We start from the raw sequence: 72,089 nt of genomic DNA, 5'->3' as shown, positions 1-72,089 counted from the left end.
TAGAACAGAAAAACATAGGTGCTGAAAAACAGGGCGTGTGTATGCGAAGGGTTTCACTAATTTGGTAAAGGTAAATTGAACTATTACACTTACACTATAATTAACACCTGGAAGTATATATATTGAGCCTAATGACAGCTAGCTTGTAACTAATCTAATTGAGAGAGAGAGTGTAACTAACTCTGCTGACTCAGCTACTTAGCTTAACTAATTCAGTTCAATTTAACCATTACTCTATCATGCATCCTGCTATCTGACTCTATTGTATAATTAAACACTTACTCTATCACTCCAAATGTTGCATTTAGATAAATTTAAATCCTAATTGTTTTAAATATGTGATTTACCTTTGTTATTTTATTGTCAAAGAAATTCTTTTATAGTTAGTGTTATTATATTTATTGAAAATAATTAACATTGAATATAATTAATTTTTACTGTTATAGTTTAATTATTGATTTACATATGAGTATTCATTTGTTTATTGTATATATATTTATTTGTGTGTTACCTTTTTAGTTAAATTTATACTTTATTATTATACATAGTTTATATGCTTATGTAACTAAATATATTAATATTAATAATTGGATATATATATATATATATATATATATATATATATATATATATATATATATATATATATAAAACAATCTTTCCTCTATAAGTGAGATTTTTTGGAGTAATTTAAAAAAAAATTAAAAAATGTCTTTGTTCGGTAGGTCGGTTACCGGACGGTTCGGGTTGCGATCCGGGATGTTGGTAGGGATTTGTCAGGTCGTGGACTGCCGATCGAAGGATGCGAGGTCTCGATGCCCCGTGCTCCTCGTGGGAAAGAGGGGGATGCCACCTGCAAAGACACTCCGACGCTCTTGTCAGTAATGTGCAGGCGGAAAAGGTAGTGTGATGTGTGACGTACCTCGGGGGAAAAGCCAGTCTTCCCCTTATATACATGTCAATGATGGGCCCCCAAGGGGACAGGCCCATATCCTAAAGGATGCTGTCCCATAGCTGTGTGTGAGCTATACAGAACGCGTGTCCGGGTCGGTTACAGGGTGCATGGCCGGACCGGGTGGAGCTCGGGTCGGGCCGACCCGCGGGGATCTTGGGCCAGGCCGTAACAGTGCCCCCGACGCGTCAGTGATGGTCGTGAGGGCTACTGGTGGCGCGTGATGTTCCCGTTTCGTGTGTTGTCGTCGAATCGGCTGACCGTGGGGGAGACGCGTCTCTTGAGCGCGTGTCTTTTGGTTTGCTGAGGTGTTCGTTTGTCTCTTTGTTCTTCGCGCTGGGCATTAAATGCTCATAATGAGTTAAAAAACCCCGTGCGCAAAGACCATTTTGCCCCTGCTTCTTTTCGCGCTCCTTGTGGTGGTTTTTAAACAGTTTCTTTCTCTTTTCCTCCTACTCCTGCTATTTTCACCTTCCTCTCTCCCTGATATCCAAAATTTCTCGGTCGAGCCCCCTCGTGCCTCTTTTTGTTCTCAAGTTCCTGCAACCAATTCAGGTAATTCTTGGTTCCTATTCTCTTGTGTTTACACTATGTTTTACTGCTGCGTAGTTGCTGTTTGTGATTGTTGCATGTTTGGTTTACTTTTGCCGAATGACTTTCCAATGCTGGGGTAGATGAATTAAGGGAGGGGTACCATTCCTGGGTAGGTTTTTAGGTGATTTTCGTGATAGGCGTAGCTTTTGACCGTATTTGGCCATGATTTGAGTTTGCAAAGGTGTAGTTTCTGGGTTTTTATGGGTTCCCGACCTCATAGACTGACGGAGTGGTACCCCGCTGTAGGTATGCCTCGCATTGTCTCCCGGGCTTCTGCATCTGGCGCGGCCTATGACCCGTATGCCTGGGTAACTTCTGATATAAAGGACTCGCCCAACCAAATAGATCTGGCGGAGTTGACCGAGTTCCGGCAAGCCGGTTACTTGTGCGGGAGAACAGACGAGGAGGTCAACTATGAGGCCGCTGTTCCTGCCCCCAACGAGCATATTTATGAGATCAATTTCCACTCTCCTCGTGTCCCCGATTGGATTTGGTTCTACAAATCCATGTTCACACAAGTCGGCGTTCGGATACCGCTTTCTGATTTCCAAATGGCGCTCCTCAACCGGATATCCGTCTCCCCCTCACAGCTCCATCCAAACAGCTGGGCCTCAATCCGCTGTTTCAAATTGGTTTGTGAATACCTCGAGCTACCGGTGTCGGTGGACGTCTTCCTCTTCTTCTTCAATCTTACTAACCCTTCCAAACAAGGGAAAGCTAGGAAAGGGTTCCTTTCTTTCCGGTCAGCCCAGGGTAGAAGAATATTCGGCCTCTTCGAGGACTCCTACCATGGGTTCAAAGATAAGTACTTCAAAGTTCGCCCCGTCAAAGGTCGCCACCCTTTTTGGTTGTCGTTAGAGGGAGAGCGCCTTATCCCAACTTATTGGAGTTTTGGGGCGGGGTCGAACTCTTTCATTAAGGTGACGTATAAAAGGTTGTCGCCCGTAGATAAGCAAATAGATGATGTACTTTCTGCTATTTTTGAAAAGAACCCCGTGAACCCCCATCTCCTCATGGGTGAGCGGAAGGTCGCCAAGAGTTATATCCGTGAGTTGTCGTGTTTGCTTGCCTTCATTTGTTTATTGTTGTTTTCTTTACCCGATTTAACGACTAACGCGTCTGTTGTTTGCTGCAGTGGAAATGTCTGCCACCATGACCGGACTTGAGAATTTGATGAAGCCTTTTTTTGAAGCGAGTGACGACGAGAATGCCGAAGAAAAGGATGCCGGGAGGTCGGAGGGTCCTTCTGGGGAGAAGGAGAATCAGGTTGTGCCTTCTCCCCAGGACACCGGCGTGTCGGAGAAACAGACTGCAGGGGCCCAGGCTTCTCCTATTCATGAAGAGGTGCCCATTGAAGGGCATGCGTCCTTTACCCCCTGCCGGAGAGTGACGTGGAGCTCATCCATACTCCCAAGAGGCGGAGGATGTCTTCCAGCCCGGAAGGGGCCCTCACTATAATGGAAAGGAACTTTGATGCTACCAAATTTATTGACTCGCAGTTGATACCCGGGACGGAGGAGCATTTTCATGGGACTGAGCTGTCCAGGCAGGTGAGGTGGATGTACCGGACCTTGCTTCGTGGAGCCGTGATAGCTCGAAAGGCTGAATTCGAGCTGTCCGGAATGGAGGCGCTCCGGAGGAAGCTCGAGTCCTCTGTCAAAGCGAATAATGATTTCAAGGTCCAAGTTGAACTGCTCCAGGGCCAGCTGTCCGAGATGGGGGGAAAGCTCAGTGCTTCTGAGGAGAAAGCGTCGTCCGTTGCGGAGAAGTTGAAGGCGTTCGATGAGACCGTGGCCCGGCTGGTCGAGCGTGAGATGACCTTGGAGGGTCAGCTGAATGCCGCTCAGGGTCGGGTTGCCGCCTTGGAGAAAGAGCGGGAACAAGCCGTCTCAGAGGCAAAAACCGCTAAAGCTGAAGCCGCAGAGCTTAAGAAGAAGCTCAAAGTGACCAAGGAGCAGGGGAAGAACGCGATCTCCATGACCGAAGATGCCCTGAAGGCTCAGCTAAGGATCGCAGCTCCTGATTTCGACACGTCGGCAATTGGCGTTTTCAAGACTATCCAGGACGGAAAGATTGTTGACATGCCGAGGAAGTGAGATCTTGTAACTTGGGATATTTTGTCATGCCTTTACTGAACAACTTGTTGCTCGTTTTTTGTTTTGACACTTTATAACTTATGCTTATTCGGTCGTTTGGCCGGGTTGCCGTTTACTATATTTGTTGCCGTTATTTCTCTCGGGGGTGGGCTCACGCCCGTTTTCCCATTTTATGTTTGTTATGGCTTGGACCGCCGTGGTCGTGTTGTCGCCATCATCGGCTTCGGCCGTAATGAAGATGGCCTCCGGGGTGATCAGTCCCGGTCTGCCGTTTTAAGGTGCGCTCGTGCGCGGCACACGTAGGGAAGTGGTAGACAAGTACGAAAATTTTTAACAAGTATGAGTTAATCGTTAGCTAGGAAAATTAATCAATACGGCGAGTATTTGATAAAACAAAAAGGTAAATTATCATGCGAACAGAGCGAGTGTTTACTATCTGTTTAGGTTCTCAGGTCGGTGGGTCGTCTGGTCATGAGTAGAACCTTCTTAGGTTACCTGCATTCCATGTTCTAGGTATTTCCTTGCCGTCGAGCCTTTCGAGCTTGTAGGCACCTTTTCCGAGCACCTCTTTAATCCTGTAGGGACCTTCCCAATTCGCTGCCAGCTTCCCTTCTCCCGGGGTCGGCACGCCGACATCGTTGCATCGTAGGATGAGGTCTCTTTCCTCGAAATCTCTTCTGAGGACTTTAGTGTTGTAACGCAGGGCTATTCTTTGTTTTAACGCCGTTTCTGATAAGTGAGCCATCTCCCTTGTCTCCTCCACCAGGTCCTTTTCCACCGCTTCGTTCATACCTGCGAGCAGTAGCCGGGGGCTCGGCTCGCCAATTTCGACGGGTATCACCGCGTCGACCCCGTATGTTAGGAGGAAAGGGGTTTCCCCCGTGGCGCTTTGCTCGGTTGTCCGGTAGGACCATAGGACAGAAGCGAGCTCGTCGGCCCATGCTCCTTTCTTGTTGTCTAGGCGCTTCTTTAAGCCAAGTAGGATGACTTTGTTCGCGGCTTCTACTTGCCCATTCGTCTGGGGATGCTCTACCGAGGAGAACCTCTGTTTTATCCCCAGGCCAGAGAGGAATTCCGTGAACTTCTTGTCCGTGAACTGTGTCCCATTATCCGAGATGACGATCTCTGGGATACCGAAACGGGTTATCACCTGCCTCCACATGAACTTCCGGCAGGTGGAGGACGATATTGTGGCCAGTGGTTCAGCCTCTACCCATTTGGTGTAGTAATCAATGGCGACAATGAGGTATTTGACTTGTCCTGAGCCGACTGGGAAAGGTCCCAGGAGGTCTACTCCCCATTGTCCGAAAGGTCGAGTGGTCGTCAGTGAACTCAGCTCGGAGGCCGGTACCTTGTGGAAGTTGGCGTTTTGTTGACACTTTATGCACCTTTTGACAAATTCCTTTGAGTCTTTCATCATTGTCGGCCAATAGTACCCGGCTCGGATGAGCTTCCTCGCCAGGGCTTTGCCCCCGATGTGGTGCCCGCAACACCCCTCGTGGACTTTTCTAAGTACATAGTCCTTCTGGTCGGGGTGTAAACATTTCAATAAGGGCTGGCTGAGTCCCTTTTTGAACAGTTGTCCTTGTATGATCGCATATCTGGCCGCCTCTCTTCTCAGAGTTTTTGGCTGCTTTCTCATCGTCAGGTAACTTGCCGAGTTCCAGGAAGTTTATGATGGGGTCCAGCCACGAGGGGCTTGACTCCGTCAGATGGAGAGCGACCGTTGGCTCCTTCACCATGCCCTGGATGAGAGACCGGTTACCCGCTCCCGGCTTCGTGCTTGCTAGTTTGGACAAGAGGTCCGCCCGTGTGTTCCTTTCTCTTGGGACGTGTTGGATCGTGACCTCTTGGAACTGACTTGTCATTTCTTTAACCTTTTTCAGGTATTTTTGCAGGAGGGGGTCCCGGGCTTGGTAGCTTCTGTTTACTTGGGAGGTGACGACCTGTGAGTCGCTGCATACCTTGACCTTCATTGCCCCGACTTCACGTGCTAGTATTAGTCCGCCTAAGAGAGCTTCATATTCCGCTTGATTGTTCGACACAGGAAACTCGAACTTGGTCGATTGCTCGTAGATGACTCCTGCTGGGCTTTCTAAGATGACCCCTGTTCCCCCGGACGTTTGGTTGGAGGCCCCGTCCACGTGGAGCCTCCACCGTGTGCCCTTTTCCTCGGAGGGATCACCCGTTACCTCCACCAAGAAGTCGGCCATTGCCTGGGCTTTGATTGCGTGACGAGGCTCATACTGCAAGTCGTATTGGGAGAGTTCGATGGCCCAGGTCATCATCCTACCAGCCAAATCGGGTTTTTGTAGTACTTGGCGAATTGCCTGGTCCGTTCTCATGACTATACGGTGACCCTGGAAGTATTGCCTTAACCTTCGGGAGGAAGTTAGGAGTGTCAAAGTCAGCTTTTCCAGTTTGCTGTACCTCAGCTCGGCTCCTTGTAGAGCCCTACTCACGAAGTAGACCAGCTGTTGAGCTTTCCCTTCTTCTCTTACGAGCACCGCTGCAAGCGCTTCCTCTGTTACTGCCAGGTAGAGGTAGAGTGATTCTCCGGCCTTGGGCTTCCCGAGCACCGGGGGCGCTGCTAGAATCTCCTTGAAGTGGTTGAATGCCTCCTCGCACGCCGGGGTCCATTCGAATGCTATTCCCTTTTTCATCAGATTGAAGAAGGCATGGCCTTTGCTGCCGATGCACCGAGGAAACGGGATAATGCCGTCAGTCTCCCCGCCAATCGTTGGACATCTTTGATACAACCCGGGCTCTTCATCTGGAGAATCGCTTGGCATTTCTCGGGGTTGGCTTCCACTCCTCTTTGGGTGATCATGAATCCCAGGAACTTTCCTGCCTCCATGGCAAAGGCGCATTTGAGCGGGTTAAGCCTCATGCCGTGTTGCCGGAGGGACGCGAATACACCTCCCAAGTCGCTCAGGAGGTCGTCTGGCCGTGTGGTTTTTGCGAGGATGTCGTCCACGTAGACTTCCACTGTCTTGCCTATAAGCTCACTGAATATTTTGTTCATCAGTCTCTGGTATGTGGCGCCAGCATTTTTCAGACCAAATGGCATTACTTTGTAGCAATAGGTCCCTCCTGGTGTTATGAACGCCGTTTTTTCCTCGTCGGGTCGGTGCATTGGTATCTGGTTATACCCAGAATATGCGTCCATGAAGCTCAGAGACCGGTATCCCGCCGCTACGTCGACGAGTGCGTCGATGTTGGGCAGGGGGTAGCAGTCCTTAGGACACGCCTTATTGAGGTCAAAGTAGTCTACACACATTCTCCACCTCCCATTGTGTTTCTTCACCAAAACCATGTTTGATAGCCAGGTTGAATAGTCCAATTCCCGGATGAACCCTGCTTCAAGGAGGCTGGCCGCCTGCCTGGCCACCTCCTCTGCCTGTTCCTGTGACATCTTTCTCTTCCTCTGGGCTACTGGCTTGACTTCGGGTTTGACGGCCAGATGGTGTGACATGAGCCGGGGATCTATCCTTGGCATGTCGGCTGGCGTCCAAGCGAAGAGGTCGGCATTGGCTCTGATCATCTCCATCAGAGGACCCTTTAATTCATGGGGAAGGTTTCTGTTTATGAACGTGAATTTCTCGTCCCCATCTCCAACCCTAAATTTTTCCAAATCCCCTTCTGGCTCAGGTCTGGGCTTATCTTCTATCCTGGCGTCCAGGTCGGCGAGGAAAACTCATGAAGCTTCTTTGGACTTTTTCCTGAGGGAGAGGCTGGCGTGGTCGCAGGCAACCGCCGTTTCCAAGTCTCCTCTGATAGATCCTACAGATCCGTCATCAGCAACAAACTTCATCACGAGCAGCTTCGTACTAATGGCAGCCCCCAGGTCGTTGATGGTTTTCCTCCCCAAGATAATGTTATAAGCTGTGGAATCCCGTAAGATTACAAAATCTGCCATGATTTTTCTTCGTCTCTGCCCCTGCCCCACGGAGGTCGGGAGCGAGATGATTCCGTCTGGCTTGATGAAGTGGTCTCCCAATCCTACCACACCGTGCTGGTGGGTCGCCAGGTCGGTGTCTCTCAATCCCAGGGCATCGAAAACGTTTCTAAACATGATGTTTGAATCTGCCCCCGTATCTACTAGGATTCGTTTGACGAGGCCTGTTCCGATCCTGGCCGTAATGACCATGGGTGGGCTTTCCGGCACCTCGTCGAACCATTGGTCTTCTGGGCCGAAGGAGATGGATGGGAGACTCCGGGAACTTCTAGCAGACGAGGAAGAGACCGTTAGGACCTTGGCGTCCTTTTTCTGTGCCGATTTTGACCTTGCGGCGGTATTCCTGGCCGTTACTACGTTTACCACCGTGAGGCCGTGGTCGTCACCCTCTGGCTCTTGGCGTCGCCTTGTTGACCGGGACCTGTCCTCGCTATCGTGGTCCCGATTACGTCTCCTCGGCTCCCTTATAAGGTGTGAGAAGTCGGCTAGTTTCCCATCCCTGATTGCTTGTTCCAGGGCGTCCTTTAGGTCGAAGCAGTCTTGGGTCTTGTGCCCGTAACCCTTGTGATAGTCGCAGTAGAGGTTCTTGTTTCCCCCGTCCTGTTCTTCAGAGGTCGGGGCCTCGACAGTATCCCCTTCTCTGCAATCTGTTGGTAAACTTCGGTGATTGTCGCCGTGAGGGGGGTATAGTTGGTGAACTTCCCGATTCTGGGGACAGGTTTGGGTGCTTTACCTGGACCGCCGTCCCTAGCGTGTTCCTTTGGTCTCTCTCTGCTCTCGTAATGCCGGGTTTGGTTGTACGCGGGTTGCCGTTTATTGGCAGCCACGACCCGGCTAACTTCCTCATCGTTGATGTACTCTTTGGCCATGCACTGGATCTCTTGCATTGTCCAGACGGGCTTTGTGGTAAGATGTTTCCTAAAGTCCTCGTTCGAGAGGCCGTTCGTCAGGCACAAACTTGCCACCGAGTCCGTCAAGCCGTTAATCTCGAGGCACTCGTCATTGAAGCGGTCCAGGTACTTCCTGGTCGGCTCCCCGGCTCTCTGGGTCACCCCCAGCAAATTGATCGGGTGTTTAGCTTTGACGATCCTGGTCGTGAACTAAGCTAGGAAGGCATGGCTGATGTCGGAGAATTGGGTCACCGAGCCCTGCGGGAGGTTATTGAACCACCGTATTGCTGGGCCAGCCAAGGTGACCAGGAAGGCGCGACATCTTACCTCGTCACCTACTCCTTCCAAGTTCATCCTGGCCTCAAAGGCCGTTAAGTGTTCCAGGGGATCTTGTGTTCCGTCATACTTCATGTCCGTTGGCTTGTCAAAGTGTTTTGGCAGCCGGACCTCGAGTACAGAACGGTGGAAAGGGGTCGCTCCTATTATCACGGGTCCCTGGGTAGTTCTTCTCGACTCGACGTTCTCCCGACGCATGTCCTCGTCGCCCCTGTTCGATGCGCGTCGCCTCTCGCGTTTGGCGTAGATGATGGGGTCTCGACTTCTTCTTCTGGGGGCTGGGTGTGCGCCTTGAGCGGCTCCTCGAGCGGGAACTGGTGGGGCTTTGCTCCAGAGTGCGTTGGTCGCGTTCTCTGTCTGCTAGCCTGCGTTCCAAGTCTTGCATCCTGTGACGTAGCTCTTGCATTATCCTGGCATGGTTGTCGCCAGTCCCTCCGAAGGGGCATCTTTCGTGAGTTTGCGTCGTGTCCCCTGGAGGCGACCTCTGTTGTTGCCGAGTTTCCGTCGCAACGGCGCCTCCCCCAGGCACGGGGAGCGCGGCCTCGCAGCCTGTCCCAGTTTGGACTAGCACGAAGTCCATGGACGAGTCCCCACAGACGGCGCCAATGTTCGGTAGGTCGGTTACCGGACGGTTCGGGTTGCGTTCCGGGATGTTGGTAGGGATTCGTTAGGTCGTGGACTGCCGATCGAAGGATGCGAGGTCCCGATGCCCCGTGCTCCTCGTGGGAAAGAGGGGGATGCCACCTGCAAAGACACTCCGACGCTCTTGTCAGTAATGTGCAGGCGGAAAAGGTAGTGTGATGTGTGACGTACCTCGGGGGAAGAGCCAGTCTTCCCCTTATATACATGTCAATGATGGGCCCCCCATGGAGACAGGCCCATATCCTAAAGGATGCTGTCCCACAGCTGTGTGTGAGCCGTACAGAACGCGTGTCCGGGTCGGTTACAGGGTGCGTGGCCGGACCGGGTGGAACTCGGGTCGGGCCGACCCGCGGGGATCTTGGGCCAGGCCGTAACAGTCTTTTACCCAGTGCGAGAAGAGTGAATCCACCACTCCAAAATTTAACTCCACACATCTCCATCTTGGAGAATAACATTAAAAAAAAATTTCATATCCAAATTTTTTAGTCTTCCGACTATGCATCCTTAAAAATTATGGAAAATTCTATGTTTAACACATTAGTGCCTAAATTGTCTAAAAAATAAAAGAGATTATGGTGAAACATACCTTTTACTTTTACATTAAATAGTTGAAAAGTTAGACATTGTAGAAGACACCAAAAATCACTGTGATGTTGTGTGCATTTGGATAATTGCACGGCAAAGGAAGTGTCGTTGTAGTTTTTTTATGCTTTTGGTTGATGCCGAAATATATAAAGGCACTTTAAATTTGAGTGACTCTAATTTGAGAAGTCAAATTCATTTGACAATGCCTCAAGTCCTACCATTCTCCTCACCGAAAATACATGTTCTCGTCTCACCCCAATTCCAATCCATGAAAATTCTTTTACCAAGGATGCTATGCTGCACCTTGTTAAATGAACTGTGTACCTTGTATAAAATGTGGTTAAAGGTCTTGAAAAGTGTAATTAAATGCACATGTTTTGCAATTCAATATACGAAGTGTGAGATAGATCCTCTACGTATTTTTTTATAAGGCGGCTGATGCTCCAACTTCGCTATATTAGAAATAGAGATGACTGCATATGTTTTATTTTCCCATCTCTTTTTTGGTGCTTAGATGTGTCTATTTGTTTAATTCATTTGTTATTTTCTGCTTCTAGCATCTAGCCATCTACATGAACAAAAAAAAAATTCTAGCCATCTATATGATCACGCTCATAAAAAATGATATTCAATAATCTAAGAGCATTTTGTCCTCTTTATTTATTATTTTTTTGGATAAGGAATAAATCAAAACAAAAAAGAGAGTCGTAGTCACATCTAAAACCCTGTCTACTGTAAAACTCGTCAATTTGTCATATGATTCGTGTGAACTAAGAAATTATTACGTTACACATTATAAGTAAACAATTATTTGTTTAGAAAATTATGCAAAATAAGAAAACCCATTTGACCCATTTACCATTTAGACAAAGTCATACTTCAAGATTTTGATTTTTCTCATATACTATATAACTATTCAAATCTATGAATTCCAAAAAAGACTCTTCAAAGTTTAAAGAATGTAGAGAACTGTCCCTTACATAACTTAATAGATTCAAAATCTGAATAAAATTCAATAAAGTTCTACGTACAAACAAAATATTTAATCAAATCTAACAAAATTGTTATAACAACTTTTTAAATCACACGCCTCCTTTTTCTTCTCCTTCTCCTCCTTCGTCTTCTTTTTTCAAATTCGCGCACGCAGGTTCTTCTTCTTCCCTTCTTCTTCTTCTCCTCCTCCTTCTTCTCCTTTAATGTTGCTTCTTATTTTTCTTTTTCTTTTTCGTTATCGTCGTCACCAATAACACTAATATTTTGTTAACATCTTTATTAGTTCTGATTTTCTCTGATACCATCATTAAATAATTTTGGTTCATTTGTGTCTTAATTGATGTTTACTTAATACTGCTGATAAGTATTGATCAAATTTTTTATTCTTTAAGTAATTTTGGTCAATTTCTTAGTTTAATTGAGGTTCATTTGGATCCAAAAATAAATTCGATATGTTTTTATCAATGATTGAGTCTTTTTAACTATTTGTTCAAATCTGAACTAATTTTCGAGGTTCACTTGATGCTGCTAATAAGTATTGACCAAATTTTTTAGCAAAGAATGAAATTATTCATTATCATTTTATTTAATTGTATTAGATTCCACTCCATTCCATTCAATTAGTTCAGTTTTAAACAAGCAATAAAAAAAACTCAATCATCAACAAAACACATCGAATTCATTTCTGAATCCAAATGAACCTCAAATAAACTAAGAAATGAACCGAAATTACTTAAAGAATAAAAACTTTGTCAATATTTAACAGCAGCATCAAGTGAACCTCAATTAATTCACAAATGAACTGAAATTAGTTCAGTTTTGAACAAACAGTAAAAAAGACTCAATCATCAACAAAAACATATCAAATCCATTCATGGATCCAAATGAACCGAAATTAAACTAAAACATGAACCGAAATTACTTAAGGAAAAAAAAAATTGGTTAATACTTGTTAGCAGCATCAGGTGAACTTCAATTAACACACAAATGAACCGAAATTAGTTCAATTTTAAACAAGTAGTCAAAAAGACTCAATTATCAATAAAAACATCAAATTCATTTCTGGATCCAAATGAACCTCAAATAAATTAAAAAATGAACCGAAATTACTTAAGGAATAAAAAATTTGATCAATATTTATCAATAATATCAGGTGAAAACCTCAATTAACACACAAATGAACCAAAATTAGTTTAGTTTTGAACAAGTTAAAAAGACTCAATTATAAACAAAAACACATCAAATTCATTTCTGGATCCAAATGAACCTCAATTAAAAGGAGGAAAAGAAAAACGCAAAAGCAACAACAATAAAAGAATGACGATTGAGAAAAAATACGCGAAGAAGGAAAAAGGCGAAAAAGAAAAAACGCGGAAGAAAAAAAATGCAAAGACAAAAAGAGGAAAGCGAAGAAGAAGAAGGAAAAACGCAAAGAAGAAAGAACGCGAAGGATACGTTTTGCGTTATTGAAACGCGCGTGTGTATACTTTAGTGTGATGAAAGTAGTTTTTGTTGAGTTTGGACTAATTTGGTTGGACTTAAATTACCAAAAATACTTGGATGCGTAGCTCGACTGAATTAAAAATATCCATGACTAAGAAATTTTCTTTTTTTTTTTTTCCAAGTCAACCAAGAAAAGATGCGTTGAACAAAATTATGTAGAGTACTCTCCCGAATACAATACAATACACAGACGGAAAATTTTTGAAAAGGTACATTTCTGCAACTAGTTGGAACAAGAGGATAAAAACTAGGAGCAAATCATGTTCCTGTGCTCCTGCGGCCAACGCGAGCAACAAAACCAGCCTTGATAGGAGCAACCGATCTTCCAGATCCACACTGCAAACAATGAACGAACATTATCCAATATAACAGCAAGAATCCTGAACTTGAATGTTGTAACATAAGTTAGGGATTTTGCAAGAACTAAATGGAGACAGACGGTGAAAACGGAGAAATTCACCTTCTCGCAACGGAGAAAGAACAGACGGTTTTCCTTTGAAAGTATAGTGTCTGGACTCTTGCATCCGAGGCAAATGACATATTCATCTGAGAGAAAGAATGTTATATAATCTTCAATAAATGGCCAGAATCAAACAAGAACAATATAACACATCATGAGGATTTTCCTGCTTATTAATTACATAATAAAAAAAGGTACTCACTGATATAGCGTCGCAGAATTCCTTCAAAGTTCTTTGGGGCAAACCTTCCCTTCACAACCAATCTCTGCTGTCCGTCTAGGGATCCACTTGTACCCAATTCGGCAAGCAAGAAAGCCATGACGTGGTCTGGCTGCCGATGCATCCTAAAAGATTGGGTCGCAGTATATCAAAATCGGGAACGAGGGATGATGAAAAATAGTTTGTTATTCAGAACGTCATCTTAATAAGACAGGGAGCATTTCAGTCTTCACGTGAATAGAAGATTCAAAAAGTGGTAACCCTAACTAGCTAAATAGAAATGTGTTAATTTTTTTCATTTTGCAAGCTTTCATACCCTAGGATGAGAGTTCTGGATTCATGCATTTAAAAAAATATAATCTCAAAGAAACAAAAAACGTTTTAAAAGGGGAACTGCAGAGAGTTGTTAGGCTCTAAGATAAATCAGTCAACAACTATTCCTAGAAATTAATATATCCCGTGGAAATCCAGAATGTATGTGCATGTGGACACAAGATAAGTGTGTGCTTAAACAGTGACACATACAATATTTAACATACGTTTTGCATAGATCCATAAAATTCACGAACACAGTTTTCTTTGTCCCTTCACGAAGAACTTGAGGTGGCCTCATAACTGTCCTCCGTCGATCTCCAGCAAGTTCGGGATTATTCTCTCTTAGAATGTTAAATACCCTGCCAAGAAGCTGCACAACCAAACTAAAAATTAAGAGGGGGAATTAATCCTGGAGGGAAAAGAATTCAAAACAGATCATCCAGGTAAACGCAGAAAACTGTCGACAAATAAAAAACACTTATATTAATATTCCACAGATTTTTTACTTTGAGACACCATGCCAAAATTTATAGCCTCATATACGAATTCAAGCACAAGACACACACCGTTGATCTAACAAGAATAAAGCACCAATAAATGTGTCTCGTTGAAAACCTATAAAACCAGATATTCAAGTGAGCTGTGTAAATTGTTTAATACATGCTTCCATCTTCAGAATTTGAAGCCCATTAAAGAGTTTAACGTATTAGGCCTATTAAAATCCTTGAACATGGTCTATTCAGCCAATTGAAAGGGGAACCCACAAAAACCACAGGATAAATAATCAAAATCATGTATGATGACTAAAACCACTTCACAAACACTTTTGGAACTATGTTATACAGATATGAACAACAGAAATTCATAGGTCTCTCCCAGGACCCGTATAAGCCCTATAGTCCTATCACCTGGCTGACTCCTATTCCATAAACATGCTTTAGTTCCACTTGCTGCATCCCTAACTTGAGTTAGACAGATAGGGATAGGGAACCACCTTCACTGGATCTCTACCCTGGTTACTACTTGACTGTGTCAAAGCTTGAAGTGGAATATGCTTTTGTTGAATCAGAAATGAAGTTTTTCCAATGATATTTCAAAGGTGAAATTAGTATAGCAGAAAGCATGTTAAATATGGCATACCTCCTCATACTCATAATCACGATCAGTCCCATCCCAAGGATAACGATGCTGCAAAGAAATCCCTTCTCCTTCATCATCTTCAGCATGATCTAAAGGACAATGAAATATATCAAATACCCAATATTCAGTTTACTTCCCTCAACGGAATACTTTAAGTCAGATCAACATGGAGTTCATTATTTAGAACATGGAACTTCTATACACATGTTCAACCACTTACCATCTAAATCTTCATTTGCATCTCCACTCTCATCAATCAAGTTACTGATTTCAACCTACAATAAACAAGAAACATCATTTCTCATCCTTTTTCCAACAAAGAACTAGGTACAACAGATGCTTGAAGTATTTGACAGGGAAATAAATATAAATAGAAATAACTATAACTAAATGTACAGCTTATATGACTTACAGGCTTCTTCTTCTTCTTCTTCAAACCAGAAAAGGAAGTCTCAACCCCATCAGAAACTGCAAATGAAGAGCTAACTAAAACCAGCAATGCAAACCACAATTTTACGACAGCATTGAACGCGAAAGTCATGAAAAGAAATTGTTTGTTTTAATTCACATACCTGACAGGTTTTCTGTCTTCTCAGTCAACTTGTCTACCGAATCATCATCAGCAGGATCCAAAATGGTGATTTTCTTCTTCTTCTTCTTCTTAGAAGGATCAAATGGTGCAATCTGCCATTTAGAATTTTAGAGAATCAGAAGGAAGTAGTTATATTACTATTTCAGCAAACTAAAATACCACAAATCATGCATTACAACATTATAAAAAAACGGCATCTTATAAAAACAGAAGGTAAAATAAACTTACTTCCGAAACCTCCTCCTTCAAATCATTTTGTGTTTCATCTGCCATAATTGCTGCAATACATGGAAAGCAACATTAGTATATGATTAGCCTAAGTTAAAGGAAAATATTACTTTAAAAAACATCAGCAAAATAATCTTGATCAACAACTCATAGAAGGGGAAAATTTCTTAAGAACAAATAACGGCAATGCCATAACCGCACTGATTGAATTTTATAACAATCAAATTACATGTTATATGTTTTACTACACAGGTAAAACGATACCAAATCAAAAGCTTAAATTTAAAGGCTAAAACTTCATAAACTACTTTCGAACAACAACGATAACCACCTAAATCAAATCCTGCACAAGTAACCCTAAATAAAATCAAAATAAGCTTCGAGTTTGAGCAAAATCATAGTAGCATGGATTTAGTACGAACTTCACCAAGCAAAAGAGAAAAAGACAGAAAAATATGGAAGGAATATTCTAACCTGATAAAGCAAAGAGAAATGCAAAATGTTGAAGAATAGAATGTAGCAAAGGTAGTCGAATCCCTGAAATGAAGATGATGATGACGGTGGGTTGTGCTGCGTGACCAAAATCCAAAACCCTTCTTTCCGCTCTAAAACGGTGCGTTGCCCCTTTTCTTTTATTTTTTTCCCCTTTTTTTATGTTTTCATTTTTCTTTGTCAAGTTTTGTTCTGAGTGGAAAAAGAGAGAAAAGTGTTATAAAATAAATAAGGAAGTTGTAATAAAATAAAGTATAAATAGAAAAATATTACTATCAGTATTTACTAATATTATTATATTAATATAAAAATAATATATTAATAGTATATTAGTAGTATGTGAAGAAAAAAATTAAAGAAATGTTATATAAGAGAGAGAAATTATTTGCTTTTATTATTGCTGTGTGTATATTTTTCGTATTGTTTCTCTATTTATAAGCTATGAAGTTTGCGTTTCAACTTCATTCAGTATTGGAAATAAAATTCAACTGCCCATATTAATGGGCATCCAATTTGATCTTATTACAATATTCCCTTTTGGATGCCCATGTAGAATTATGCCTCATTAAAATTTTACTAAAGAAAAATCCAATAGAAAAAAAACTTTAGAAAAGGAAAAAGAATACAATATCCTTTGATAGGGACTGCCTCATTAAACACCTTGTCAAGAAAAATCCAATGGAAAAAAAACCTGACCAAGGAAAAAAGAGTACAGTCTCTCTCTTGTCGACATCATTTAATGTCTCGAAATCAGCGCATCCCAATCTTATGTACCAATTTTTCAAAGGATGATTTTGGGAGTGACTTTGTAAATAAATCTGTCAGATTATCACTTGAGCGGATCTGTTGGATATCAATTGTCCCTTGATTTTAAAGATCATGAGTGAAGAAGAATTTGGGAGAAATATGCTTTGTTCTATCACATTTGATGTATCCGCCTTTAAGTTGAGCAATACATGCAGTATTGTCTTCAAACAAGACAGTTGGAGCTATCTTATGATCAATTAGTCCACATGATGACATAATATATTGGATCTAACTCTAAGCCAAAAACACTCGCGACTAGCTTCATGTATCGCTAGTATTTCAGCATGATTAGAGGAGGTTGCTGCTATCATCTGTTTCGCGGACCTCCATGATATAGCTGTTCCACCATATGTGAACAGGTATCCTGTTTGAGATCTCCCTTTATGTGGACAGACAAGTATCCAGCATCTGCATAGCCAACTAATTGTGACTTGGATCCATAGGGATAAAACAATCCACTATCAACCGTTCCATGAAGATATCGAAATATTTGTTTGATTCCACTTCAATGTCTTCTGGTTGGAGAGGAACTATACCTTGCTAATAAATTCACAGCAAATGATATATCGGGTCGTGTATTATTAGCAAGATACATTAGCGCTCCAATGACACTAAGATATGGTACTTCAGGACTAATGATATCTTCATTTTCTTCTTTAGGATGGAATTGATCCTTTTCCACATCCAAAGATCTTACGATCATTGGGGTACTCAAGGGATGTGACTTATCCATATAAAATCTTTTCAAGATCTTCTCTGTGTATGTTGTTTGATGAATAAAGATCCCATTTTTTATATGCTCGATCTGCAGACCGAGACAAAATTTAGTCCTTCCAAGATCTTTCATCTCAAACTCTTCTTTTAGAGTTTTTATAATTGTTGGAATCTCTTCAGGAGTCCCAATGATATTTACATCATCAACGTACACAGCAATTATAATGAATCCAAATGCAGATTTCTTTATGAGAACACAAGGGCAGATATCATCATTCTTGAATCCGTTTTTGGCCAGATACTCAGTAAGACGATTATACCACATTCGTCCAGATTGCTTTAGACCATATAAAGATCTTTGCAATTTGATTAAGTATAACCCTTGTGAATATTCATTGAATGGTTTAGATATCTTTAGTCTTTCAAGGACTTTCATATATATATATATATATATATATATATATATATATATATATATATATATATATATCACGATCTAATGAGCCGTATAAGTAGGTTGTTACCACATCCATTAAATGCATATGCAGTTTATGATATGCAGATAAACTGACCAAATAACGCAATGTTATCGCATCCACTACAGGGGAATACATTTCTTCATAATCTATACCGGACCTTTGTGAAAAACCTTGTGCCACAAGTCGGGCTTTATAGCGCACAACTTCATTTTTCTCATTTCGTTTTCTCACAAATACCCATCGGTATCCAACAGGTTTTACATCTTCTGGTGTACGGACTACAGGTCCAAAGACTTCACGTTTTGCAAGTGAGTCTAACTCAGCCTTCATGGCTTCTTCCCATTTTGGCCAATCATTCCTTTGTCGATATTCTTTAACTGATCTTGGCTCAAGATCCTTAGTTTCATGCATGATATTTAATGTCACATTATATGCAAATATTTCATTGACAATTGTCTTATATCGGTCCCATTTCTCTCCTGTAAAGATATAATTTATCGAGATCTCATCATTTTCACAATTTTCAGGTACCTGAACGTCTTCTGGCGTTAAGACTATATCAGAATTTTAGACAACTGCAGTTGTCTTTACTATATCTTTTTCAACAGAAATCGTATTTACCTCTTTTCTTTTTCGAAGATTTTTGTCTTTGAAACCGACAGGCCTGCCACGCTTCTGGCGTATATTTGCTTCGGTGGCAATTTGTCCAACTCGGACATCAATTCGAATTGGGGTATTTTTCGCTGGTATATACGACTTCGTTATCCTCTTTGTATCGGAAAATGCATCAGGCAATTTATTTGCTATTCTTTGCAAATGTATAATCTTTTGAACTTCTAGTTCACATTACCCTGATCAATGATCTAAATGCATCAACGATGATGCATTCTAATTAAGTTCCTTTTCAATAAGCTTATTCTCTCCCCCTAATTTTGAAAATTTTGATTCATCAAAATGACAATCTGCAAACCGGGATTTAAATACATTTTCAGTTTGTATCTCAAGATACCTCACTATAGAGGAAGAATCATATATAACATATATTCCCAATTTTCTTTGGGGTCCCATTTTGGTGCGATTAAGTGGTGCAATGGGAACATATATCGCACACCCAAATATTCTTAAATGAGAAACATTTGGCTGCTGACCAAATGCTAATTGCATAGGAGAGAACTGATGGTAACTCGTTGGCCTCAAACGAATAAGTGTTGCGGCATGTAAAATAGCATGCCCCCAAACCGAGGTTGGGAGATTTGTTCTCTAAGTAAGGGTCTAGCAATTAATTGGAGGCGTTTAATAAGGGATTCTACTAACCCATTTTGTGTGTGAACATGAGCTACTGGATATTCAACACTTATTCCATTAGCCATACAATGAGCATCAAAAGCTTGGGAAGTAAATTCACCAGCATTATCAAGACGAATTGCTTTGATTGGATTTTTTGGAAATTGTGCTTTTAATTGAATAATTTGAGCCAGTAATCTCGCAAACGCCAGGTTGCGAGAAGACAATAAGCACACATGTGACCATCTTGAAGATGCGTCTATCAGGACCATAAAATATTTAAAAGATCCACATGGTGGATGGATAGGTCCACATATATCACCTTGAATCCTTTCTAGAAATTCAGGGGACTGAAATCCAATCTTTACTGGTGATGGCTTTAAAATTAACTTCCCTTAAGAACATGCAGGCACAACAAAATTCACTAGATTTAAGAATCTTCTGGTTCTTTAGTGAATGTCCATGTGAGTTTTCAATAATTCTCCGTATCATGGTTGTTCTCGGATGACCCAATTGGTCGTGCCAAGTTATAAATTCATTTGGGCTAGTAAACTTCTGGTTTATAGTGGCATGTGATTCAATTGCACTAATCTTGGTATAATATAACCCAGATGAAAGTGAGGGCAACTTTTCTAATATAACATTTTTATTTGAATCATGAGTTGTGATACATAAGTACTCATGATTTCCCTCATTCATAGTCTCAATATGATATCCATTTCGGCGAATATCTTTAAAGCTCAACAAGTTTCTTAGAGACTTAGTAGACAATAGTGCATTATTTATTATGAATTTTGTTCCTCCAGGAAACAAAATTTTAGCTCTTCCGGAGCCTTCTATCACATTGTCTGAGCCAATGATAGTATTAACATATTCTTCTTTTGGCACAAGATGGGTAAAATATATATCACTTTTGATAATGGTGTGCGAACTTGCACTATCCGCAAGGCATACATCTTCATTATATATCATTGCCATTTTCTTCAAAAACAAATAATAATAATAATAATAATAATAATAATAATAATAATAATAATAATAATAATAATAATAATAAAATGAGTAGTAATATATGCACAGTTAAATTGAATACTTGATCGGAATTATTTTTCTAAGACATACTGTACATAAAAATAATGTTATATACTAAAATTTTATTTAAAACTTGATACATTTAATTATTTCAAAATTCATAAATATTAATATTTCATTACTTATATACATCATATTTGAAACTTGAATACATAGAAAATAAAACTTAACAACAAGTTTCTTACATTATTTATTTACATGAATACTTAACAATCTCACATATTAAACTATTCCATCATTAATCAAATGACCAATATTTCCTTTAGGATTCTCAAAGAAATCAGATACGTCATAATGAGTGGTGGAATTTTCAACATCATTTGAAACAAAATTTGTTTCCTTTCCTTTGTCATCCTTTTTCAAAGATGCTTGGTAAAGATCGACTAGGTACCTTGGGGTACGACAGGTACGTGACCAATGACCCTTTCCACCACAACGGAAACACTTATCCTCTGTTGATTTATTTTGCCCGATATTTCTTTTTTATCCCACTTCTGGTGAGATCCTCTCTTTTGAACATAATTCCATTTCCTTCCATAATCTTTCTTGTTACTAAAGCCTTGCCATTTACCTCTTCTGGAGTAATGATTTGCCGCATTTACTTCAAAAAATGAACCGGCGCCAGCAGGGCGAGCTTTGTGATTCTTTAAGAGCAACTCATTGTTGCGTTCAGCAACAAGAATGTAAGAAATTAACTCAGAATATTTTTAAATTCTTTTTTTTCGATACTGCTGCTGCAAGAGCACATTCGAGGCATGGAAAGTTGAGAAAGTTTTCTCTAATATATCGTTGTTAGTTATCTTTTCCCCACATAATTTCATTCGTTAGGTGATTCGAAACATTACCGAATTATATTCATTTATGGATTTAAAATCCTGTAGACGCAAGTGCATCCATTCATATCGGGCTTGAGAAAGTATCACCATTTTTTTATGATTGTACATTTCTTCAAGGTCTTTCCAAAGATCTACAGGATCTTTTAATGTGAGATATTCATTTTTCAATCCTTCGTCAAGATGACGACGAAGAAAAATCATGGCTTTGGCTTTATCCTTTTGGGATGCATTATTTTCAGCCTTAATGGTATCTCCAAGATCCATTGAATCCAGATGGATTTCAGCATCTAATATTCATGATAAATAATTATTTCCAAATATATCAAGAATATTGAATTCAAGATGAGAGAGATTCGACATAATAAAAATTTGTTACCAGAATCTTCCTAAAAATTTAATCAGAGTCTCGTGCTGATAACGTGTTATAAAATAAATAAGAAAGATGTAATAAAATAAAGTATAAATAGAAAAAACACTACTATCAATATTTACTAATACTATTATACTACTATAAAGATAATATATTAATAGTATATTAGTAGTATGTAAAGAAAAAAAATTAAAGAAGTATTATATAAGAGAGAGAAAGTATTTACTTTTATTATTGCTATGTGTGTGTAATATTCCTCAGATTGCTTCTCTATTTATAAGCGTATGAAGTTTGCTTTTCAACGAAGTTTGCTTTTCAACTTCATTCAGTATCCAAAATAAAATTCAATCGCCCATATTAATGAGCATCCAATTTGATCTTATCACAACAAAAAAATTTTAAATAATAAAATATCACACTTGATAAAATAATTAAGAAAAAAAATTAGAAGATTTATTTTTGAATTTAATAGCGTAGTGTAATTTATGTAGTCAATTTTATTTAGTGGGATAAAATTTTGTATTTTTGTTTATTTTTATGTAAAAATATCTTTTTTTAATTTTTGTTTTTAACTCTAAAAGTTTTTTTTTTAGAATTTAAGATTAGAATTTATAATTTAACAGATCAATAATATATTACTGGCCATTGATTTATTTTTTATTTATTAAATGTGTAAAAATAATAAAAATTAAAATTAGTCTTAAAAACAGCAAAAACAAAATATTTTTTTAAGAAATTATATATACTAAATGATATTTAAAAAAGTTATATGCTAACTCTTTTTATATTTTCATTATATATATAGTATAAATAATATACTATTTTATAATATCAACCACCAAGTAGCAAGCACTAAAAGGTAATTTACCCTTAATTTTTTCTTCCTGTGCTTTTTTTCGGCATATTCTTTTCCTTATCCGTATGCAGGGGAAGTATCCGCTTCAATTTTGGGTTTCCAATGCTGTTTTCTCCGAAACCCTGAACCAGTTAAGCAGAACATTTTTGTTTGATCAGACTTACATGTTCTGGCCAAAAAAAAAAAAGAGAGAGAAGAGAAAAGTGCTAAGCACTGCACTGAGAAAAATGTATGGAATCCTCTCCCCAAAAAAAAGTTGGAATAATAATAAGCCTAAGAAATATAAGGCTCGTTTGGTTTATATTTATATTTTCTACTTTTTTTTTAATTTTATAAAATTATTATAATAAAATTTTATTTTTGTTAAAAAATTATAGTGTGAATGTCCTACCACTTAAGAGTGGCGGAGCTTGAACAAAATTATTGGGGAGAAGGGAGATTTTTAAAATAAAATTATATAATATTTATATTAATTATTTTTAAGTTTGTTACTACTATAATAAGAAATAAATAAAAAAATTATAATTATAAAAAATTAGAATATTATAAGCCGTGAAATATGTAAAAAAAAAATTATAGTTAGAACTTAAAACAATAAATATTAAAAATTATAATATTTATTGAATATATTCTTTTAGAAAAAATTCAATTAAAAAACTAATAAAATATAAAATAAATACAAAATTCAATATATAAAAAGGTTACCAAGACGCAAATTTTCTATTAGTTTATACAAATATAATAAATTAATATTTATTTAATTTTTTTTATATTTTGTCTAATATAAAAAAAATTAAATTTAAAAAATCAATAAAATCTAAAATAGCACTAACTTGTATTAAAAAAAAAAAAAAAAACTAAAAAAATAAGTTTGTAGTTGTATGAAAAAATAGTGGATAATAATGAGATTGTGTTAGTATCAAATATGAGTTTGTTAAGTTATCAAGTCCATTCCAGTCATTGTCCATTATTAGTGCAACATACATGTTAAGTTTAAAACAAAAATATATTGAATGAATGATAAATATGAAAGTTGAACACAGATTATTGTGACTAGAAGAATATAATAGTAACCAATTGAATTAATTTCACTTTTTATTTACATACAACTCATATTTTTATAAAATATTTAAGGGACTAAATATAACATTATTAAAGCTACATAATACATGTTTCCGCTAGTGGCTAGTAAATGTGTACGATTAAGTAGTCTACAGTTTATTAATTATTTGGACTCAATTTTCATCTATAAATAGGTGTTCTTGAATCTTGTTATCTTGATGATAGCCTCCGCACTATAACAAACATAAGAGATATCGAGTCACCAAAAAAAAAAACACAACAGATATCTAGTCATTAGCTACATAATTTTGCTACTTCTTGTACTTAGTTTCTGGTGAAGATTTTGCGCCATATTTTTGTGTAACATAATTTATTCTCATAAATTATCAAGTGTTATATTATTAAATGTTATATTGTAAAATTATTATCAATATATAATTCTCTTATTCTCATATATAAATTTCTATTTTTATTTATTTATTTTCATCATATTTCTACAATAATTTTTTTTATTTTTTTCATAAATTCTAAAAAAAATATGAAAATGTAAACTTTTTTTTGGGTAACCGTAATAGTGAAAATGTAAACTAAATGGTCAAACCTTGGATTTTCTTTTAATTTTTTTTTTATTTACGGCATTCTCTAACTTGATAAACTAAAAATTAGTTTCATTACACATCGAAGTTCTATTTAAAGATTTATTTACTCTAGCGGAATTCGAATTGGAACCCGATTTTCTTTCGAAATGAAGAGAGCTCTAGTTGGAGCAAAAACATTGGAGAGATCACTCAGTACAATCAAAGAAGCCTTTTCCATGACAAGGAAAAAAAAACTATAAAAGTCTTTTCGGGTTTAGGAAATTTGGGCCTGCTAAGAGTTTATCCGCGCATGAACATTGCAAACAAAAAAAAAAAAAAACCACACACACTTGTATGTTAAAAAATAGTAATAAATAAAAATAAATTAAGCTAACTTATTTATTTGTTTAAATAAATATAAAAAATTTAAATTTTATTTTGTATCTGTAGTCACGGCACATTAATTTTTGATCTACTAAATTAGGAATATCATATGAAAAAAGGATAAAGTATATTTTTTATCTTTGAAGTTTGACAGAAGTTTCAAAAATATTCATAATTTTTATTTTATTTCAATTTTGTTTCATAACTTTTCGATTTGCATCAAATATATCCTGATGATTAATTTTTCAAAAAATTTAAGACAAATTCAATAACAATTTCATAAGAACAACTCTCAACACAAGCAAATCAAGCATAATTTTTATGTATTATTGTTAGATTGATCTTAAATTTTTTGAAAATTTAGCCGTCAATGATATATTTAATGCAAATCAAGAATTTTTGGGATAAAATTAAAACAAAATAAAATTTAGGAATATTTTTAAAATTTTTGTCAAATTTCAAAGATAAAAATTATACTTTACCAAAGAAAAAAAAAAGAAGAGAGAGAGACTAGTGATTTGTCTTTTTAACTCGAGGCAATTCAAATTATAATTACAAGACTCATAGTAATTCATTCATCCTAAGTTGCAATTAATTATTAATTATCTACTACTGTTGTACTGTAATAATAGTTTATTGAAATCGACATGAAAACATGTGACTAATTTTCAATGAGATACCGACTATGAATCTAACACAATCAAAATAAATATGATGTCCATAGCTAAAACTTTTTTTATTGGAAATATGAAGGAAAAAAATAATCCATTTTTGTAGCCTGGATTTCTTTATGAAAATCTGCTGTTGTCAAGGAGGAAAAAAAATGATTAATTTAAATAAAAAATTTAATTTTATAAAAATTTCTAAAATACAAGACATCTTATTTGAACTCAATTTTTTTGATATTATAACAAAATATGTGATATATTTTATTATTGTTGTGTAAGTGAATTTTACATTATTATGAGATAGTTTTCACTTTTTAAAAAGTATAAAATATCAGTGGTATTTTGTGTGTGTTTAATATTTTATTAATATTTTAAAAAGAAAATGACATTGACGTTTTGATTAATTTTTTTTTTTATTTTGAAACATAAAATGGCAAAGCCGATTTGATTACAATTTTTTTTTTAAATTTTATAACACAAAACGGCAAGATATTTTAATTTTGTACAAAATATCACTGTTGTTTTGCGGTTAACGTGGACACTATTTTTCTATCATCCTATTTATAACAATATATAAAGTGGATATAGAAGTTTGGTATTTAAATCTATTTTTTTATATTATCCCTATTTTTATAAAGGTAAGTTTGGTATTTAAATCTGTTTTTCTATTTTACCCTATTGTTATAAATTAAAACTACGTAACATTCTGTAACCTCTCCATTAATCGACAAAGAGTTTCTACTTTCAATAGTAAAACGGATTAAACTCAAATTACTGACTGTCAATCGTAAAAAATATTAAAAAACTTAACTTTTAATAATATAAAAATTAAACATAATAAATATTAAAATTATTACTAAAACGTTTTATTAATAGTACTTGTTACGATGGGTAACCGGAGATTAGTGGGCCGGATGACGTTGGTTGACCCAAACGTGTGAGGGAGGTGGCCAGCTGGTGCACCTGAAACTCGGTGTTCCTCCGTTCGACTTGCGCGTCTGGGAGAATGGGGGGTGGTACCTGCAATGACACTCCAATGCCTAAGTTAGCAAGAGTGTGAGCAAGTTGAGAATGTATTGGGACTTAGTGATACCTGAGGGATGTCAGGGTATTTATGGAGGTGAACCAATAACCACCGCTGAAGTAGTGCCACCTTTTTAGGTGGATAACCGTTCCCATATCTTAGGGAGGTTAAGATATGGCTCTATGAAGTGGTTAGAGAGTTTCTAGGGGCGGTTACTCATCCGAATGAGTGTTATCTGCCAGCTAACCCTCGTATCCGACTTCTTTGGAGTAGGTCGTGTTCAGTACCGACTTCTGGGGATGAAGGCCGGTACTGGGGGAAGGCCAACCCCTTTGGGTTGGGCTTCTTTGCTTGGATCCTGGGTCCTATTTATTGGGCCAGGGTATGAACAGTGCCCCTACTCGAGCCCAATTTATTTTTAAGAGTTGGGTTCGAGTATTCAACTCGGGGTCGTAGCCGATTTGTGAGAGAACCGATGTGATGGTTTGAAAACCGACGTGATTTTTCGTGACCTTTTGGTTCTGACAGTTACGTCTAATCAAGCGTCGTGTCCGTTAGGGGTGTGCGTAGGGATTTAATAGCCTTGGTAACGGTGCATCCTTATTAATGATTGCCCCGATTTTACCGTTATGCCCCTAACGTTCTTATAAATATTTTCCCTCTCTTTCGTTGTTTCGTTTCTGCGATCTTTCAAATTTTCCTTGCCTTCGTTCGTGCTGCGTTCTTGCGTCTTCAAAGGCTTTTTGCTTCCAACCCTTATTTCCGGATAAAGGTTAGTTCTTTAATATGCCTTTGTAGATAAATTTGATTTGTAGACTTTAGTTTCGCATCCTCCTCCCTTTAGAGACCGTGTTGGTGACATTTCTTTTCCCCTTATAGGTTTGTTACCCCCCTTTTTTATAAAAAGAAATGGCTTCTGTAGATGCTCTCTCTCACTGGGTTGATGTCACGGTCTTAGGGGAGGAGCCCTCAGTCGATTCTGAGTTCATTACCAACCTTCGCACTCATCACAGAATTTGTACTTCTGAGGATGACGAACCAAAATATGAATTGGTAGTCCCAGGTCCTGAAGACCGGGTTTGTTTTGGAAGAGTTGATGAGGCGGCCCCTCATTTTTTCTTTATGTACGAGTGCATGATCACCCGTTTGGGTGTTTTTCTTCCTTTTTCGAATTTTGAGATATCTGTTTTGCGTCACTGTCGAGTCGCTCCCACCCAACTTCACCCCAACTCTTGGGGTTTTTTGAAAATTTATCAATTTGTCAGCCAGGCTTTAGAGTTCCCGACTTCTTTAAAGATTTTCTTCCATCTTTTCCATATGACAAAACCCTTCAGTGGGCTAAACAATAAACAACAGTGGGTGTCGTTCCGAGCCATACAAGGTCGGAGACTTTTTACCCTTTTTGACGAGTCCTTTCATGACTTCAAGAACTACTTTTTCAAAGTGCAAGCTGTAGAGGGTCACCACCCCTTTTTCCTGGATGATCATTCTTCTCCCCGATTTCCTTTATATTGGCTGGAGGCCTCCCCTTGCGAGAAATATGGTCTGGATGATTTAACTGAGGTAGAAGCAGCCATTGTGGGGTTCCTCCGAGAAGCGTGGGGGAGGGCCCCATACTTGGATACTAAAAAATTTCTCCAGGGGTCGCCGTCCTTTGTCCAGTCACAATTAAGTAGCTTTTTGCGTTTCTTGCTTGTTTCCGACTTGCAATTTCTTTTACCGACTTTGTCTGATTTCGGCTACCAATTTGTTTTTTGTAGAGATGGCAAAGAAAAACGCTCAAGAGTCTTACCAGAGGGTTCAGGAAGCCAAGGCAAAGTCTCGAGCCAGGTCTGGAGGTGTTAGGATGGTTGTCTCTCCTCCTCCTCCTCCTCGGAACGTTGGGACTCCTTCTCAGCCTATCATAATTTCTTCCTCTGCTTCCTCTCTGCCACCCCCTTCCGTCCGACCTACTCCCGAACCAGAGCCAAAGAAGCGCAAGACCTTAGAGTCTGGCGCTTCTGGTGAGGCGGACGCTCTTGCGTTCGTCCGAAAGAACATCTATCCTCATGCTCGTATGAGTATGGATGATGTTTCTGTTCGGCACTACCTCACTACTGTGGTTGAGGAGAGTCTCAAGACGGCGGGGGTTTGTGGCAAACTCTTGGATATATTTGAGAAGACTCCCATCAGCTCTTTAGGGACGACCTCGAGGGTCGAGGAGCTGGAGGGTAGGCTCCGTATATATCAGGAGCATGAGAAGGAGTTGGAGGGGAAAGTCGCCAAACTGGAGGGGGAGAGGAACAGCCTCCGAGAGAAGGGGCAGAAGTTGCAAGCCCAATGCAACATGGAGGTGGAGTTGAGGAAGGCAGCGCAAGCCAGCTACAATAGTTTATTTGCTGATCTTGTGTCTGTAAAGAACGACTTACTGAACGCTCGGAAGGCCTACACCGAGTTGGAGGACTCTATTGCGGATGGTGCTGATGAAGCCTGGAGGATTTTCAAGGAACAGGTCGGGGTTATTGCTCCTGACTTGGACCTTTCTCCTTTGGACCCTGATAAGGTTGTTATTGATGGTGCCATCGTGGATCCTCCTGTCCCCATAGTGGAATCTGAGTCTGATTTAAAGACTCGGGGGCAGAGGATCGTAGAGTCCCCTCATCGCTCTAAGGACGCTCCGAGTTCTTCTACCGTTCCTCCGACTTCCTCTTCAACTCCTACCCCTGGCGTTCCCCCTGATCCTGCTGGTGGTGATCTAAAAAAGTGATTTTTGGCTATCGGGGCCCGGCTTGTGGGCCCCTCTTTTTTGAACTCTTTATATTTATTTGTTTGGTGTTTTGAACAATTTTGGCCTTTTAAGGCCGTAAACAAAACAGTGATGCCCCCTTTTAATAGGGGTTTAATTTAGCGTTAAATAAATGCCCTTTTTGGATAAGGGTTTTGAGTTACCTTATGCGCGCATGCTTTTCGTGGTTTATTTGACTCTTTGATCTTTTGTGGAGAAAACCTTTTCTTTGGGACCTGCTTGCTTTTCTGAATTCCCTTGATTCTCAAAGCAGCCTTTTTTCTTAGTTTTTCCTTATCTCTTTTGGTATTCCTAGTACTCAATTTTGTTTTATTGAGTTTTTCGTGACTTAGGCTACTTTTGCGATTCACTTTAATTGTACTCGGTTTCGCATTCCGCCCTGTGAGTCGGACCGATCCCGAGTTTATCATGATCGACTTCTATAGTCTCTTTACACCGACTTGTACCTCGTCGTTTTATCCTGACGACCATCTAGGTCGGTTCATGGGATTTTTACGTTTTGTCGAGCTTAAATCGGCGCGTTTCGTAGAAAGAAAATTTAAAAGGGAATTTTGAAAGAGATTTTTAAAATGGAAGAGTTCTTTATTAATTGAGGAGGTACCTTATTGCTACTAAGGGCTTTTGCTAATTTATTTCCCTTAGCCCCTACTGTGATGCCTCGTTAAAAACCCTTCTTCAGAAAAAACCCTTTGATTCTGGGAAAAAATCATGAAGCTGGGAAAAGAGTACATCAGGGAGTAGGGTTTGCTTTTAACTGTAGTACCTTTTCATATTACAAGCATGCCATGACCTTGGTAACTCGGTGCCGCCTAAGTCGGTCACCTTATAATAGCCTTTTCCTAAGACCTCCTTGATTTTGTATGGTCCTTTCCAATTGGCGGCGAGCTTTCCCTCCCCAGATTTGTTGACCCCAATGTCGTTTCTGATTAAGACTAAGTCATCTGGGGTGAAACTCCTTCGAATGACTTTTTTGTTGTACCTTGTAGTCATCCTTTGTTTCAATGCTGCTTCTCTTATCTGAGCTTCTTCTCGGACTTCAGGGAGCAAGTCGAGTTCTTCTTTATGTCCCTGTATATTCCTGATCTCATCGTGGAAAATCACTCTTGGGCTTTGCTCATTGACCTCTATTGGGATCATGGCTTCTACGCCATAGACTAGTCGGAAGGGTGTTTCTCCAGTGGCGGATTGGGGAGTTGTTCTGTAAGCCCATAGTACTTGTTGGAGCTCTTCAGCCCAAGCCCCTTTCGCGTCTTGTAACCTTTTCTTCAGTCCTGCCAGAATGACTTTGTTGGCTGCTTCGGCTTGCCCATTGGCTTGTGGGTGTTCCACCGAGGTGAACTGGTGTTTAATTTTCATACTGGCTACCAGGCTTCTAAAGGTGGAGTCGGTGAACTGGGTTCCATTATCTGTGGTAATGGAATAAGGTATCCCATACCTTGTGATTATATTTTTGTAGAGGAACCTCCGACTCCTCTGTGCAGTGATGGTGGCCAGTGGTTCTGCTTCTATCCACTTTGTGAAGTAATTTATTCCCACTATTAGGTATTTAACTTGTCCTGGCGCTTGGGGAAAAGGACCTAACAAATCCATTCCCCATTTTGCAAAGGGCCATGGAGAAGTGATACTAATGAGCTCTTCTGGGGGAGCCACGTGGAAATTTGCATGCATTTGGCATGGCTGGCACTTTTTCACAAATTCTGTGGCATCTTTCTATAAGGTTGGCCAGTAAAATCCAGCTCGGATTACTTTCCTGGCCAATGACCTGGCTCCGAGATGGTTCCCGCAGATTCCGCTATGTACCTCCTCCAACACCTCGGTGGTTTTTAAGGTCGGTACACACTTTAACAATGGTGTTGATATCCCCCTTCTGTAGAGAACATTTTTCACCAAAGTATAATGTTGTGCTTCCCTTCGGATTTTCTGGGCTTCTTTTTCCTCCTTAGGGAGGATGTCAAATTTTAGGTATTCGACTAAGGGGTTCATCCATCCGAGGTTTAATCCGACCACTTCAAAGACTTCTAGTGTGTCTTCTGTTTTTACCACTGAGGGTTCCTGGAGGGTCTCTTGAATCAAGCTTCTGTTATTTCCTCCGGGCTTGGTACTTGCTAGCTTGGATAGGGCGTCTGCTCTGCTGTTTAGATCCCGAGTTATGTGCTTCACCTCGGTTTCTGCAAAGCGCCCCAAGAGCTCCGAGGCTTTCTCCAAGTACCTTTTCATAGTTGGGTCTTTTGCCTGGTACTCCCCACTTATTTGAGAGGTCACCACCTGGGAGTCGCTGTATACCATCACTTTCGTAGCACCGACTTCTTCAGCCAGCTTCAATCCTGCGATCAAGGCTTCGTATTCTGCCTGATTATTTGAAGCTGGGAATTCGAACTTGAGGGAAACTTCTATCTGGGTTCCCCTTTCATCTACCAATATTATGCCTGCGCCGCTTCCTGTTTTATTGGAGGATCCATCCACGTAGAGTTCCCAGGTAGTCGGTTTGTTCTCTTGATCCCCTGCATATTCAGCAACGAAGTCGGCGAGGCACTGGGCTTTAATCGCCGTCCGAGTTTCATACTTTAAGTCGAACTCGGAGAGCTCTATTGCCCATTGTACCATTCTTCCTGCAATATCCGTTTTTTGGAGGATCTGCTTCATGGGTTGGTTCGTGCGGACTCTTATTGTGTGAGCCTGAAAGTAAGGCCGTAGCCTTCGAGAGGCTATTACTAAGGAGTAGGCAAACTTTTCTAATTTGTGGTACCTTAGCTCAGGGCCCTGTAGAACTTTACTGATGAAGTAGATTGGGTGTTGCCTGACCTCTTCTTCTCTTATCAAGGCTGCTGAGACAGCCCTGTCTGCCACGGAGAGGTATAGGATGAGGTCTTTTCCGGCTATAGGTCGGGTCAAGATAGGAGGCTGGCTCAAAAACTTTTTGAACTCCTGGAACGCCTCCTCGCATTCGGGGGTCCACTCAAACTGGTGCCCCTTTTTTAGTAGGGAGAATAGTGGAAGGGATCTTAATGCTGATCCTGCCAGAAATCTGGAGAGAGCTGCTAGTCGGCCATTCAGCTGTTGGACTTCTCTCAAACAAGTCGGGCTTTTCATCTCTAGGATAGCTCTACACTTGTCGGGATTGGCTTCGATCTCTCTTTGTGTTAGCATGAATCCTAGAAATTTTCCTGCCTCCACTGCGAAGGCGCACTTTGCAGGGTTTAGTCTCATCCCGTGCAACCTTATGGTATCAAAGACTTGTGAGAGGTCGGATAGGAGGTCCACTTCTTCCTTGGTTTTTACCAGCATATCGTCGACATAGGCTTCCATTAAGCTCCCTAAGTGGGGGGCAAACACCTTATTCATCAGCCTCTGGTATGTGGCCCCTGCATTTTTCAATCCAAATGGCATGACCACGTAGCAATAGTTGGCTCTGGGCGTGATGAATGATGTTTTTTCGTGGTCTGGTTCGTACATCGGGATTTGGTTATATCCTGAGTAGGCGTCCATGAATGACAGGTATTGATACCCCGAGCTAGAGTCCACTAGGGCGTCAATGCTTGGTAGTGGATAGGGGTCCTTGGGACATGCCTTATTTAAGTCGGTGTAGTCGACGCACATTCTCCATTTACCATTTTGTTTTTTGACTAGCACTACATTGGCTAGCCATGTTGGGTATTTGACTTCTCTGATGAAGCCGGCTTTTAGGAGCGCCTGCACTTGTTCTTCTACTACTAGGGCTCGCTCTGGGCCGAGCTTGCGTCTTCTTTGCTGTACAGGTCGAGACCCTGAGTTGACCGAGAGCTCGTGAGACATGAGCTCGGGATCTATCCCAGGCATGTCGGAGGCCTTCCAGGCGAAGAGATCGGAGTTATCTCTTAGGAGCCTAGTCAACCCTTGTCTTAGGGTTTCCCCTAGGTTGGCTCCTATGTGAGTGTTTTTTCCTTCCTCTTCGCCGACCTGAATTTCCTCAGTTTTTCCCCCGGGCTGTGGTCGTAGCTCTTCTTTAACCCTTGCTCCCCCGAGTTCTATTGTGTGGACTTCTCTGCCTTTTCCTCTCAGGTTTAGGCTTTCATTGTAGCACTTCCTTGCCAGCTTCTGATCTCCCCTCACCGTCGCTATTCCCGACGAGGTCGGGAACTTCATGCATAGGTGGGGCGTCGATACCACCGCTCCAAGTCGGTTAAGGGTAGCCCTGCCGATTAAAGCATTATAAGCCGACCCCACATCGATGACTATGAAGTCTATGCTCAGAGTCTTTGACTTTTCCCCCTTTCCAAAGGTGGTGTGGAGGGGTAAAAATCCTAGTGGCTTTATCGGCGTGTCACCTAATCCGTATAAGGTGTCGGGGTAGGCTCTTAACTCTTTCTCATCTAAACCTAGCTTGTCGAAAGCGGGCTTAAAGAGGATGTCTGCTGAGCTTCCTTGGTCTACTAGGGTTCTGTGTAGATGGGCATTTGCCAGGATCATAGTAATTACCACTGGGTCATCGTGCCCAGGGATTACTCCTCGCCCGTCTTCCTTTGTGAATGAAATGGTCGGAAGATCGGGGGACCCCTCTTCGACCTGGTAGACTCTCTTGAGGTGTCTTTTTCGGGAGGATTTTGTGAGTCCCCCTCCCGCAAATCCTCCTGAGATCATATGGATATGTCTCTCCGGAGTTTGTGGCGGTGGATCTCTTCTATCCGCATCTTCTCGCTTTCTTTTTCCATGACCATCCGACCTTTCTATGAGATATCTGTCAAGCTGACCTTCTCTGGCTAGCTTTTCTATCACATTTTTAAGGTCGTAACAGTCGTTTGTGGAGTGTCCATATATCTTATGGTACTCGCAGTAATCACTGCGGCTCCCCCCTTTTTTATTCTTGATGGGTCTGGGGGGAGGCAGCCTTTCAGTATTGCAAATTTCTCTGTATACGTCTACTACAGGAACTTTCAATGGAGTATAAGAGTGATATTTTCTTGGCCTATCAAGGCCGAGCTCTTCCTTCTTCTTCGCTTCCCTCTCCCTTTCTTTCGTTGAGGGAGGGGGTCCGATTCGCAAACTCGGGTCTCTTAGCCTAGCGTTTTCTTCCATATTGATGTACTTTTCAGCTCTTTCCTGTACATCATTTAAAGAGGCGGGGTGTCTTTTTGATATGGACTGTGAGAAGGGACCTTCTCTAAGACCATTGACTAGCCCCATGATGACCGCTTCGGTGGGCAGGTCTTGAATCTCCAAACATGCTTTGTTGAATCTTTCCATATAGGCCCGTAAGGACTCCCCGACCTCCTGTTTTATTCCCAGGAGGCTTGGTGCATGTTTTACTTTGTCCTTCTGGATGGAGAACCTCATCAAGAATTTTCTTGAGAGGTCTTCAAAACTGGTAATTGACCTCGGAGGGAGACTGTCGAACCACTTCATCGCTGCTTTGGACAAGGTTGTCGGGAAAGCTTTGCATCGCGTAGCGTCTGAAGCGTCGGTCAGATACATCCGACTTTTAAAGTTGCTCAGATGATGCTTTGGATCGGTGGTTCCATCGTAGAGGTCCATATCGGGGCTTCTAAAGTTTCTCGGAACTTTTGCCCTCATTATGTCCTCGCTAAACGGATCTTTCTCTCCTATGGGAGAATCTTCTCTATCGCCTTGGGAATTCCGACCCTTGAGGGAGGATTCTAACTTTAAGAGTTTTCTTTCTAACTCTTTTCGTCGCTCCATCTCCTCTTTTAGGTTCTTTTCAGCTTCCCTTTGTCGTTCCCGCTCCTGCTCTAGCTGCTCGAGGCGGCTGTGAATTAGCCCCATAAGCTCACTAGCGAGAGGGGGTCCTTCTTTTTCTGACTCGCGCCCCTCCGAAGAGTTTGCCTTCGGATTTTTGATTCCGGAAGTACCTTCCTTATTTTGATCATTAGCTTCCTGGTGGAGGTTCTGATCTGCTTCATTGTTTCCGGTGTTCAAATTCTCTTGATCAGAATCTGTCTCCACATGACCTTCTTCAGGGGATCTTTCCGCCATCACTGGTCAATCTCTCGGGTCCCCGGCAACGGCGCCAATGTTACGATGGGTAACCGGAGATTAGTGGGCCGGATGACGTTGGTTGACCCAAACATGTGAGGGAGGTGGCCAGCTGGTGCACCTGAAACTCGGTGTTCCTCCGTTCGACTTGCGCGTCTGGGAGAATGGGGGGTGGTACCTGCAATGACACTCCAATGCCTAAGTTAGCAAGAGTGTGAGCAAGTTGAGAATGTATTGGGACTTAGTGATACCTGAGGGATGTCAGGGTATTTATGGAGGTGAACCAATAACCACCGCTGAAGTAGTGCCACCTTTTTAGGTGGATAACCGTTCCCATATCTTAGGGAGGTTAAGATATGGCTCTATGAAGTGGTTAGAGAGTTTCTAGGGGCGGTTACTCATCCGAATGAGTGTTATCTGCCAGCTAACCCTCGTATCCGACTTCTTTGGAGTAGGTCGTGTTCAGTACCGACTTCTGGGGATGAAGGCCGGTACTGGGGGAGGGCCAACCCCTTTGGGTTGGGCTTCTTTGCTTGGATCCTGGGTCCTATTTATTGGGCCAGGGTATGAACAGTACTCTTTTTATTAACAGTACTCTAAAGATTATTAAAATGTTTAAAATAATTATAATTATACATGTTTAACAATAATTATAAATATTTTATTATTTTTAAAAATATCTACATACAGAGTTAACATTAAAATCTACACACAGAGATAACATTATAATATAAAAATATTTTATTAAGCATTTTGAGTAATATTCTTATAGATTTTTATAAATTTATAAATAGGTAATATATAATGGGAATTTTGAGAATTTGGTATCCAATTTTTATTTCCTATTTCACCCCTATTTTCTGTTTTACCTCTATTTGTATAGGGAAAGTATGAGGAGCCAATAGAATATTTATACAATGTGTACAATAGAAGTTTAGAGAGTATTAGAGATATAATCATTAATGTTACCTTTTCCCATCAGCTAAAGCTTTTAGGATGAGTGGTATCATGCATGGTATTAGAACGCTAGATCTGAAAAGTCAAGAGTTCGAGCCTTGGTGAACCCAAAAATACAGGAATGAGAGCACATGATAATATAACTGACACAATAATAATAATTATATCTTTTTAATATTCCATCTTCATTGTACAATATAATATATAACAGATTAAAATATGTCAGACATTAATGGACAAGATTAAAACTTTTGAAAAAAATTAACATATAACAAATTAAATAGAAGCATAGAAAAAACAATTTGTTTTATAATAAAAATCTATTATATTGAGCACACTAAAATTACAAAAATTTAAAAGAATTAAAGTCACTGGTGTTTTGTTTCATACGATCAAAGTTAACTTTTATTACGATAACTAATAACTTTCTCACGAGTTTAAATTATGCTTATTATCTGTATTCTTTTCTAAAAAAAGAGGTATGAAAATACATTGGTTAGTATCCTATATGCTTAAAACATGTAACAACGGCGATATAAGTTATCTTGCCTCCACATTAAATCTTCTTAATACAGAGAATTAACAAAATTAACTAACTTAATTTAGACAATTAATTTTATTGCTAACACTAATTTTTAATTTTTCCAAAAAATGTATAACATATCAAGTTTGTTTTTTTTTTTTTTTTTGTATAAGTGTAGGTCGAGGCACTACGTCAATGCCTCAACCAATTTCTTATCATGAACTAATTACAAATAATGCTAGAAGCCATGCAAATATGAATGGCCAGTATTCTATTTATATCTTTAATATTTCATCATCATCATATAATATTCATTTAAAAAATTTTTTGTATTGAATAAATGCAAAGGTTTATTATCGTACACTACTATATAAAATGTCTAATGACAAACAAAATTATAAATTTAATAAAAAATAATGTTAAGACAAATATTTAATAAATAAAAAATTCAAAATAGTCAATACATTCATAAGACTATTAATTATAAGAATAACTTTGTTAACAAAATTTTGGTAACAAATATATCTTTTAAAATTAAAGAGTACAACTAGAAATAAAAATATCTAATTTAAACACAAAAACAACAATTAAAAGATAGTACTAAAATATTGATATTTTATTTCATGTATTTAAACATTTACTGTACAAATTATATAGGTCTTTTTTATTATCAAGTCTTTATCCAATTAAGAATTCAATAAATGGTGAAATTTGGTAATGGCACATGTCCTAATTTCTTAAATAAAAAAAGATTAAATACTAGATTAAATATTACAAGTCAATAGATAACTAAATCAGAAAAAATCAACTTAAAAACATAGATAACGTTTATATTTTTAAGAATTATTAGATAAATTTTGATTGAATAACTAATTTAAGTACGAACTAAAAAAAATACTACTACAACTATTATCCAATAGCAATAATTATGGGACACAATATTATTCAGATATGGAAACTAAATTTTAATGTAATTACAGTAATTAGGGAATATAAACCCTTGATGATAAAGAAATTATCAAAATAAAATTTAATAATGTAAGAAATATTAACATAAGGAAAAGTATGAGTAACCAATGCTATTATTATACAATGCATACAATGGGGTTTAATTGAAATTAAAATTAAATTTTGGGTACCGAGGGTTTAATTGAAATTAATACTGAATTATAATCATTAATTATAAAGATTTGTTAGTTTGAATGGTTCAAAAACTTAGGATTCAGTAAAACCAAAACACAAACCATGACCTATTCTCTATGAACGGCGTCGCCGACACAACCAACAACGCAACCCCTCTCACCGACGTTACTATCTCTTTTTCTCACTGGCTCGTGTTCACCGGAAGTCGCTCCCGAAGACGTTGAGGTCCTCATTGATGAACGCCCTTCTCCCAGCGTGTGGCTCCTTCCAGCGACACCGCATCATAAGGTGAGAATGGTTCCATTGAAACCACCGGAAGAAGTTCCCGAACATTTTGTTGCCGACGGTCAGCAGCCTAATAAGGTGAGAATGGTTTGATGAATTGTTCACCATGGATGCTTATTTATATAAGAGTTAGATGTTTATAAATTGCTACTTGCAAACTTAAAGTGAACATCCAAAATACTATTAAAGTAACCATCCAACATACTGTTAAAGTAACCATCCAACAAATATCAACCCATTTTTAATAATGGTCAGCTAGGATACGTCACGTTTCATACACATGTTCTTTGAGGTTCCGGTGATCTGTACGTTGACGAGCAGGTGGGGGTTTCTTCCGATGGTAGGAGATGAAAGCGCCCACGCGAAAAGAAGTTGGCTGCTGCACGTTTCGTGGGTGACGGCTCCTTGAGGGCGTTCCCGATGGCCGGCGTCGCGCCCAGCTGCTCCGTTGAAGAGACGGCGGGATGATCAGGACTTAGACGGCGCCGTTATTGATACCAATTGTGAGGATTGATGGGTTGATGGGTGACCTTCCTTTGTTGCAACAGGGATTGTGTGTGATCAAGGATTGAGAGGGTTTGGGTTTTGTCACGTTACTGCAATGTTCAGAAATAGCAAGGGTTTGGGTGTAGGGGGAGGAAAAACGGCAAAACAAAGGGGTTGATTGATTTGGGGAAAAACTGTGAATATAAGAAATTAGGTGGTATGTTAAAATAAACAACTAAAATATGATTAGGGTTATTAATTGATTAATTCTTTCTATTAATATTAATTGGGCCTAATAAATAGCCCATTGTATACATTGTATACATATCTCATTGTCTCCCTAGCGATGCTCTTAACATAAAGACCTAAATAAATAATCAAATAAAGTACTATAAACAAAGAAATTTTTAAAAATCTTTATGCAATTTTAATAGACAAAATCATTATCATATCATTACTTTATCATAATAAATTTAAAAAATTAAGCTAAAATTATTACAAATTATTAGGCGACAATCAAAACTTTCAACAAAGAAATACATTAGAATCAAACAATTTTAAAAATACTCATTATATATTTCAGTATAATTCAGAATAAAAATCTGCTCTATTAAATATTTTACCTCATATATTACTTAGAACTTTAAACTTTGACAATTTTATAAGATTTTTAGGCAACAGAAAAATCTAGAAAAATACACTACATCTTTAAAGATTACGTTTATTTTCTAAAAAATAATCCTCATTTAAGAAGTTGTATAGATATTCTTTGTTCACTCTTGATTCCACTATCTAAAAAATATATGAAATAATTGATGAATTCTTTTCGTGTACCTAACCATACAATTATTGGCACATGTTGAAAAAAGATTTATAACATAATATTTTATTTACCTACGCGAGTGCAGAAATTAGCTACTATGTCCAAACATCCCACAATTGTGCTCGAAATTTTCAAGAGAATATAACAGTGCTTCAAACTACAGTACCTACTCCAAGGACATGCACCCACTGTAATGCACGTCTATTTCACCATGAAACATTTGACATGTGTTGCAACGGGAAAAAGTCTCTTTGCTACAAGTAAATGCTCCCCAGAAATTTCTTGAAATCTTCTTAGACTCTTCTGCAGAAGGGAACTATTTCAGGAAACACATTCGTGGTTACAATCATGTTTTTTCCTTCACTTCGTCCGGTGTACACATAGACGAACAATTAGCTACAACAAAAAGACAAAATCCGAACTTGAGTGAAAACGAACTTGGAAACAACAAAAAGACAAGAGAGGAAAAAAAGGGAAAGAAAAGAAAATCCGAAGAAAGTTTGTTTCAAATCAAAATTAAAATCATATCTAACATTCAATTAAAACTATGTGTATCCGCTATCCAGTTAAACTTGAACGAAAACAAATTTGGAAACAACATAAACGAAGTCGAGTGAAAACTTGTGTTGTATCCAGTTAAACCTGTCGATTGAGATATTAAAGAAGATAATTATTTTGAAATAGTATCTTATCATATCATATCATATCTTAAATTAAACTTACACATATTAAAATTAATCAAAATCTTTCGTAATTGATTTTTAAGAATAGAAAGCATTTAATTCTATCATAGCTTAAAGCCTTAAACTCTAAATAAAGCACATCCTATAAATTCTGATTCATGAGTCTCACATTCTAGTGAAAAAAGTCTAACCTATTTTTGAAAAGTGTTTCTAGTGTCATCATGATTGCCAAGATGAGAAGCAAAAAAACTTTGAAGGAGTTGTTGAAAATGAATTTGGAAACAACAAAAAAAGAATTTGGAAACAACAAAAAGATAAGATGGAATGAAAGGAGATAAAAGAAAATCGGTTAAGTGATAGAAAAATACTTGAGTTGAAAAATGGGACTAGTGATATATTTCTCAATCACAAATCTTTTACAAATGTATGCTGCTGAATAATCTAGCATTACAGGTAACTGGGGCTCCCAGAAAATGACTATTCCTTCTTCAACTCCAATATTTCAACTCCAAAGAGTTATGGTATGCAAGTTTATTCCACCTTTTTGCTAGATTTGGGATCACTCTCTTCTTTAGCTGAGTTGGCTATTTTTGACTCGTCAAACTCCAATAACTGATTTGAAACAAAGTAAAAAAATTGTTATACATAAACTCTACAGGTCTGAGTCTAGTTAAACCTACATTCAGTTAGTCTTCCTCTAACTATAACTCAGTTCATAAGGATTGTTATTACTATGGTAAAATGTTAAACATACTTAATAACCTTATAGAAACTTTAACAGGAAACTTAGGTCAATTTACATTTGTAAATATGTATAAGATTTAGTTTTGATATGCAACATGATGCAGTTTGTTTGAAAGACAGTTAAAATCTTACCGTAAAAGAAAATTTAGTTACCGCAATAATTAGACATTTTCTTATTTACTGTAGACAATGTTATAATTTCAAACCAAAATTAAAACTCACATCCTTTCTAGTGGTTTCTAACACTCAATTAATATCCAAAATAGAATTTAACTTTCGATCCACTATCAATGAATCATTAGGTATTTTTATTTTAAAAAAAAATGTTTGGAACTTTTATTACCATTATGCTGTTGCAACTTGCAAGTAATTTGTTTTTGGAAAGTACCTTATTGGATATGTATTGCCCTCACAAAAAATTAGTAAGAACTTAACAAACAAAGGTAAAATTAGTAAGCTAAACGAACCTGTTTAACATCAGCATTCCATATGCAATGAACAGCCAAAGATCCAATTACAGCAGGGACAATGTATAAAAGAGCAGGCTGAAACAAAGATAAAAGGAAAGAAGGAGAGGGGTGAAGGGAGAATCCAATCAATCCATATTAAAAGAGAATGTATTTCCTATATACTCCTAAAAAAGCTAATTTCAAAAGTACTCCTTTCTACTAAAATGTACTAAGACTTCAAAGTTCATTTATAATAGATGAATATTTTAATGATATTTGAGTAAACATAAAAATAGGAGAAACTTTGCAACTTTAGTACTTAGTTTTGTAGCTGTCTTCAAACTGCAGGCCGGCCCAGCACACTATATGACCTTAATTTTGTCAGCCGGATGCACATTTCATCAGATTATTCACAAAATTGTCAAAGAAACATGATATTTTCACATGCTTGATCAGCCATATGTGTTAATATGATCTTCAAATACTTTCCATCTTAAACTACCATGACATCATAAGCGAAAGCCAAGAACAAAAGGGAGAAGTAAAAGAAGAAATAAGTACTCAAATCCAGTCGCCTAAGCAGCTTGAAACCAATTTATCACAAAAATTGTAAGCGCCAAGCCAATAGTATATCCTAAAAATAAGCTTTTGAAATATTGAGGTTGTTTTTCTCTGGACACATCAAACTGCAAAGCCAATGCTAAGAAGATACCTGAAGGTATTGTATCAAAAAAATGAAATAAAAAAATTATGACATAGAAGTCACTGACTCTTTACCCCCCAAAATGCACATAAGTATGAAAATATGAAATATGAAAACTGCATAAAATTCTGCAGTACAGGAAATACAATAAAAAAAGTATATAATCTTTTCATGACTAATTCCACAATGTGAAGCATATAAGAAAATATGAAACATGTTTAATAACAGAAATGAGATAGGAAAAATTCCCTATTCAAATGGTCACATAGAGAACAATGATTGAAACAACCATACAGCCTCTATAAAATAGTCATTGACTAAATATGTGGTTAACCATAGGTGAAAAGTTGAAGATCAGAATAATCTCAAAGAAGAATTTTACAGACTTAAATTAGGTGAAGATCTTAGAAGTTCTGGTTAGTAGAGGATGACAAAACCACAAGAATTTATATTTAACTTTTTTGTTATATCAGGTGTAATTAGGGAGATAACATTTAATATTTTATTTTGTTGTTGTTTGTTGTTCTACCAATGGCTTTTGAGGTTTCATGAAACCAAAGGTGAGAGGAACCATTCCTCCTCATTCCACATGAAACTCACTTTTGTATTCCTATAAATTGACAGATAATGTGGTAAAATGCATTACTTTTGTTTCAAAAACTTAAATTTTAACATTCCTCAAATTGAGCCACTTAAAAATTTCAACCTTCCTACTCATTAATGAACAACTCTTTTCCTATAACATATCAGAATCCAATACCATATATAAATTAAGAAGTTCTACACTAATCTTACTGCTACAAAAAGCCGGATACATTTGAAAGAAAATACATCAATAAACAAGTCAGCCTAACAGGGATGACAATGTCACCAAGGCCAAGCATTGAAAATGGTCGAGCAGAATCTGCTGTGGGGAACAAAAGCTGAAAAATAATCGGAATGATAAATATTAGGAAGATATTGTATAAAGTATATTGTTTAAATTCATATAAAGGAGGAGAAAATAAACTCAATTCACTTAGATAACACTTTAACTTTTATCGGAGCATCAAACGATTTAGCAACACTAACCATCACTGGAGTGAAGAAAACCCAGAAAATGTCATATACAAATAGTCCAGTCTGCACAACACATGAATAGAAAGGATACACACATCAACTAACAGGAAACACTAAAAAAAAGTGTAGAAGAAACTTTGTTTAAATACTAGTCTCGGTAAAAAAGATTGGAAATCAACAAAGTCAAGATATTAAAAAATAAGGAATTGCTTCTCCAAAACTTTGTTTTCTTTTTTTTTTCTTTCAACAAAAAGATGAGAGAACAAAAAGACAAAAGATAAAAAAAAAGGGAAATAAAATAAAATCCGTTTCTTTTTTTTTTTTACGTGAAAAAAAAATCAGTTAAGTGATAGAAAAATGCTTGGGTTGAAAAATCAGTTAAAACCTTACAGAAGAAAATTTTTCAAATAAAAATTAAAATCATATCTAACATTCAATTAAAAGTTAAAACTGTGTGTATCTACTATCCAGTTAAACTTGAATGAAAACCAATTTGAAAAGAATAAAAACGAAGTTGAGTGAAAACTTGTGTTGTGTCCAGTTAAACCTGTCAATTTAGATATTAAAGACTAAGATCATATCAGATAATTATTTTGAAACAGTATCTTATCATATCATATCTTAAATTAAACTTACGCAGATTAAAATTAATCAAAATATTCCGTAATTGATTTTAAAAACAGAAAGTATTTAATTCTATCATAGCTTAAACTCTAAATAAAGCATATCCTATAAATTCTGATTCATGAGTCTCACATTCTTGTGAAAAAAAGTCTAACCTGTTTTTGGAAAGTGTTTCTAGTGTCATCATGGTTTCCAAGATGAGAAGCAAGAAAACTTTGAAGGAGTTGTTGAAGCTGGATTTGGAAACAATAGAAGCTATGGCTCCGAATCCCTTCCGCTTTACAAGAATTGACGTCGTAGTGTCCCTGCGGGATCCAGAGTACTGCAAAGTGAACCGGGCAGCAATTAAGGCAACGAAGAGGTCCTACTGCAAAGAGGACCGTGCGATACTTAAGAGGTTCTCCAAAGCGTTGAAGATGCACTACTCTCTTGGAAAGGCATGCACGAAAGAGAATCAAGGCAAGAGAATGCTGAATAAGAAGAATGCTGCATCATCACCTTCAATAGGATCCATATTGGCATCTACATCACATTCAACAGGATCCACATTGGCATCTACATCAACAACAAAGACTGATATTCCAAAGCTTTTGGAAATTTTCAAGGCGATTATCGCTTCACTGAAAGGATTTGATGTAACTTTTGTGATGCAGAGGAAGTTAACAAAGACAGACTTGGATATATACTATAGTATAGGGGTTGTTAGGCTATTTCGTTCTTTCGTTAGGATCTCGATGGCAATATTTAGAGGCGAACCAAAATTTAGGTTCCAAAAACATTGTATACAAATACTCTTTGCAAGAACTTTCAACAATGTTCGTTGAACTTTTTATAAAATTAAATGTTAAATAATTAATTTTTTTCTTGTATTTGAGCTTATATTAGTTATTCTCCATTCTTTTTTCCATTAAAAATGCTTAACCTCCTAGCATCCACCTCTCATCAATCAAAAACTTTTATAGCAATTTAGCAGTTTATTTACATTTCGCTTTTCAATTTTTAGCTACTATCTTTGTTTAATTTATTATTTACTTACTTTAAAACATAAATATATATACAGAAATATTTTATATTTGAATTTAAATAAAATTTTATATTTTATATTTTAATTCTAACAATTAAAAAGATAAAATATATTTTTTGTCTTTGAAATTTTTTATTTGTATCAAATATACGTTTGACAACTTCAATAATAATACATAACAACTATATCTGGTTTGCTTGTGTTGAAGGTTATTCTTGTAAAATTGTTGCTTAATTGGTCTTAATTTTTTAAAAAAAATCAGCTGTTATAGATATATTTAATGCAATTGAAAAATTTTTGGGATAAAATTGAAATAAAATAAAACTTAAAAGTATTTTTAAAACTTTTAACAAACTTTAAGGACAAAAAATATATTTTACCTAATTAAAAATGCCATCGAACAAAGAAGGCTTCCTCTTGCAAACTTGTCAAAACTATGTGTACTCAGATAAACTTGGGTGAAAACGAATTTGGAAACAACAAAAAGATAACAAAGAATAAAAGGAGATAAAATAAATTGGTTAAGTGATAGAAAAATGCTTGAGCTGAAAAATGGGACTAGTGATATATTTCTCAATCACAAATCTTTTACAAATGTACGCTGCTGAATAAGCTAGCATTACAGGTAACTGGCCTCCCAGAAAATGACTATTTCTTCTTCAACTCCAATATTTCAACTCCAAAGAGTTATGGTATGCAAGTTTATTCCAACTTTGTGCTAGATTTGGGATCACTCTCTTCTTTAGATGAGTTGGCTATCTTCGACTCGTTGAACTCCAATAACTGATTTGAAACAAAGTAAAAAAGTTGTTATGCATAAATTTTACAGGTCTAAGTCTAGTTAAACCTACATTCAGTTAGTCTTCCTTTAATTATAACTCGGTTGATAAGGATTGTTATTACTATGATAAAATGTTAAACATACTTAATAACCTTATAGAAACCTTAACAGAAAACTTTAGGTCAATTTACATTTGTAAATATGTATAAGATTTAGTTTTGATATGCAACATGATGCAGTTTGTTTGAAACACAGTTAAAAAATCTTACAATAGAAGAAAATTTAGTTACCGCAACAATTAGACATTTTCTTATTTACTGTAGATAATATTATAGTTTCAAACCAAAATTAAAACTCACACCCTTTCTAAGTGATTTCTAACATTCAATTAATATCCAAAATAGAATTTAACTTTCGATCCACTATCATTGAACCATTAGGTATTTTTATTTCAAGAAGAAAATGTTTGGAACTTTTATTGCCATTACACTATTACAACTTGCAAGTAATTCGTTTTTTAAAGTACCCTAGTGGATATGTATTGCCCTCACAAAAAATTAGCAAGAACTTAACAAAGAACAGATCAGAGGTAAAATTAGTAAGTCAAACGAACATGTTTAACATCAATATTTCATATCCAATGAACAGCCAAAAATTCAATTACAATAGGTATAATGTATAAAAGAGCAAGCTGAAACAAAGATAAAAAGAAAGGAGAGGGGGAGGGAGAATCCAATCAATCCATATTAAAAGAGAATGCATTTCCCATATATATATATATATATAAACTGAATCTAAAAAAGCTAATTTCAATAGTACTCTTTTTCTACTAAAATGTACTAAGACTTCAAAATTCATTTATAACATATGAATTTTTTAATGATATTTGAGTAAACATAAAAAAGGAGGAATTTTGTAACTTTAGTACTTAATTTTGTAGGTGTTTTCAAGCTGCAGGCTGGCCTAGCACACTACATGGCCTTGATTTTGTTTCTCAAGAAAGATGATATTCTGAAGATACAGTATCCTATATACTTAGAACATAACAACGGCGTATAAGTTATTCTGCCTCCACATTAAATCTTCTTAATACAGAGGATTAACAAAATTAACTAACTTAATTTGGACGATTAATTTTATTGCTAACACTAATTTTTAATTTTTACAAAAAAAATGTATAACATATAAAGTTTGTTTTTTTTTTCTTGTATAAGTGTAGGTCGAGACACCGCTGTTGGTACTACTTCAATGTCTCAACTAATTTCTTATCATAAACTAATTACAAATAATGCTAGAAGCCATGCAAATATGAATGGTCAGTATTCTATTTATATATCTAATATTTTATCATCATCATATAATATTCATTTAAAATATTTTTTGTATTGAATAAATGTAAAAGTTTGTTATCATACACTACTATATAAAATGTCTAATGACAAGAAAAATTATAAATTTAATAAAAAATAATGTTAAAACAAATATTTAATACATAAAAAATTCAAAATAGTCAATACATTCATAAGACTATTAATAATAGGAATAACTTTGTTAATAAAATTTTGGTAACAAAATATATCTTTTAAAATTAAAGAGTACAAGTAAAAATATCAAATTTAAACACAAAAACAACAATTAAAAAATAGTACTAAAATATTGATATTTTATCTCATGTATTTAAACATATACTGTACAAATTATATAGGTCTTTTTTATTATCAAGTCTTTATCCAATTAAGAATTCAATAAATAGTGAAATTTGGTAATGACACGTATCCTAATTTCTTAAAAAAAAGATTAAATACTAGATTAAATGTTACAAGTCAATAGATAACTAAATAAAAAAAAATCAACTTAAAAACATAGATAACGTATACATTTTTAAGAGTTACTAGATAAATTTTTATTGAATAACTAACTAAAAAAATACTACTACCACAATTATCCAATAGCAATAATTATGGGACACATAATATTATTCAGACATGGAAACTAAATTTTAATGTAGTTACAGTAATTAGGGAATATAAACCCTTGATGATAAATAAATTATCAAAATAAAATTTAATAATGTAAAAAATATTAACATAAACACCTAAAAAATAACCAAATAAAGTACAATAAACAAAGAAATTTTCAAAAATCTTTATGTAATTTTAATAGACAAAATCTTTATCATATCGTTACTTTATCATAATAAATTTAAAAAATTAAACTAAAATTATTACAAATTATTAGGCGACAATCAAAACTTTCAACAAATTAAATAGCAAAGAAATACATTAGAATCAAACAATTTTAAAAATACTCTTTATATATTTCAGTATAATTCAGAATAAAAATCTGTTCAATTAAATATTTTACCTCATATATTACCTAGAACTTTAAACTTTGACAATTTTATATGATTTTTAGGCAACACAAAAATCTAGAAAAATACACTACATCTTTAAAGATTACATTTATTTTCCAAAAAATAATCCTCATTTGGGAAGTTGTATAGATATTCTTTGTTCACTCTTGATTCCACTATCTAAAAAATATATGAAATAATTGATGAATTCTTCCCGTGTACCTAACCATACAATTATTGGCACATGTTGAAAAAAGATATATAACATAATATTTTATTTATCTACGCGAGTGCAGAAATTAGCCACCATGTCCGAACATCCCACAATTGTGCTCGAAATTTTCAAGAGAATACAACAGTGCTTCAAACTACACTACCTACTCCAAGGATATGTACCCACTGTAATGCACCTTTATTTTACCTTGAAACATTTGACATGTGTTGCAACAGGGAAAAGTCTCTATGCTACAAGTAAATGCTCCCCAGGAATTACTTGAAATCTTCTTAGACTCTTCTGCAGAAGGGAACTATTTCAGGAAACACATTCGTGGTTAAAATCATGTTTTTTCCTTCACTTCGTGTGGTGTACACATAGACGAATAATTAGCTACCACAAAAAGACAAAATCCGAACTTGAGTGAAAACGAACTTGGAAACAACAAAAAGACAAGAGAGGAAAAAAAAAAGGAAAAGAAAAGAAAATCCGAAGAAAGTTAGTTTCAAATCAAAATTAAAATCATATCCAACATTCAATTAAAACTATGTGTATCCATTATCCAGTTGAACTTGAACGAAAATAAATTTGGAAACAACATAAACGAAGTCGAGTGAAAACTTGTGTTGTGTCCAGTTAAACCTGTCAATTGAGATATTAAAGACTAAGATCATATCAGATAATTATTTTGAAACAGTATCTTATCATATCATATCATATCTTAAATTAAACTTACACATATTAAAATTAATCAAAATCTTCCGTAATTGATTTTTAAGAATATAAAGTATTTAATTCTATCATAGCTTAAAGCCTTAAACTCTAAATAAAGCACATCCTATAAATTCTAATTCATGAGTCTCACATTCTAGTGAAAAAAAGTCTAACCTATTTTTGAAAAGTGTTTCTAGTGTCATCATGGTTGCTAAGATGATAAGCAAGAAAACTTTGAAGAAGTTGTTGAAGCTGTAATTGAAAACAATAGAAGCTATGGCTCCGAATCTATTCCGCCTTACAAGAATTGACGTCGTAGTGTCCCTGCAGGATCCGGAGTACTACAAAGTGAACCAGGCAGCAATTAAGGTAAATAAGAGGTCCTACTGCAAATAGGACCGTGCGGTACTCGAGAAGTTATCCAAAGTGTTGAAGCTGCACCACTCTCTTCGAAAGAAACGCATGAAAGAGAATCAAGGCAAGAGAATGCCGAATAAGAAGAATGCTGCATCATCGCCTTCAATAGGATCCACATTGGCATCTACATCGCCTTCAATAGGATCCACATTGTCATCTACATCAACAACAAAGATTGATATTCCAGAGCTTCTGGAAATTTTCAAGGCGATTATCGCTTCACTGAAAGGATTTGATGTAACTTTTGTGATGCAGAGGAAGTTAACAAAGACAGACTTAGAGCCTAATAACATCCAGTTAGCGATGCCGGAGAAGCAGATAAACGAAGAGTGCAAGTTCTTGGCACACAAAGATGCAATGATTGTGAGGATTCTTGAGGCTCGGGATGGGAAGGGGCAGCTGATTGGGATGAAAGTAGGGCTCATAGAACCGTCAGGTGAAGTGTGCCATGATCAGGTTCTGAAGAAGTGGAATATGACCTCTGCATCAACTTATAATCTAGTGAGTTCTTCTTGGTGTGACATTGTTAGGAGGAATCATCTCAAGAAAGATCATCTTCTCAACATTTGGGGCCTCAATGATGCCGCCAATAAATTTTATTTTCTTCTCCATCATGTAGGCTCTGAACCTTTTGAGCCTTGCAATGAAATCAAGACTTAGCAGTTAGTTTTAGGGTTTAAAAAGGAAGGGTAATTGAAGTATTTTAATGAAATTAGGGATAAAAAGATAAATAGGGATTGGGTAAATACTAAATAGTAAATACTATAGTATAGAGATTGTTAGGCTATTTCGTTCTTTCGTTAGGATCTTGATGGCAATGCTTAGAGGCGAACCCAGATTTAGATTCCAAAAATATTGTATACAAATACTCTTTACAAGAACTTTTATAGATCTACATTGAACTTTTTATAAAATTAAATGTTAAATAATTAATTTTTTTCTTGTATTTGAGCTTATATTAGTTAATTTTCCATTCTTTTTTCCATTAAAAAATGCTAACCTCCTAGCATCCACCTCTCGTCAATCAAAAAGTTTTACAACAATTTAGCAGTTTATTTACATTTCGCTTTACAATTTTAAGCTACTATCTTTGCTTAATTTATTATTTACTAACTTTAAAACATATATATATATATATATATAGAAATATTTTTTATTTGAATTTAAATAAAAATTCAAATTTTATATCTTAATTCTAATAATAAAAAAGATCAAATATATTTTTTGTTCTTGAAATTTTTGATTTGTTTCAAATATATCTCCTGACAGCTAAATTTTCGAAAAATTTATGACTAATCCAATAATAATACATGACAACTATGTCTGATTTATTTGTGTTGAAAGTTGTGCTTGTGAAATTGTTGTTGAATTGGTCATAAGTTTTTTAAAAATCAGCTGTCATAGTATATTTGATACAATTAAAAAATTTTTGGAACAAAATTAAAATAAAATAAAATTTATGAATATTTTTAAAACTTTTAACAAACTTTAAGGACAAAAAATATATTTTACCCTAATTAAAAATGCCATCGAATAAAGAAGCCTTCCTCTTGCAAACTTCTCAAAACTATATGTACTAAGGTAAACTTGAGTGAAAACGAATTTGGAAACAAAAAAAAAAAAAGATAAGAAGAAATGAAAGGAGATAAAAGAAAATCGGTTAAGTGATAGAAAAATGATTGATTTGAAAAATGGGACTAGTGATATATTTCTCAATCACAAATCTTTTACAAATATATGCTGCTGAATAAGCTAGCATTACAGGTAACTACGGCTCCCAGAAAATGACTATTCCTTCTTCAACTCCAATATTTCAACTCCAAAGAGTTATGGTATGCAACTTTATTCCACCTTTTTGCTAGATTTGGGATCACTCTCTTCTTTAGCTGAGTTGGCTATTTTCGACTCGTCAAACTCCGATAACTGATTAGAAACAAAGTAAAAAAATTGTTATGCATAAATTCTACAGGTCTGAGTCTAGTTAAACCTACATTCAGTTAGTCTTCCTCTAACTATAACTCGGTTCAAAAAGATTGTTATTACTATGGTAAAATGTTAAACATACTTAATAACCTTATAGAAACCTTAACAGGAAACTTAGGTCAATTTACATTTGTAAATATGTATAAGATTTAGTTTTGATATGCAACATGATGCAGTTTGTTTGAAAAACAGTTAAAATCTTACAGTAGAAGAAAATTTAGTTACTGCAATAATTAGACATTTTCTTATTTACTATAGATAATGTTATAATTTCAAACCAAAATTACAACTCACATCCTTTCTAGTGGTTTCTAACATTCAATTAATATCCAAAATAGAATTTAACTTTCGATCCACGATCAATGAACTATTAGGTATTTTTATTTCAAAAAGAAAATGTTTGGAACTTTCATTGCTATTACACTGTTACAACTTGCAAGTAATTTGTTTTTTCAAAGTACCTTATTGGGTATGTATTCCCCTCACAAAAAATTAGTAAGAACTTAACAAAGAACAGACCAGAGATAAAATTAGTAAGCCAAACGAACTTGTTTAACATCAGCATTCTATATGTAATGAACAGCCAAAGATCCAATTACAGCAGGGACAATGTATAAAAGAGCAGGCTGAAACAAAGATAAAAGGAAAGAAGGAGAGGGGTGAAGGGAGAATCCAATCAATCCATGTTAAAAGAGAATGCATTTCCTATATATATATATATATATATATATATATATATATATATATATATATATAAAGCTAATTTCAAAAGTACTCTTTTATACTAAAATGTACTAAGACTTCAAAGTTCATTTATAATAGATGAATATTTTAATGATATTTGAGTAAACATAAAAAAGGAGAAACTTTGCAACTTTAGTGCTTAGATTTGTAGCTGTTTTCAAACTGCAGGCTGGCCCAGCACACTACATGGCCTTAATTTTGTCAGCCGAATGCACATTTCATCAGATTATTCACAAAATTGTCAAAGAAACATGATATTTTCACATGCTTGATCAGCCATATGTGTCAATATGATCTTCAAATACTTTCCATCTTAAACTACCATGACATCATGAGCAAAAGTCAAGAACAGAAGGGAGAAGTAAAAGAAGAAATAAGTACTCAGATCCAGTCACCTGAGCAGCTTGAAACCAATTCATCACAAAAATTGTAAGCGCCAAGCCAATAGTATATCCTAAAAATAAGCTTTTGAAATATTGAGGCTGTTTTCCTCTGGACACATCAAACCGCAAAGCCAATGCTAAGAAGATACCTGAGAGTATTTTATAAAAAAAATGAAATAACAAAATTATGACATAAAAGTCACTGACTTTTTACCTCAAAATGCACATAAGTATGAAAATATGAAAGATGAAAACTGCATAAAATTCTGCAGTACATACAGGGAATACAATAAAAAAAAGTATATAATCTTTTCATGACTTATTCCACAATGTGAAGCATATAAGAAAATATGAAACATGTTTCATAATAGAAATGAGATAGGAAAAGTTCCCTATTCAAATGGTCACATAGAGAACAATGATTGAAACAACCATACAACCTCTATAAAATAGTCATTGACTAAATATGTGGTTAACCATAGGTGAAACAAAATTGAAGATCAGAATAATCTTAAAGAAGAATTTTACAGACTTAAATTAGGTGAAGATCTTAGAAGTTCTGGTTAGTAGAGGATGACACTACCACAAGAATTTACATTTAACTTTTCTGTTATATCAGGTGTAATTAAGGAGATAACATTTAGTATTTTATTTTGTTGCTGTTTGTTGTTCTACCAATGGCTTTTGAGGTTTCATGAATTCAAATGTGAGAGGAACCATTCCTCCTCATTCCACATGAAACTGACTTTTGTGTCCCTATAATTGACAGATAATGTGGTGAAATGCATTACCTTTGTTTCAAAAACTTAAATTTTAACATTTCCTAAGTTGAGCCACTTAAAAATTTCAACCTCCCTACTCATTAATGAACAACTCTTTTCCTATAACATATCAGAATCTAATACCAGATATAAATTAAGAAGTTCTACACTAATCTTACTGCTACAAAAAGCCGGATACATTTGCAAGAAATACATCAATAAACAAGTCAGCCTACCAGGGATGACAATGTCACCAAGGCCAACCATTGAAAATGGCCGGGCAGAATCTGCTGTGGGGAACAAAAGCTGAAAAATAATCGGAATGATCAATATTAGGAAGACATTGTATAAAGTATATTGTTTAAATTCATATATAGGAGGAGAAAATAAACTCAATTCACTTAGATAAGACTTTAACCTTTATCGGAGCATCAAATGATTTAGCAACGCTAATCATCACTGGAGTGAAGAAAACCTAGAAAATGTTATATACAAATAGTCCAGTTTGCACAACACATGAATAGAAAAAATACACACATCAACTAACAGGAAACACTAAAAAAAAAGTGTAGTAGAAACTTTATTTAAATACTAGTCTCGGTAAAAAAGTTTGGAAATCAACAAAGTCAAGATATTAAAAACTGAGGAATTGCTTCTCCAAAACTTTGTTTTCTTTTTTTTTTCTTTCAACAAAAAACCGAGAGATCAAGAAAAAGGGAAATGAAAGAAAATCCGTTTAAGTGATAGAAAAATGCTTGGGTTGAAAAATCAGTTAAAACCTTACAGAAGAAAATTTTTCAAATAAAAATTAAAATCATATCTAACTTTCAATTAAAACTTAAAATTGTGTGTATCCACTATCCGGTTAAGCTTGAATGAAAACCAATTTGAAAAGAATAAAATCGAAGTCGAGTGAAAGCTTGTGTTGTGTCCAGTTAAACCTGTCAATTGAGATATTAAAGACTAAGATCATATCAAATAATTATTTTGAAACAGTATCTTATCATATCATATCTTAAATTAAACTTACGCAGATTAAAATTAATCAAAATCTTCCGTAATTGATTTTTAAAAGTAGAAAGTATTTAATTCTATCATAGCTTAAACTCTAAATAAAGCACATCCTATAAATTCTGATTCATGAGTCTCACATTCTTGTGAAAAAAAAGTCTAACTTGTTTTTGGAAAGTGTTTCTAGTGTCATCATGGTTGCCAAGATGAGAAGCAAGAAAACTTTGAAGGAGTTGTTGAAGCTGGATTTGGAAACAATAGAAGCTATGGCTCCGAATCCCTTCCGCTTTACAAGAATTGACGTCGTAGTGTCCCTGCGGGATCCGGAGTACTGCAAAGTGAACCGGGCAGCAATTAAAGCAACGAAGAGGTCCTACTGCAAAGAGGACCGTGCGGTACTTAAGAGGTTCTCCAAAGCGTTGAAGATGCACTACTCTCTTGGAAAGGCATGCACGAAAGAGAATCAAGGCAAGAGAATGCTGAATAAGAAGAATGCTGCATCATCGCCTTCAATAGGATCCATATTGGCATCTACATGACATTCAACAGGATCCACATTGGCATCTACATCAACAACAAAGACTGATATTCCAAAGCTTTTGGAAATTTTCAAGGCAATTATCGCTTCGCTGAAAGGATTTGATGTAACTTTTGTGATGCAGAGGAAGTTAACAAAGACAGACTTGGAACCTAATAACAGCCGGTTAGTGATGCCGAAGAAGCAGATAAACGAGGAGTGCACGATCTTGGCACACAAAGACGCAGCGATTATGAGGGTTCTTGAGGCTCGGGATGGGAAGGGGCGGCTGATTGGGATGAACGTAGGGCTCATAGAACCGACAGGTGAAGTGTGCTAGTGGAATATGACCTCTGCATCAACTTATAATCTAGAGAGTTCTTCTTGGTGCGACATTGCTAGGAGGAATCATCTCAAGAAAGATCATCTTCTCAACATTTGGTGCTTCAATGATGCCGCCAAAAAAGTTTTATTTTCTTCTCTATCATGTAGGCTCTGAACCTTTCGAATGAAACCAAGACTTAGCGGTTAGTTTTTAGGGTTTAAAAAAGAAGGGTAATTGAAGTATTTTAATGAAATTAGGGATAAAAAGGTAAATAAAAATTGGGTAAATACTATAGTATAGTGGTTGTTAGGCTATTTCGTTCTTTCGTTAGGATCTCGATGGCAATATTTAGAGGTGAACCAAAATTTAGGTTCCAAAAATATTGTATACAAATACACTTTGCAAGAACATTCAACAATCTACATTGAACTTTTTATAAAATTAAATATTAAATAATTAACTTTTTCTTGTATTTGAGCTTATATTAGTTAATTCTCCATTTTTTTCCATTAAAAATGGTTAACCTCCTAGCATCCACCTCTCATCAATCAAAAAGTTTTACAACAATTTAGCAATTTATTTACATTTCGCTTTTCAATTTTAAGCTACTATCTTTGTTTAATTTATTATTTACTTACTTTAAAACATAAATATATATATACAGAAATATTTTTTATTTGAATTTAAATAAAATTTTATATTTTATATTTTAATTCTAATAATTAAAAAGATAAAATATATTTTTTGTCTTTGAAATTTTTATTTGTATCAAATATACTTGACAACTAAATTTTTAAAAAATTTATGACTAATTCAATAATAATACATAACAATTATATCTGGTTTGCTTGTATTGAAGGTTATCCTTGTGAAATTGTTGCTGAATTGGTCTTAATTTTTTTTAAAAATCAGCTGTTATAGTATATTTAATGCAATTCAAAAATTTTGGGATAAAATTGAAATAAAATAAAACTTAAAAGTATTTTTAAAACTTTTAACAAACTTTAAGGACAAAAAATATATTTTACCCTAATTAAAAATGCCATCGAACAAAGAAGGCTTCTTCTTGCAAACTTGTCAAAACTATGTGTACTAAGGTAAACTTGAGTGAAAACGAATTTGGAAACAACAAAAAGATAACAAGGAATGAAAAGAGATAAAAGAAAATCGGCTAAGTGATAGAAAAATGCTTGAGCTGAAAAAATGGGACTAGTGATATATTTCTCAATCACAAATCTTTTACAAATGTACGCTGCTGAATAAGCTAGCATTACAGGTAACTGGCCTCCCAGAAAATGACTATTTCTTCTTCAACTCCAATATTTCAACTCCAAAGAGTTATGGTATGCAAGTTTATTCCAACTTTGTGCTAGATTTGGGATCACTCTCTTCTTTAGATGAGTTGGCTATCTTCGACTCGTTGAACTCCAATAACTGATTTGAAACAAAGTAAAAAAGTTGTTATGCATAAATTCTACAGGTCTCAGTCTAGTTAAACCTACATTCAGTTAGTCTTCCTTTAATTATAACTCGGTTGATAAGGATTGTTATTACTATGATAAAATGTTAAACATACTTAATAACCTTATAGAAACCTTAACAGAAAACTTTAGGTCAATTTACATTTGTAAATATGTATAAGATTTAGTTTTGATATGCAACATGATGCAGTTTGTTTGAAAAATAGTTAAAATTTTATAGTAGAAGAAAATTTAGCTATCGCAATAGTTAGACATTTTCTTATTTACTGTAGACAATGTTATAGTTTCAAACCAAAATTAAAACTCACACCCTTTCTAGTGGTTTCTAACATTCAATTAATTTCCAAAATAGAATTTAACTTTTGATCCACTATCAATGAATCATTAGGTATTTTTATTTCAAAAAGAAAATGTTTGAAACTTTTATTGCCATTACACTATTGCAACTTGCAAGTAATTTATTTTTGCAAAGTACCTTATTGGGTATATACTGCCCTCACAAAAAATTAGCAAGAACTTAACAAAGAACATATCAGAGGTAAAATTAGTAAGTCAAATGAACATGTTTAACATCAGCATTCCATATGCAATGAACAACCAAAGATCCAATTACAGCATGTACAATGGATAAAAGAGCAAGCTGAAACAAAGATAAAAGGAAAGGAGAGGGGGAGGGGGAATCCAATCAATCCATGTTAAAAGAGAATGCATTATATATATATATATATATAACCTGAATATAAAAAAGCTAATTTCAATAGTACTCTTTTGGGATAAGTACTTTTTTCGTCCCAAAGGTCTGGGGTCAAAATCAATTTCGTCCCTAATCTTTTTTTGTTATTAAAATCATCCTCAATCTTTACAAACACATTAAAATCGTCCTTCCCCCAATTACAAAAAATTTTGGACACATTTACCCCTGAGGTTGTTACCGGTAGTTGAACCACATAATGGTATAGAAAATTAAGTTTTATTGTTAATTAAAAACCTCACCCCCAAACCAGAAGCATAAAGCGTCTGCTAGGGTTAGGGTTCGAGTGCAGCAATGGCATCGGAGAGCTCAAGGTCGTATCGGAGCAGGGGGTCTACGCACAAGAGGGAGATTCTTTGTGGGCATGGAGAGAGACCAGTGTTGCGAGTTTTGCGAACCAAAGAAAACCCAGGTCGCCGATTCTAAGGCTGCGTCTACTATGAAGTGAGTTCATGTTTTGTTGTTCTCAGCTGACCCCAACATTTTATTTCTGGGCACTGAGTATGGTGGGCTCATGTAGGTTAATGATGAGTGTCAGTTTTTCCGTTGGGCAGACCCAGAAGCTAAAAGCGAAGATCCAGATGTTTCAAGGTTGAAGAGAAAAGTTGTAGCCCTGAAGGCAGACGTGAAGGCATCTGAGTGGAAGTTGAAGGTTGCTGCAGTGTTTGGTATGGTTGGCTGGGTTGGTTGTTTATGTTGCTTTTGTTGAATCACAACCAGGGTTTACCATGTTTGGTGCCTCTGAAACTGGGTTGATGAAAGTTTGGTAGAAAATAGGGCAATTTTAGTTAGTTTGTACTTAGGCATTGAAGTCTACTTTATGTAATTAAAAAATACTGCTGTGGCTGGATAGTAATTTAGTATTGAAAGTGGTTCTTGTAGGGTAGTATATGTGTATGTAAGTGATGGTGTGTGTCTGTAATTTGACAAGAAATTGGCAATGAAAGTGGAAATGGTTGAGATGAAATATGACTGAAGAATTGTGTCTGTTTTACTAATGCATAACATGTAGTATAGAATACTTGCACAACATCAGAATGAAAGCAGAAATAGATAAACCAAAACACAACCAAGTGACTTCATTCATTAACAAACGCAGTGTAATAGTCTTAAACCATTCATTAAACTATATGACACTTGGACTTATATCAAAACAACAGTAATTCTGTTCACTTTTACACAACATTAGGCATAAAGAGTATGTAATAAGTTCCAATCAAAATGAAATCTCACAACCATACAGTATGATCAAAATATATCTACATTAACCAGCTAACAACTTAAATAGTTACTAAACATTGTTAAAGTTTTTCCCATTCCCTTGGAGGCAGTTTTGCCATCAGCCTCAACTTCCTTGGAGAAACATGCAGGGCAATGTTGTGAGTGAAGGAGACCTTGTTCATAATTAGTTGGCTTAAGCTGGATGCACCCTTCTCCTTGGCAGCTGGTGGTGGTTGGGTTGAGCTTCTGATGGGCTTCATATTGGGCCTTCGCTGGGGAGTAGCTGCTGGTGTTGTATTGGGCCTGGTTACATGTGTTGTGGGCTTGGGGATGGGCTGGGAATGAGATGACTTGGACCTGGTTATGGGGGTTGAGCTAGTGGCTGGTTGGGACTGTGATGATGAATTTTCTTGTGGTTTGGACCTCTTCCTCCCTCTTGTAGCAGATTGCACAGCAGGTTTTGAAACTGATCTCTTCCTTCTTCTAGTAGCTATCTTGGCAGCAGTTTGTTTAGGTGGTTGGGCTTGCAATACACCAACAAGGAGACAGATAAACCCCAACATACATATGAAAAATATTGTAATAAACCCTAACAGTCATGTAGAGAACTGAACTTACAGGGAGGGGTGGATTGCTGCACCTTCCTCTCTTGTGACCTAATGCACCACACTTTGAACACCTCTGTATCTGTCCCCTCCTAGACAAGTGTGTCTGGCATCTAGCCTCTGATTCATCAGGTCTTCTTTTCCTTTTCTTTACTGGTCTGTGGCTAGGCTTCCAATAAGGTGGAGGCATGACATCATCGAAGTTAGTGTGCTCTCACAGACCTAGGCCATTGAGAGGGTTGATTATCGATTCATAACACTTGACATAGGCATCTCTCTTGTAGCAGTCATCCACATACGAATCCAAGTCAAGACCCTTGAAGTTTATACAGCTGATGGCATGTGTGCAAGGAATTCCACTTAGCTGCCATTTCCTACATGAACACTCACGAAGAGACAAATCAACAGCATATTTGCTCAACCCATTGACAACCTCATAAGTTTGTGCAACAGACCAGTAAGGCCTCCACTCACCGGCTGCCCTTCCTCTTCTCTCTATCTTCTTCCTAATTCGAGGTAAAATTATTCCATTGAACTTTTGAATTCTTTCTCTATTAACAGCCCATCTACTCATTAGGTACACCCGAATTTCTTCTAGCATAGTAATTATGGGCTTCTCCCTAGCATCTAATATTTCCCCATTAAAGCTTTCACACATATTGTTTACAAGAGTATCACATTTGGAATGGAAGTCAAACCTGGACCTGCTCCAGAATCTAGGAGAAATAGAGTTGAGATGCCTGTGAGCCTCCACATTTACCGCTCGGACCACTGCCATTTCTCTCTCTCAATCCTTTCAGTGTGTAGCCTTTGCACATCTCCACATCAATTGCTTCAATTGCAGTCCAAAAAACTTTTTTCTAAAGTTGATGTAGAGATGCCGCACGCAAAACCTGTGATCTACACCTGGGATCACCTCATCAAAAGCTGGCAGTAAACCCTAGCAAAACGAGGTAAAATTGTCTATGCATAAGTATATTAAATGAGGAAGCTAATTCAACTTGACACATTAATTATTTACCTTCTACTGATCAGACATGAAGGTTGCCCTGCCAATTGTCTCAGACCCGAAATCATGAATTAGCAGTTTCAGAAACCAAGTCCAGGTATCTTTCGTCTCTGACTCTACAACGGCATAGGCGATAAGGATCATCTGATCATTCGGGTCCCAACCTATAGCAGTCAACAGCTGATCCCCTTGAGGTGTTTTCAGAAAGCAGCCATCTAACCCAATGAACTTCCTACACTGCAGAAAGCTTTTTTTGCAAGCGTCTAGGCATACATAAAGTCTTTGAAATATGCAATATTTGTTCAAAGATGAGTGTTGCTGCTCGATCTCAAAGTCAGGGACCTCTGTACCTTCAGCGTCACTGAGGATCTTGGATTAGAACGGAGCAAATCATAGCTGTAATCACCAATCCTCTTGTACTGCTTCCTATACTCTCCCTGTATGTCATCCAACGCCGCTTGCCTTGACCTAGCTGCCATTGAGGTTGTAACTGTCAGATTCCACTTTCTCTGTGCCTTGTTCACCAATTCCTTGATCTTAACCTTTGGATTATGTTCCACCTTCTTCTTAAAAGCCCTACTCAGCCACGAAGTATGCATTATCCCAACCCTATGAGACTGTCCACAAGTATGCTTAAGGTTCATGGACCGAAGCTGCCAAGTTGCTTCCTCTTTCATCTTAGCAGCATATAACCAAAAAGGACAACCAGGCTGACAAACAGCCCTCACTCTAACCAAATCAAGCTTCGCATACCTGAGTCTGCTTCTCGTTTGTACTGCATACGACGTCATAGTGTCCTTAAATTCCTCTCTTGAAGCAAAAACTGTTCCCACCTCCCACTTGTAACTACTCATGTCTTTACAATCCTTATAAATTGGATAACTCCTTCTCTCATTGTTATCTTCCCCTTTTCCTTCCTCATCATCTGAACCAACACCAACCTCATACTCCAAGTCCACTTCATCGCTATTGAAGCCTTCCTCATCACTAAAATCGCCATTCATAACCCCTTTGCCTTTATCAACCCTGTTACTATTCTTGGCACTTGTATCTTCCTCAAACCCACTCTCATCATTATATTCCTCGTCACTATCTGTAAAATGAATGTCGTCTGCACTATCACCCTCAGGATCAGACGGAATAAACTCCTCATCATTGCTGTCATCATCGCTATTTGTCTCAGTCTGTTCATTTTCAGCAGCCACATCTGTATCTAACTTATCTCCTTCATTGCCTTGTTGCACATCATCATTTTTCATCTCTTGACCTTTTTCACCCTCATAAACCACCAACTCATTACCGGAATTCTGCTCTGTTTGGCCTCCAATATCAATAAACCCAGCTTCAGGAAATTCTTCTGCATCCTCAACCACATGCACCACAAACACCTCAACATGACCCCTCAAGTTCGCTATTTTGCACATCTTAAGTGCATCTCTATCCGTAGCAAATAATTTCAGGGCCTTCTCTAACCATTGACAAGCTGGATCCTTATACCATAGAGCTGAAATGTTCTCTCTGGTGTATCCGAACTGCTTTAGCTCTGCATATGCCTCAAATACAGACCAGCAATCACTATTAACATCTTCAATGACTGTCTTTTGTCCCCCTAAATACCGCAACGTCCCATCTTCATAACGAAATCGACCCCAATGGTAGATAGTCAGAGTAAGGCTTCCCATTTCTTAAAGACACAAAAAAAAAACCAAATCAAACCCTCACAATACTAAGATAATAAGAGAATCTGTTCAAACATTCTTACGTTCTAACCCGAAATGAAACCGTAACAAATGCTGCATACATACCTGAATGAAAGATGACAATGTCGGACCGACCTCCTTCCTCACCGTAGCTAGTGACCTCCAAATGCAGTTCCAATACTCCTCCGGTGACGACACACCACAGCTAGGGCATCATTGAACATGAAACATCACCTTTGAAGTCTGTAATGACAAATGAGATAGTGAATGCCTTTCGCGAGAATGAAAATCGAAGCGTTAGGGACCCTCAGGGGTAACTGTGTCCAAAAATTTTCGTAATTGGGGGGAGGACGATTTTAATGTGTTTGTAAATATTGAGGATGATTTTAATAACAAAAAAAGCTTAGGGACGAAATTGATTTTGACCCCAGACCTTGGGGACGAAAAAAGTACTTATCCCTACTTTTTTCTACTAAAATGTACTAAGACTTCAAAGTTCATTTATAACAGATAAATATTTTAATAATATTTGAATAAACATAAAAAAGGGAGGAACTTTGCAACTTTAGTACTTAATTTTGTAGGAGTTTATAAATTGCAGGATGGCTCTGCACACTACATGGCCTAAATTTTGTTTCTCAAGAAATATGATCTTCTCAACATACAGTATCCTATATACTTAAAATATGTAACAACGGCTATATAAGTTATCTTGCCTCCACATTAAATCTTCTTAATACAAAGGATTAACAAAATTAACTAACTTAATTTTGACGATTAATTTTATTGCTAACACTAATTTTTAATATTTCCAAAAAAAACGTATAACATATAAAGTTTGTTTTTTTTTTGTATAAGTGTAGGTCGAGGCACCGCTGCTGCTACTACTTCAATTCCTCAACCAATTCCTTATCATGAATTAATTACAAATAATGCTAGAAGCCATACAAATATGAATGGCCAATACTCTATTTATATCTCTAATATTTCATCATCATCATATAATATTCATTTAAAATATTTTTTGTATTGAATAAATGCAAAGATTTGTTATCATGCACTACTATATAAAATGTCTAATGACAAGAAAAATTATAAATTTAATAAAAAATAATATTAAAACAAATATTTAATAAATAAAAAATTCAAAATAGTCAATACATTCATAAGACTATTAATAATAAGAATAACTTTGTTAATAAAATTTTGGTAACAAAATATATCTTTTAAAATTAAAGAGTACAAATAAAAATATCAAATTTAAATACAAAAACAACAATTAAAAGATAGTACTAAAATATTGATATTTTATCTCATGTATTTAAACATATACTGTACAAATTATATAGGTCTTTTTTATTATCAGGTCTTTATCCAATTAAGAATTCAATAAATAGTGAAATTTGTTAATGGCAAGTGTCCTAACTTCTTAAAAAAAAGATTAAATACTAGATTAAATGTTGCAAGTCAATAGGTAACTAAATCAGAAAAAATCAACTTAAAAACATAGATAACGTATACATTTTTAAGAGTTACTAGATAAATTTTATTGAATAACTAATTTAAGTACGAACTAAAAAAAATACTACTACAACTATTATCCAATAGTAATAATTATGAGACACATAATATTATTCAGACATGAAAACTAAATTTTATGTAGTTACAGTAATTAGGGAATATAAACCCTTGATGATAAAGAAATTATCAAAATAAAATTTAATAACGTAAGAAATATTAACATAAACACCTAAAAAATAACCAAATAAAGTACAATAAACAAAAAAAATTTTAAAAATCTTTATGCAAATTTAATAGACAAAATCTTTATTATATCGTTAGTTTATCATAATAAATTTAAAAAATTAAACTAAAATTATTACAAATTATTAGGCGACAATCAAAACTTTCAACAAATTAAATAGCAAAGAAATACATTAAAATCAAACAATTTTAAAAATAATCTTTATATATTTCAGTATAATTCAGAATAAAAATCTGCTCTATTAAATATTTTACCTCATATATTACCTAGAACTTTAAACTTTGACAATTTTATATGATTTTTAGGCAACACAAAAATCTAGAAAAATATATTACATCTTTAAAGATTACATTTATTTTTCAAAAAATAATCCTCATTTGGGAAATTGTATAGATATTCTTTGTTCACTCGTGATTCCACTATCTAAAAAATATATGAAATAATTGATGAATTCTTCCCGAGTACCTAACCATAAAATTATTGGCACATGTTGAAAAAATATCTATAACATAATATTTTATTTACCTATGCGAGTGCAGAAATTAGCCACCATGTCCGAACATCCCACAACTATGCTCGGAATTTTCAAGAGAATACAACAGTGCTTCTGTAAGATCCGGTTAATTAACGGCTAATTAACCCATAAATGAGAATTTATTCTAGAAAGCCAAAAATGTTATTTTTATGGCTTAATATGATAGAGGAAATTGAGACGAGAATTTCGATACCAATTTTATAGAAATCGGACCAAGATTGGACCGAACGGGCCAAACCGGGCCAACCGGACCCAAAGTGGGCCCTTGGCCCAACATAACTAAACCAAAACCCTAGTTTTCAGCACTCTCTCTCCTCACAACACACTCAAACACGCTGAAATTGAAGAGAGGGGAGGAAGAACACTCTCTCAAGTTCTTTCTCTCACTTGATCTTCAAACCACCATAACTTTTGATCTAGAGCTTCGATTGCCGCTCCGTTTGCGGCCACGCGTTCACCGCGGAGAGCTCTACAAAACCCATACAACTAATCTTGAGGTAAGTCACGTGCTTCTGTTCGAAATTCCAGCCCTTATTTTCGAGTTTCATGGGTAAAATGTTGAGATTTTGGGTTCTTTGATGTTATAGGACCCAACTCTCTTGAAGGAGAAGGTTAATGTTGTCTCCTTGGACCTTGGGTGTGGTAAGATTCTCAACCCTAGTGTGATTTTGTTGTTCTATGATGTTTGGGTTTTGAGATGTTGTGTATGGGTATGATGATTGTGGCTTAGGTTGTGTATATGTGAATATTGGAGCTTGATTGGTGATTTTGGAAAGCTTGGAAGAGGGTTTTGTGTGATAAAATCTGTTCTTGGAGGTGTTGATACCTTGAGAGCTTGTGGACAAGTGGTTTGGAAGTGCTCCGGTTGAGCTTGGGGAATCGGCTAAGGTATGGTTTTAGTTTCCCGTATCTAATATGTAATGTGGTAGGAAATACTTAGGCTAGAGGCCCTAAGATAGGCATTGAATTGTTGGTGTTGTTGAATGGTTGAAATATATGATGTGTTCATATATGTGATTATGAATATTGATGCCTTGATTGTGTGAAATATGAGAAATGCATGTTGTGATATATGCTTGATGGATGATTGAGGTTGAATTGATGGGTGGTACCATGTTGATGGTGAGTATGATGTTGATTATGTATAATGATGGTTAATTGGAAATGGTATTATTGGAAATTGGGATGAGGAAGGATGTATGACATGATATTGTGTTTGTCCTTTAGCCATTTGATTGAGAAGTGTTAAAATGGTTGGATGTGGTTTTGGAAACCTTGGTAAAGTGTCAATGTGTGAGTTGAGGATGGCTTGTTGTTGATTTTGGTACATTTTGAATGATTTCAAAGAGAAGGATTGAAATTGGCATGTTTGATTGATTTTGAAAAGAGTTGAAAGTGGCTTGTTTTGAAAATGGCACCTTGTGGTTTTGTATGAAAACATGGTTTTTGGGCATACTTTGACGGGACGTAACTTGGACTACGGATCTCTGATTTGTGCCAAATCTGTTTAGAAATGAAATTGGATCCAGGATGTCCATGCCGTTCGAAGAACGAGTGAAAAACGATTTAAAATGAGGAAGTTATGTCCGTCGGAAGATTGGGGTTTGAATCTGTAAATTCTGCAGCTTTTAACTTAGAAAATTTTTAGCAGAATGACCCCTCGCGCATAGGCGCACTTGGTGCGTACGCGCCGTTCTTCGAGAAAGCGCCATCCACGCGTGCGCGTGGAGTGCGCGTACGCGTGGACCTGTTTTCATCCCAAAGTTGATTTTTGAGTTTTAAAAGCCAAATTTCATACTTCTAAGCCTCCGATCTCACCACTTATGTCTTAAATCATTATGATATGCCTAGCATGAGAAAAAGGGCTAGTGAATGTGGTAACTTGCGAGTGAAGCAAGGGAAAAAAATGAATGATCATTGAGGATCAAAGATGATTATGTGAGATGCGGAGAATGGCGGTGGAAGTGCTTGTTGTGCCATGGGCCGAAGGGCCGTAATTGTTAATGAATTGGCTGGTTATGGATTTAACCGTGAGCCGGATGGCTAGATTATTGCCGTGTTACGGCGGAGCCATGTTTATGGCCAAGTATAAATGCATATATGATGTTGATTGAATTGTGAAGGTTTGCACTTCCACCATTGGAGATGAGGGTTTCCCTGGGTAGTAGCAATGGCTAGCCACCATGTGCTCCAGGTTGAGACTCGAAGCTCTTTTGACCCTATGTCGTAAGTGTGGCCGGGCACTGTGAAAGGCCCGGATGAGCTCGCCCCCATAAATATTCACCAGTGATGGTGATGGATAAATATTCACCAGTGAGGGTGATGGATATGGATCATGATTATGATCAAGTTTATGATGAGTATAACTCGAGTTGGGGATGCACGACAGAGAGACAGTCCAATGGTTAACTACCAGGACTTGTCGGGTTGGCTCTATAACCGACAGATGATATCATCAGCCACTAGGGACAGGCATTCATCATATGCATACTATGTGAATTGTTTGAGATTGCCTATTTGACTGCATATTACTTGCTAATTGTCTAAATGTCTTAACTGCTCCTATTTGTATATTCTTTGTCTGATATAACTGTGTTTGCTATAATATACTCCTGCTGGTGGTTGGGAGGTTTGAAGGAATTGGAAAGGGAAGTATTAGTTAGACTGAAGAATCTTTAGTCAGATACCCTTATATGGTTTAGCTTGTTTATAAGCTTTGATATTATCTGGAGGAAGTTCTAGGATTGCCTTTGGCTTTCCTCTATTATTATGTATTATATATGTGGAAGCTGTTACCGTGCTGGGGACCTCTGGTTCTCACCCATGCGGATTTTGTGGTTTTCAGATGCAGGACGCGAGGCTTCTCGTTGAGGCATGCTGGAGACTTCTGGATTAGCGAAGATCCTTTGTTCTTGGGACTCTGTTTTGGTTTATATATCTTGTTTAGATACTTTTATCTCCATTAAATAATACAAACTGTGATGACTCCTTCTAGAGGGGATTTTGGAGAATAGGTTGTATGTATTTGTGTCCCTTTGGGTTTCCTTTGGGGTTTCCTTATTTTATTATATGTATATATTATTATGCTCGGACCGGTTATCTTCGCAGCCGGATTTTGAGTCTTGATATTCCCGTTTTTGACACTCTTTATATATATGATCTTGCGTTAGCTTATCCTTTGCTCGTTACGTTATCGATCGGAGTGTTGCGCGTTTGAGTTACGGTTTTTGTTTACCCCTTTTTCTTCAAAGGCTCCTAGTTATAATCAATCATTCATACTACTATACGTACTAAATTTTTGTTTTAGAGGTCGTAATACCTTGCCATCTCTGAATTATGACTTAAGCATAAGTCTCTGTATGGTAGGGTGTTACATTATGGTATCAGAGCAGTTCGTTCCGGTAGAGCCTGAGGAATGGACTGACTATGCTTCTGTGCATTCTCTGTATGTGTGTTATATGCTATTAGTATATCTGCTTGATATAATTGGCATAAACGTTCATGAGCATGCATTTGGGACTTTGAAGCACTAAACTTCCGATATTGAGACTGATCAACTTAATATCGATTGTTTGGTGTGTATAGGAACCAGATGGCGCCTCGTGGACGCGGTAGAGGCCGTGGGAGAGGACATACGAATGCTCGTGCGCCGGAGACTAACCCTAATAACCCGGTGAACTTTATGACTGCGTTGGAGAACATGGCTGCTGCTATGCAAGCCACTGCTGAGGCTCTTAGTCAACAGATGAACAACCATGGTAATGACGGAGGTGGAGTACAGGGCCTGATGACACTGGCAAACTTTTTGAAGGTTAATCCACCTAAGTTCAAGGGAACTACTAGCCCGACTGAAGCCGATAGATGGTTTCAGGCTATGGAGCGAGCACTACAAGCGCAGGTGGTGCCTGAAGGACAGCGTGTTGAGTTTGCTACCTGTTTGCTCACTGGTGAAGCGTCGCATTGGTGGCAGGGTATCCGACGCCTCCTGCAGCAGGGTGATGACTATATCACCTGGGATGTCTTCCGAGAGGAGTTCTATAAGAAGTACTTTCCGACTTCTGCTAGGACGGCCAAGGAGCTTGAAGTGTTGCAGCTGAAGCAGGGTACTATGTCTGTGTCTGAGTATACTGACAAGTTTGAGGAGCTGTTCAGATTCTCTCATATGTGTCAAGGGACTCCAGTGGAATATGAGGAATGGAAGTGTGTTAAGTATGAAGGAGGACTCCGGAGCGATATTTTCAGTTCAGTGGGACCAATGGAAATTAGGACTTTCTCCGAATTGGTGAACAAGTGTAGGGTTGCTGAAGAGTGTGTGAAGAGGGCAACCGCTGAGAAAGGAAGTCACAAAGGATCATTTTCATAGAACCGAGGGAAGAGTTTTGCACCTAGAGGTCTGCCTTTCAAAAGGGGAGGTTCTTTTAGGAGGCCCAACAACAACAACTCCCAAGGAAAAAGGTTTGGGAAGAAGCCTCAAAATGATCAAGCTTGTACTAGGTGTGGAAGTCACCATCCGGGAGTACCATGCAAGGCTGGATGGGGTTTGTGCTACAATTGTGGAAAGGCGGGGCATAAAGCCACAAGTTGTCCGGAGAAGCAAAAGCAATGTGCTGGGAAAGCACAACAGACTGGTCGGGTGTTCACCACCTCAGCTGTGGGTGCAGAGGGATCCGAGACACTCATTCGAGGTAACTGTGAAATGGCTGGTCAAACTTTAAATGCTTTACTTGATTCGGGAGCATCGCATTCATTTATTGCATTTGAGAAAGCCCATGAGTTAGGATTGAAGATCGTAACCTTAGGTTATGACTTAAAAGTGTATAATGCTACCCATGAAGCCATGATAACTAGGCTAGGATGCCCGAAAGTTTCGTTTAGGTTCAAGCAGCATGATTTTGTCTATAATTTAATCTGCTTACCGATGATCGGTCTTGACCTTATCTTGGGATTGGACTGGTTATCTGAGAACCATGTCCTGCTCGATTGTTCTACAAAGTCGGTGTACTTTATGCTGGAAGATACAGAAGGGCCGGTCGTGGTGAATAATTATTACTTGAATTCGATGATGGTGAACTGTTCTGGAATCGAATGTCAGGGTATCCTGTTGTTAACCGCTGGTGTTTCGGGTGATGATCAAAGGTTGGATCAGATTCCGGTAGTGTGTGAGTTTCCGGAAGTGTTTCCCGATGATATTAAGGAATTTCCACCTAACCGAGAGGTCGAGTTTGCTATTGAGTTGGTGCCTGGGGCGGGACCAATCTCAAGTGCTCCTTATAGGATGTCACCATTAGAGATGGCCGAGCTAAAGTGTCAGTTAGAGGAATTGTTGGGTAAGAACTTTATCTGACCAAGTGTTTCCCCGTGGGGTGCTCCAGTGTTACTGGTAAAGAAGAAAGATGGAAGTATGCGGCTCTGTGTGGATTACAGGCAACTGAACAAGGTCACCATAAAGAATAAATACCCATTGCCGAGAATTGATGATCTCATGGACCAATTACAAGGAGCTGGGGTTTTCTCTAAGATCGATTTGCGATCCGGTTATCACCAGATAAGGGTGAGGGGTAAGGATATCCCTAAGACCGCTTTTAGGACTCGTTATGGTCATTACGAGTACACCGTAATGTCTTTTGGGTTGACGAACGCTCCTGCAGTATTCATGGATTACATGAATAGAGTATTCCGTCCGTTTCTGGATAAGTTCGTTGTTGTCTTCATTGACGACATACTGATTTACTCCAAGACTGAAGAAGAGCATGCAGAACACTTGAGGACCGTGTTGCAGATTTTAAAGAAGAAGAAACTCTATGCAAAACTGTCTAAGTGTGAGTTTTGGAAGGATGAGGTGAAGTTTTTGGGTCACGTGGTGAGTAAGAAGGGAATAGCCGTAGATCCAACCAAGGTAGAAGCTGTGATGGATTGGAAGCAACCAACCACAGTAACTGAGATAAGGAGTTTTCTGGGTTTAGCTGGCTATTACCGAAGGTTCATCAAAGGCTTTTCGCAATTAGCTTTGCCGTTGACAAAGTTAACTCGCAAAGACACTCTGTTTGTTTGGACTCCTGAGTGCGAGGAGAGCTTTCAGACATTGAAGAAAAAGTTGACCACTGCACCTGTGTTAATGTTACCTGAGCCGAACAAGCCTTTTGAGGTGTACTGTGATGCATCGTTAAAGGGCCTAGGGTGCGTGCTGATGCAGCATCATAATGTGGTGGCGTATGCCTCACGACAGTTGAGACCTCACGAAGTTAGTTATCCTACGCACGATTTGGAACTCGCTGCGGTTGTGTTTGCCTTGAAGGTGTGGAGGCATTATCTCTATGGGGTTAAGTTCCAAGTCTTCTCCGATCACAAGAGCTTGAAATACCTCTTTGATCAGAAAGAGCTTAATATGAGGCAGAGAAGGTGGATGGAATTATTGAAGGACTACGACTTTGAGTTGAATTACCATCCTGGAAAAGCGAATATAGTAGCGGATGCGTTAAGTCGGAAGTTGTTATATGCGTCTTGGATGATGCTTCAAGAGGAGAAGTTGCTCAAGGGATTAGAGAGTCTAAAAATTGGTGCTCAAGAAGTATGTGGAACCTTGTGTTTGAGCCGATTAGAAATCTCAAGTGACTTTAAGTCCGAACTCCTAAAGGCTCATGAAAATGATGAAGCATTATGGAAGGTGTTACCGGCTATCGAGCAAGGAAAACAATGGAGAGTGTCGGAAGAAAAAGATGGGTTATGGAGATTCAAGAGTAGGATCATTGTGCCGGATGTTGGTACTTTGAGGCAAGATATCTTAAAGGAGGCACACAAAAGCGGATTCTCCATTCACCCGGGGAGTACTAAGATGTACCATGATTTAAAGGCGATGTTTTGGTGGCCGGGTATGAAGAATGATGTGGCGGAATATGTTTCAAAGTGCTTAACTTGTCAAAAGGTAAAGATTGAACATCAAAGACCTTCCGGGATGTTGCAACCCTTAGAGGTTCCGCAATGGAAGTGGGAAAGTATTGCAATGGACTTTGTGTCGGGATTGCCAAGGACTAGGACTGGTTTTGATGCTATCTGGGTGATCGTGGACCGACTGACGAAGTCAGCTCACTTTTTGCCCATTCGGATGACTTACACCCTTGAGAAGCTAGCACGGTTATACATAAAGGAAATTGTGAGACTCCATGGTGTACCTGCTACTATAATCTCTGATAGAGATCCTCGTTTCACTTCGAGGTTCTGGGGTGCATTTCAGAAAGCTTTTGGAACTCGATTAAGCTTGAGTACAGCGTACCATCCTCAAACAGATGGTCAATCCGAGAGGACGATCCAAACACTAGAGGATATGTTGAGAGCTTGTGTTTTGGACAAACCGGCGAGTTGGGATCGGTATATGCCGTTAGTAGAGTTTGCATACAATAATAGTTACCATGCGAGCATCGGAATGGCTCCGTATGAGGCTTTGTATGGGAGAAAATGTCAATCTCCACTATGTTGGTATGAAGCTGGAGAGAAAGGCTTGTTGGGGCCGGAAATGATAGCTGAGACCACTAACAAGTCAAGAAAATTCGAGATAGGATGCTTACGGCGCAGAGTCGTCAAAAGAGTTACGCCGATCAAAGGCGGAAGCCCTTAGAATTTGAGGCAGGAGATCATGTTTTCCTGAAAGTTACTCCGACCACAGGAGTAGGTAGAGCGATTAAAGCAAAGAAGTTGAATCCTCGATACATTGGTCCATTTCAGATCTTGAAGAGGATTGGGCCAGTGGCGTATCGGGTGGCTCTAACACCCCATCTTTCAAACCTGCACGACGTATTTCACGTGTCGCAGCTTCGAAAGTACACTCCTGATGCTAGCCATGTGTTAGAACCCGAATCGGTTCAGTTAAGAGAAGATTTGACGCTTCCAGTGGCTCCAGTCAGAATTGATGATACTAGTATCAAACGGTTGCGTGGAAAAGAGGTTTCATTAGTCAAAGTGGCTTGGAGTCGAGGCGGTGTTGAGAAACACACTTGGGAACTTGAGTCGGAGATGTGAACGGATTATCCGAACTTATTCTCAGGTAATTGAATTTGAATTTGAATTTTGTGGGCAAAATTCCCAATTAGGTGGGTAGAATGTAAGATCCGGTTAATTAACGGCTAATTAACCCATAAATGAGAATTTATTCTAGAAAGCCAAAAATGTTATTTTTATGGCTTAATATGATAGAGGAAATTGAGACGAGAATTTCGGTACCAATTTTATAGAAATCGGACCAAGATTGGACCGAACGGGCCAAACCGGGCCAACCGGACCCAAAGTGGGCCCTTGGCCCAACATAACTAAACCAAAACCCTAGTTTTCAGCACTCTCTCTCCTCACAACACACTCAAACACGCTGAAATTGAAGAGAGGGGAGGAAGAACACTCTCTCAAGTTCTTTCTCTCACTTGATC

At 37.2% G+C, this 72,089-nt stretch overlaps 4 protein-coding genes and 4 pseudogenes across 5 annotated transcripts; 2 read left to right on the top strand and 6 right to left on the bottom strand.

Moving 5' to 3' along the window:
* Positions 1 to 1,746: 1,746 nt before the first annotated feature.
* On the top strand, positions 1,747 to 3,004 carry LOC148550527 (uncharacterized). The gene is made up of 2 exons (XM_088493122.1): positions 1,747 to 2,593; positions 2,682 to 3,004. The coding sequence occupies exons 1-2, from the start codon at positions 1,747 to 1,749 to the stop codon at positions 3,002 to 3,004; spliced, it is 1,170 nt and encodes a 389-aa protein (XP_088349248.1).
* Positions 3,005 to 12,615: 9,611 nt separating this feature from the next.
* LOC107609444 (eukaryotic translation initiation factor 2 beta subunit) lies at positions 12,616 to 16,144 on the bottom strand. Of its 2 annotated transcripts, none has more exons than XM_016311427.3 (10): positions 15,979 to 16,144; positions 15,505 to 15,554; positions 15,257 to 15,368; positions 15,097 to 15,170; positions 14,905 to 14,959; positions 14,685 to 14,773; positions 13,769 to 13,914; positions 13,212 to 13,354; positions 13,010 to 13,095; positions 12,616 to 12,885 (listed from the first exon to the last, which is right to left on the bottom strand). In XM_016311427.3, the coding sequence occupies exons 2-10, from the start codon at positions 15,547 to 15,549 to the stop codon at positions 12,808 to 12,810; spliced, it is 828 nt and encodes a 275-aa protein (XP_016166913.1). In that variant the 5' UTR covers positions 15,550 to 15,554; positions 15,979 to 16,144; the 3' UTR covers positions 12,616 to 12,807. The 2 variants fall into 2 exon arrangements, with proteins under 2 accessions (XP_016166913.1, XP_016166914.1); XM_016311428.3 differs by having other exon boundaries at positions 15,097 to 15,152; positions 15,979 to 16,126.
* Positions 16,145 to 27,912: 11,768 nt separating this feature from the next.
* On the top strand, positions 27,913 to 28,896 carry LOC148550526 (uncharacterized). The gene has a single exon (XM_088492412.1). It carries the CDS (start codon positions 27,913 to 27,915, stop codon positions 28,894 to 28,896), a length of 984 nt encoding a protein of 327 aa, XP_088348538.1.
* Positions 28,897 to 40,333: 11,437 nt separating this feature from the next.
* On the bottom strand, positions 40,334 to 42,832 carry LOC110264896 (signal peptide peptidase-like; annotated as a pseudogene).
* Positions 42,833 to 48,850: 6,018 nt separating this feature from the next.
* Positions 48,851 to 49,309, bottom strand: LOC148550525 (uncharacterized; annotated as a pseudogene).
* A 1,417-nt stretch (positions 49,310 to 50,726) lies between these two features.
* LOC107606851 (signal peptide peptidase 2-like) lies at positions 50,727 to 53,272 on the bottom strand (annotated as a pseudogene).
* An 867-nt stretch (positions 53,273 to 54,139) lies between these two features.
* On the bottom strand, positions 54,140 to 54,598 carry LOC148550524 (uncharacterized; annotated as a pseudogene).
* Positions 54,599 to 58,880: 4,282 nt separating this feature from the next.
* On the bottom strand, positions 58,881 to 59,444 carry LOC148550523 (uncharacterized). Its single transcript, XM_088494527.1, has one exon. The coding sequence runs from the start codon at positions 59,442 to 59,444 to the stop codon at positions 58,881 to 58,883; it is 564 nt and encodes a 187-aa protein (XP_088350653.1).
* Between the last annotated feature and the right edge of the window lie 12,645 nt (positions 59,445 to 72,089).

The sequence above is a fragment of the Arachis ipaensis genome, chromosome B7 (assembly GCF_059453495.1).
Source record: "Arachis ipaensis isolate K30076 ecotype BB chromosome B7, ASM5945349v1, whole genome shotgun sequence".
Classification (NCBI taxonomy): domain Eukaryota; kingdom Viridiplantae; phylum Streptophyta; class Magnoliopsida; order Fabales; family Fabaceae; genus Arachis; species Arachis ipaensis.
Note: the sequence above shows the minus strand (reverse complement) of the source record. Positions and strands in the feature narration are given on the sequence as shown.

Coding starts and splice junctions, on each gene's coding strand:
- LOC148550527 (XM_088493122.1), top strand. CDS start 1,747: ATGGGTTCCCGACCTCATAGACTGACGGAGTGGTACCCCGCTGTAGGT. Junction 2,594..2,681: donor GGTCGCCAAGAGTTATATCC/GTGAGTTGTCGT, acceptor TGTTTGCTGCAG/TGGAAATGTCTGCCACCATG.
- LOC107609444 (XM_016311427.3), bottom strand. CDS start 15,549: ATGGCAGATGAAACACAAAATGATTTGAAGGAGGAGGTTTCGGAA. Junction 14,774..14,904: donor TGCAAATGAAGATTTAGATG/GTAAGTGGTTGA, acceptor ATTGTCCTTTAG/ATCATGCTGAAGATGATGAA. Junction 12,886..13,009: donor TCTTTCTCCGTTGCGAGAAG/GTGAATTTCTCC, acceptor CATTGTTTGCAG/TGTGGATCTGGAAGATCGGT.
- LOC148550526 (XM_088492412.1), top strand. CDS start 27,913: ATGGCAAAGAAAAACGCTCAAGAGTCTTACCAGAGGGTTCAGGAAGCC.
- LOC148550523 (XM_088494527.1), bottom strand. CDS start 59,444: ATGGCAGTGGTCCGAGCGGTAAATGTGGAGGCTCACAGGCATCTCAAC.